The sequence below is a fragment of the Polypterus senegalus genome, chromosome 2 (assembly GCF_016835505.1).
Source record: "Polypterus senegalus isolate Bchr_013 chromosome 2, ASM1683550v1, whole genome shotgun sequence".
Taxonomy (NCBI): domain Eukaryota; kingdom Metazoa; phylum Chordata; class Cladistia; order Polypteriformes; family Polypteridae; genus Polypterus; species Polypterus senegalus.
This window is the reverse complement of record NC_053155.1, coordinates 10,211,019-10,283,107: the sequence shown is the minus strand read 5'-3', so window position 1 is coordinate 10,283,107 and position 72,089 is coordinate 10,211,019. Positions and strand designations below refer to the sequence as shown.

General features: G+C 42.7%; 1 protein-coding gene and 1 long non-coding RNA gene across 2 annotated transcripts; both read right to left on the bottom strand.

Moving 5' to 3' along the window:
- Nucleotides 1-15,815: 15,815 nt before the first annotated feature.
- On the bottom strand, nucleotides 15,816-21,451 carry LOC120524188. Its single transcript, XR_005632755.1, has 3 exons — nucleotides 21,199-21,451; nucleotides 20,419-20,537; nucleotides 15,816-18,281 (listed from the first exon to the last, which is right to left on the bottom strand). It is a non-coding gene; the product is annotated as an uncharacterized LOC120524188 (long non-coding RNA).
- A 4,877-nt stretch (nucleotides 21,452-26,328) lies between these two features.
- Nucleotides 26,329-58,329, bottom strand: LOC120522451. The gene is given in 7 exon segments (XM_039743387.1): nucleotides 26,329-30,167; nucleotides 30,169-30,410; nucleotides 30,535-30,641; nucleotides 47,616-47,662; nucleotides 55,489-55,844; nucleotides 56,351-56,432; nucleotides 58,262-58,329. Coding segments are annotated over 5 exon segments (3,567 nt in total). The 5' UTR covers nucleotides 55,501-55,844; nucleotides 56,351-56,432; nucleotides 58,262-58,329; the 3' UTR covers nucleotides 26,329-27,008.
- Between the last annotated feature and the right edge of the window lie 13,760 nt (nucleotides 58,330-72,089).

The following is a 72,089-nucleotide window of genomic DNA, read 5'->3' as shown; positions in this document are numbered from 1 at the left end:
GAGCCAGTCTGGAGGGCACATCTTTACAATCTGACTCATACTGTGGAAATTCATAGAACCCTTACTGTAAGAAACTGAATTCAGTTACCTGATGCAGAGTGGCATCATCACTGTGCCACCCTGCATCTGATTACTTCAGAAGAATAAGGAAATAGAGCCACCGCCAGGTGCATAGAGCACAAGTCATGAAAGCGGTGCCAGTCTGGAGGGCATATCTTTACATTCTCACCCATACTGTAGAAATTCAAAGAACATTCTACAGTCTGAATTCAGTCTGAATTCAGCGCCACCTTGCTTTTCATTATCTAAACAGCAGTAGCGGACACTTAAAGCACAAGTCATGAAGGGGTTGCCAGTCTGGAGGGCATATCTTTACATTATTACTCATGTTGTGGAAATTCATAAAACTTTAAAGAATCTGGATTCAGTTACCTGGTGCAGAGTGGTGGCGTCACTGTGCCATGAGGCATCTCATTGCTTTAGAAGCATTGGGGGACGAAGCCAATATCAAGTGCACAGAGCGCAAGTCATGAAGGGGTTGCCAGTCTGGACGGCACATCTTGACAGTCTCAACTTATGTTGTGGAAATTATAAAAACATTCTAGAATTTGAATTCAGTTACCTGGTGCAGGATGGCATCATCACAGTGCCACCTTGCTTTTCTTTACCTAAATAACGGTTGGGGGGTGTGCGTGGGGTGGATAGGTAGGAGGACTATTAAAGAGGTAGAGCTATTTCCATGAGTCACACGTGAAAAGGGGAGGGTGTGCCAGTCTAGAGCATGGCACACTAATGTCAAGGAAACTGAAGACAGAGAGAACAAACAAAAGTGACACAGATGGTGCCCAGCCTCGAATTTGAATTCGGTCGCCTACAGCAGGGCAGCAGCAGCACTAACCACTGTGCCACCCCGCCTCTCCTTGTCTAAACAGTGATTTAGAGAATTTAAAGCGAAACAAAGAAAGCAAGAAGGTCACCTGTGCAAAACATTAAACAACATGCCAAGTGACAGATGCCTGAAAAATACACAAATGACATGGAACGAGGTCACCATGAAAGGTGCTATATGGAGAACTTCTAGCTGATTCAAATCATTACAACGACTCATTCTGTAGTTTCAAGCTGTCCCCTCAGGGGACTTTGGCTTTTATGATTGAAACACAATGTGTGTGTGTGCGTGTGTGTTTATATGGTGAAGGGCGCTATATAAAATACTGAGTAAATAAGTAATTATAAAACCCTCCATCTGACTCATTCATTGTGTGTCCTTATTCAGAGTTCTGGGTGGCACTGTGGCACAGCAGTTAGCACTGAACTGGCACCCTGGGCTCAAATTCATTGTTCATGTGGAGTTCACATGTTCTCCCTGTGTGTTTGTCGATTGTCCTGCAAGTTCTCTTCTTGTCATACTGCATCCCCAAAGATGTGTGTATGTGTGTGTGTGTGTTAAACTGGCGACCAGTCAGTGCACAAGTGGGCTCTATTGAAGGACTTGATGTCCAGTACAGTAGAAGACTCATTCCTGTCTTGTGCCCATCAATGCAGGGACAGGCTGCAGCCTCCATGGCCTCCGTGTGTCACCTGACAAAGTTCCGTTATTTCAAAAGAGATTTTCTGTACATTTAAGTGCGAGATGACATGAAAGGCGCTATACAGGGTGGTCTAGATCTAATTATGCAGATCCAGATCGTCTGGATGACTTTGATTTATGCGGGGACAATTCCAGTTTCGCGAAGACGATTCTTCATGTCGTCAGTTCGCACACACTTCTCGAGGGTCCGGGATTTTTCGGGTGATTTCCTATGTAATAAACTTAATAAGTTATAGTGTAATGAAAATTACATAATTAGATGTGGACCACCCTATGTACTCTGCACTGTGTGCGGATTGCTTTCCCTGATTTGTGCTTTTGCCCCACCTCATTACCATGTGGTCTCTCTACAGCGGCCAAGTGGTTTGCATTGTTAGTATTATGGCTGAGCTCCATCTCTTTGGAGTTGACGTGCTCTCCTTATGCCTGTGTCTTTGTGCTGTGGCCTCCTTAACTCTTCAGATTCAGGATCAACCGCAGAGCTCTCCACTATCTATGTCTACGTGACATGTTCTCCTCACACCTATGTATTCACAGCTCCATGGACCCGGGTTCAAGTTTTGGGTTGGCAGCTATCTAAGTCGCATTGAAGTGCCCACCTTGTACTTGTTCCTCTTTCTCCTTCAGGTGACTGATGGCTCTGAGGGGACACGGTGGCACTGCACTTCATGTCAGTTCCATCCTTGTCACCGACTTCCTGTCTATCCAGAGTGGATTACTTAACCTGTCTGTAGTCCAGTTAAAGTACAATATGGACTTGAGAGTGTCTTGTCAGTATAAGAAAGGCGCTATATAAACCAAATGTTAGTACTGACTCTAAACTGGACAAGCACGGGTGAGAGTGTCTGTGTGTGCCAGATTTAACCTTGACAATACTCAAGTCAAGTGCCAATAAATTCTGATCTCCCAAAGCCTCCTGGGGGCCTTTCAAAGTTTGAGGAGCAAAATGGAGACCCCAGGGAGCCACAGGAGGGCTGAGCAGAAGCCCCACTAAGAACTGCACAACAAACACACCTCAGCAGGCTAACCACAGGGCGCCGAACGCAGGGTGGGGCTGGGCGAGGCTGGCGAGGGTGGGACGGCACACGTTGCTCTTTGCTTGATTTCTAGGCTGCACTGAGACATCTTGAAAGTGATGTTGGTGACATCCTGAGATGTTCTCGTCACACCCTGTGTGGCGCTATATGCTTCGTTATGGGGCTGAAAGTGTACAAAACGGTCACTGGGACTGAACACGAGTGTGTGTGGCACACCCTTTGTGTACTCAGGTCATCCTCCGCCAGTTAGCACAAGTGAATTGAACAGTACGTGCATGTGAAAGGCACTATAAAAGAATAAATGACGGCTGTGGACTGGAATTCCAATCAGGGTCGATCCTCTCCTTACACTCAGTGCTGCCTTTGGGACACAACACGAGATGGCCATCGGGTCAGTGAGAAGTCACTTACCACACGTGTAGTCTGGCAGAGGGTAACAGTCAATGTATGGCACCTGGCTGTTAGGGGATGCTAGAAGAGGCTGGGGAGGTGCCAACGTAGTACTGCCTGTCACCATGAAACACAAGGCCTGGCTGCAGAAAGTCACAACATCCCTCTGGGGTGGCTGGTAGCAAAGGGGTTAGTGCTTCTGGTATACTGGAAAGGCATGCTCTGGGTTCAAGTCAGATGTTATTGTCCTGAAGTGGCATGGTGGCTTTAAGGGGTTAATGCTGCTGGTATACCAGTGAAGGGCGCTGGGTTCAAATCAGATGTTATTATCCTGAAGTGGCATGATGGCACAGGGGCTAGTTCTGCTGGCTAAAAGCTGAAGGGCTCAGGGTTTTAATACTAAATTTTTGCTCTGGAGTGGCAAGGTGGCACAATGTTTAGTGTTGCTGGCTATCAGCTGAAGGGTTCAAATGAGGTATTATTATCTTGGAATATCATTGTGGCACTGTGATTAGTGCTGCTAGTATACCAGTGAAGGGCTCTGGACTCAAATCAGATAGATAGATAGATAGATAGATAGATAGATAGATAGATAGATAGATAGATAGATAGATAGATAGATAGATAGATAGATACTGTTATTATCCTGAAATGGCATGGTGGCACAGGGGGCTAGTGCTGCTGGCTAAAATCTGAAGGGCTCATGGTTTTAATGCTAAATTGTTGCTCTGGATTGGCAAGGTGGCACAATGTTTAGTGCCGCTGGCTATCAGCTTAAGGGCTCAAATGAAGCATCATTATCTTTAAATGTCATGATGGCACTGTGATTTGTGCTGCTGCCTTACATCTCAAGGGTTTAGGGCTCAAATCAGATATCACTATCCTTGGAATGGCATGGTGGCACTGGGGTTAGTGCTTCTTGTATACTGGTTAAAGGCTCTGAGTTCAAATCAGATGTTATTTTCCTGGAGTGTCATAGTGGCACCAAGGGTTAATGTTGCTGGTATACCAGTGAAAGGCCCTGGATTTAAATCAGATGTTATTGTCCTAGAGTGGCATGGTGGCACAGGGGGTTAGTGCTGCTGCTGTCAGACATCTCAAGGTCTCTGGGATCAAATCAGACATCACTGCTCTGAAGTGGCATGGTGGCATACTGTTTGGTCCTGCTGACTAAAAGCTGAAGGGCTTAGGTTTTAAGTACTAAATCACATGTCTGAAGTAGTATGGTGGCACGATGTTTAGTGCTGCTGGCTAACAGCTGAAAGGTTCAAATGAAGCATCATTATCTTGAAATGTCATGGTGGCACTAGGATTTGCTGCCTTACATCTCAAGGGCACTGGGCTCAAATCAGATATCACTGCCCTTGGAATGGCATGGTGGCACAGGGGTTAGTGCTGCTGGTATACTGGTGAAGGGTTGTGGTTCATTGCCCTGGAGTGGCACAGGTGTTAGTGCTGCTAGCTTATAGCTGAGGGTCTCTGAGTTCAAAGAAGCTATCATTACTTGGGAATACCATGTTGGCACTAAGATTAGTGGTGCTGCTGCCTTACACCTCAAGGTCTCTGGGTTCAAATCTTATATCACTGCCCATGGAATGGCATGGTGGTACAGTGTTCAGTGCTTCTGGCTTACAGTTGAAGTGCTCTGGGCTTAAAATATTAAATTGATGCTCTGGAGTGCCATGGTGGCACAGGGATCAGTGCCGCTCAAGAGCTCTGGGTTTAAATTCCTGATCTGGTCACTGGTTTTGTATGGGCTTTTCATGGTCTATCTGTGATCATTTGGGGGTCTTACATTCCATAGGCCAACACCATGCATGTCAGGTGAACTGGTGTCCATAAATCGAGCCTCTGTGGGTGACGGGCATGCCACACAATGGTGGCTTGAGCTTTGCCCTGATGCTGCCAGAGTAGACTCCAGTGGCCACATTGTGGGGGCCAAAGGCTTACTGTGCCCATAACAACCTGGAACTCAGAGCAGGACCCTCGTTTACAGAGGACATTATGGCATTCCAATGATGAAGACAGTTTTGGAGATGAGTGACGTACGATTGAATGTAAAGAACTGAGGATGAAGAAATGGGAAGGAGGTGAAGGAGAAGAAGAATGAGGAAGAACACAAGAAGGCCAAACACACATCTGTCCATGCAGCTGGGAGAAATTTGAGGCTTGCCATTCTGCCAAAGTGGGCCACCAAAAAAAAATCTGAGACAAAGAAGAGGGGGTGCCTGGCACTCCTGCCTGGCATGGCATGACGAGCCTGTGGTTTACAATGGGGGCCTATTAATCCATCCTTCCGTTGGCTGACCTGTACATCAATCCATCCATTAATCCAATTGCTCCTCAACTAATCCATCCACCCTGCCCTCCATTGATCAGTTCATCCATCTATGCTTTAATTAATTAACCCCGCCTCCATCAATGAACCAATCCCTCCTTGTGTTATGATTAACCCATTCATAACTGAATTGTTTGCTCCATCCCTTCATGAATTAAGCTATCCCTACATAAATTATGTAATTAGCCTTTGCATCCCTCCCTCCATTAATCTGTCCACAAAACCGTCTATCCATTCATCCACTTATTGTTTAATCCACGTCTTCTTCCCTTATCCATCCTTCCATCCATCCATCCATCCATCTGTTTATTAGATCATCCACTAACCCACTCATCCATTCGTCCCTCATTTATTTAATCCTCCCATTATTCTCATAGGCCACCTGGATGAGCTCCGGCCCTGTGAGCCCAAATTGCACCAAATGGGCACAGATAGTGGATGGATATAAATTTGTGAGCTCACCGAGCAGAGGAGACCCCTACTGGTCACAGATTTGAAGTGTTTCTCTGTTAATTCATCATCTCCTCTTCATTTGTCTTCTTTTCACTTATGGTTGGTTATTAATGTGAATTCGGCAGGGTGGTCCCATTGTGAGATGTGAATCAACCAGCCGATCTTTAGTTGGTTGTAGTGCCTTTTGTGGCACTCCAGAGTGCTCCACATGTCAGATGAGAACGCTGAGGTCATGAAAGGCTGATTTGGGCTGGATATTCATTCCTTGTTAGCCATCCTTCAAGAATAACAATTCATTCCACACTTGGAAGTGCAGTGGCTGCTGGGTAATATGTGGCTTTGGGATGTCCATGTGAAGGACATCAGTACCCTTTTGTCCAGCACACTATATCATGACCTGCCTGCCTCTGTCTTTAATTCAGACTCCTCCCACTTGCATTGGCCCCACCCCCCCACCTGTTCAATGACCAAGCTGAGCAGATCCTGGCTTTGCTGTTCCCTTTCATCTCCTCCAAGTCGTAGGCCCAGAATGGTTTGAGCCGCCAACCTGAGGGTCATCTGTGAGCCTCGCCAGCTAAGATGTGTGAAATGTCACAGGGCGACGGCACATCAGTGACGACAACGTGGGGCCGTCCCGACTGCCCCGCCCATCGTTGGTGCGTAGCCAGACTCTGTGATCCTCCGTCACACTTTCAGCAGTTTTGAATACAAATCTGCATATTCAACTCGAGGGAATTTCTCCTCGTGAATGCTGCAGGGAGTGAGAGGAGCAGATGGTAACCGAAGCCGCCGACTTCCTGTTGTTTGTGGCTTGTCACCCGGGCGACCAACGGTGTCTGCAAACTTCGGTTTAACCACGACTTACGATCAGGTCGACTGGAAGTGCGTGCAGCTAATGAGGATTCAGCGAAGGCTGGCACCTTTACAAATCGAGTGTGTGCCGGACATGGCAATGACCACAGGGCCAACTGGGCAGACTGGAGAGAAGGGACTGGTACTCAGTGCAGTGCTGGCAATGGGGAACTGGGATGGGACAGAAAGACACAGAATGGAGTCCATGACCCATAGTTGGGTTAGACTCCGTCAGCAGTTAAAGTGTGTCAAGCACTAGAAATCCCTGCAGAGGTCATCAGTTCTGGGTGTGGAGAAAGTAAAGCGGGCACTTTGAAGAAGTGAGATGTGAGCACAGGGCAGGAGGCTAACATCTCGTGCAGAGAAATGAACATCTGCATCCAGTGCCAGGCTCTCCCTCAAACACGTCCAAATGCATGGCCTCAAGATAAGGAAATGGCACCTCCAGCTGGATATGGCACTAATTGTGCTCACTACATTGTTAAAAAAAGGAAATGGTGCCCCCTGCTGGATAGAACAAGAATGATACCCATTGGCTTGTCTATTGGATATGGCAAGAGTGAAACACACACTGCATTCTCAAGGGAAAGATGGCACCTGTTGCATGGACAAGAATGACTTGTATTGCTTTGCCAAAAATAAGAAAATGAATGATGCCCCTTCTGAATATGGCAAGAATTGCACACACTGTATTGTTGAAAAAAAATAAAATGGTTCCACCTGCTGGAAATGGTGTCACCTGCTATAAATGGCATGAATGCCACTCATTACATTGTTGAAAATAAGACAATGGTGCCCCCTGCTGGATAGAACAAGAATGATACTCATTGTCTTGTCTATTGGATATGGCGAGAGTGGCACACACACTGCATTCTCAAGGGAAAGAGGGCACCTTTTGCATGGGCAAGAATGACTTGTATTGCTTTGCCAAAAATAAGATAATGATGCCCCCTTCTGGATATGGTAAGAATGGCAAACATTGTATTGTTGAAAATAAGGAAATGGTGCCACCTGCTATAAATGGCATGAATGGCACTCATTACATTGTTGAAAATGAGAAAATGGTGCCCCCTGCTGGATAGAATAAGAATGATACCCATTGTCTTGTCTATTGGATATGGCGAGAGTGGCACACACACTGCATTCTCAAGGGAAAGAGGGCACACACTGCATTCTCATAAATAAGGAATTATGCCCTCTTCTGGAAGAGAATGGCACCTGTATTGTTTGAAATGGGTACCACCTGACTGACATTGTTGAAAATATTGCATGATACCATAAATAAGCATTCTCAAGGGAAAGAAATGAATTATGCCCTCTTCTGGATATGGCAAGAATGGCACACACTGTATTGTTGAAAATAAGGAAATGGTGCCACCTGCTGGAAATGGTACCACCTGCTATAAATGGCACGAATGCCACTCATTACATTGTTGAAAATAAGAAAATGGTGCCCCCTGCTGGATAGAACAAGAATGATACCCATTGCCTTGTCCATTGGATATGCCGAGAGTGGCACACACACTGCATTCTCAAGGGAAAGATGGCACCTGTTGCATGGGTAAGACTGACTTATATTGCATTGCCAAAAATAAGAAAATGATGCCCCCTTCTGGATATGGCAAAAATGCACACACTGCATTATTGAAAATAAGGTAATGGAGCCACCTGCTGGATATGGCCATAAGCACACACATCGCTAGAAATGGTCAGTCCCGTTTCCAGCCCTGGTGGTGTCTAAGACAGCGTCCATTTCCGGAGTGAAGACAATCTCAGTCCACTCAAAAGGGGACCAGAAACTACAGCCAGGGCTGATCCACGTTTGCCTGGCCACTACGTGGAGTCACAGGACACTCCATTACAATTGTCCTTATGTTAACCTGCTCGCTGCCAATATGCCAGTCCTGGTCAGTATGAACACAATTCAGGAATGCACCCAGGTGGGAGCATTAGTCCATCTCAGGATATAAATGTAACATAATTTCTTTTTTTTTGAGTCCCACCACATGGACCCCACTCAGACAATCATGCGATTGGTTGATGGTCCATAGTTTATAACACCATTCATATCTCCATGCTTTGCAGCTGAAGTGGCTCATAGATGGTTTAGGCCAATCGGTGCAGCATGCCCATCCAGACACACCTGCAAGTCTTTTAGAAGGACCATACAGACCAGAGAAGCCACTTACCTTACCTGTGCCCGTTGGCCTTCTTGAGGCATAGACCACCAACAAGAGCTCCCCGGGTCTTTCTGTCCTGGGTCAGTGTCTCCAAGTGTGGTCCTCTTTCTCTCTCTCTCTGTTTCCAGGTCCCACCGCCAGGTATTTCCTGGTTGGCCTCTTTTCCTCTATCCCTGGGGGATTCCAAGTGAGGGTTTGCCTTGTGACTCCTGAGACTGGCGTATGGAGGATGCGGCCTACCCACCTTCATAAGGAATCTCTTCCTCTACTGGCTTTGGTCTTGTTTGCTGCCACAGAACTTGGTGAAAGGCCAGTGAATCTGGAAGACCCTTCTCAGACAAGTGTTAATAAGCATCTGGATTTTTTACATGGTGCTGGTTGGCAGTGGTCCTCCATGCTTGATCTCTATATAGGGTGGTCCAGATCTAATTATGCAATTTTCATTACGCTATAACTTATTAAGTTTATTACATAAAATCACCCAAAAAATCCCGGACCATCAAGAAGTGTGCGAACTGTATGGAATATGACTGGCCTTTTATCCCGGCCAATACCCCCAGGCCACCAGGTGGAGTCCTGCATGCAACATAGAGGTGCCCCGAGTTTCAGCAGGGCATCATGGACAGTGGAGTTTTTCATCACAGCCCTGCTGGATACCATGGGGACATCCAGGGGAGGCTGCAGGAACCCTAACCCTAACCCAGAAGTACATCTTAGCCAAGGTGACAGAGTGAATGACGTACTTCCGGGATGAAGAAGAGGACTTTTTATCTGACCCGGAAGTGATAGGAGGTCACATGGACTGAAGGATCGAAACACGTCCGGGTCAGGGGATATAAAGGACTTTGGGAAATCCCCAGACAGGGAGCTGAGCTGGGTGGAAGGGTGGCAACGCATCTGGGAGTGGTGGTTTGGTTTATTGTTATTGAGAATTATTGTGTATTGTATGAGTATTGTGGAGAGGAGGGTGCTTTGTGCACTGCTTTTTAATAAAAAGTGATATTATTGGACTTTTACCTGATGTCTGGCATATAGTCCGAGGGTTCAAGAGGACGATAGCGCCCTCCATCTGTCACAACTGACGACATGAAGAATCGTCTTTGCGCCGAACTGGAACCGCCCCTGCATAAATCAAAGTCATCCAGACGACGTGGATCTGCATAATTAGATCTGGACCACCCTGTAGAGTGCGACTGACATCATGTTGGAACTGAAGATCCTTATCCTGGTGGAGATGGACAGTCTCTGGTTCCTCGGACATTCTTCAGTTGGAGGAAAGCTGCCCTTGCCGTACCGATCCTCACTCTAACAATGGCATCCATCCCACTCAGCTGGTTACCACTCCTTCTGTAGATTCATCTCCCAGCATGATGGAGAATTTACTAGCATAGTTGGTCCCAGAGTTGTCTGCAATTTCACAGGTCTTCTCCTTAACCAGTTGCTGGGTGTGGGAGAGGAGGACCAGGTCATTTAGAGCAGGGGTTCTCAAACTTGGTCCTGGGGGACCCCTGTGGCTGCAGGTTTTTGTTCCAACCAGATTCCTAATCCGTGACAACACCTGATAGCACTGAGCTCATTTAATTAGCTGGGATTATTTATCTTTTATTCTACATTCAGAAAAGCACAGCAGCATGCTTTTTACATTTATAAGAAACATTTCTTATAAATATTTCTGTTTTCGCTATGGATTTAAATGCTTAACTCTCTTTTTATTATATTTCGCCCTTTCTCTGTGCAGTTTGCTCCATTCAATGAATCCTAATAATGGCAATTAAAAACAAGCAGAGCAGAAACCCAAGCAAACAACACTCAATCGTGAAAGGCTGCAACTACTTTAGTGTCAGCCCCACAAAGTAGTAAATAACGGATTAATTAAACAATTAGAACACCTAGAAAAGTAGAATGACAATCAAGATGATTTTTTTTTTTTTACCAAACTTAGTTTTCTAATTTGTATATTGTTCCCAAAACATGGAATCTGGGAAACAACAGTTCGCTTAATTAGACCAGGAGTCCAATTAAAAACAGAGGCTGGTTGGAACAAAAACCTGCAGCCACAGGGGTCCCCCAGGACCGAGTTTGAGAACCCCTGATCTAGAAGGTCAAGCAAACAACCCTGCCTCACTCCAATCCATACGGTGAGTTATCCCCTATGGACCGACTTGCGGGTCATCCCCTTGAAGGAGAGTGTGATCTTTTCCGGCCCCTCATGGTATCTCAGCGGCCTCTAGTGGGTCTACACATCAGTGACGTGCGATGAGGTTCATGGCTGGTGATTCCTTCAGAGTCAGATTTACAAATATATGAACCCAAAAGAGTCGCTTATTCACTATTCGATTGGCAGCCTGCACATTGACTTTATGTTTCATGTCTCATCGGCATTCTTTACACACACAGAGGTAAGGCGCATATACTGTATGAAAGAACGTTACGTTTATAGTGGCGAGAGAAAAAGAGAGCAGAGAGCGCATACTTATTTTCATGTAGAAAAATAGTACTGTTCCTGAAGAAACCATATCCACAAGGCTTCATCCACGATTTCGCACACAGGTTTTTTTTTCTCGTATAACGACTGGACAGTGTGGTGTCGCGGGTCCACAGCTCAAGTCAAAAAGGCCACTTTTTAAATAAATAATCGCCGCACTCGCGGCTTAGTGAGGGGGCGTGGTATGTGTGGCCGATCATTCCCGGGAAATTCGTGATGTGGGCGATCCTAGTGTAAGAGCGGGTGTTAAGAATCCGCTACTCTCCTTACCAGAATTCGGCGTCGGTTCTTCTTGTCTTGCGGGCGACCTCGGTAGCGTAGCCGACTGAGTCTTCGATGTGTGGAAAGGCACAAAGAGATGGTCACCCCAGTTTTGTGGACTATTTGCCAGTTATATTTATTTCTTTAAGAACACAACTGTGGACATACCACACTGAGCTACACAAAAACCACTTCTGTGTTTTTTTTTCTATCTTTATCTCTCTCTACTCCACCCACCAAATTTCTCCTCCCTTAAACAATCTATCATTTAACTTTATTGAAATTTCCTGATATGAACTCCTGCTTACACTAGCTAAAGTGCACAGGTGAGGAGTCATCCGGGAACTGCTAATTGCCACATCTGATCCATGTCTCCGTGATAAATAGAAGCGCGAGGCGGCTAGGGGGAGAACAGGAAAGAATGGGAGGTTAATGGAGAAGAAAGCAGGTAGAGGAAAGCCGGGGATGAAGACAGCGGTCGCTCCAGCTGAGCCATCAAGGAGCTGGAGTGACCGGTATTGAAGACGACTGGCCGTCAAAAGGAAACGACAGTCGTGGAGGCTTTGGGCTGGTTTAGCCCCGCAGTGTGACCGCCCTGGTCGCTGGGGAAAGAACCCAAGTCTCGGTCTGGATGGAGCCTGATGTAGCCAGGGATCGGAGGGCTACAAGACCAGTGTGGAAGGCAGATGCACCTGCAGGTAGAGAGACTCCCCTGTTGCGAAGCCCGATGGGAGAAGCAGGGGAGCCGCCAAGTAGAAAGAAGGCGCCGCGCTTTGGATTTTAAGAGATCGCTTCCAGCAATTGTTTTAACCTCGTCTGCGTTGTTTTTAAAGGACTTGTTTTTTTTACTAATGGATTTTTACCTCCACTAATTCACTCGTTTTAATGGATTATTTATTTAAAGTAAACTTTGGATACACTGCACTTTATTTAATTTGAACACTGTTTTATTGTTTGCTGGTTTTAAAATACCTCTCACCTTCCAGGAAAGAAGGAAGTGCATACATATAATATAGAGAAACTCAGGATTAAATATATATATATATATATATATATATATAACAGGCCGGTTAATGCGAGGCCTGCAGTTAAGAGGGATTGTACTGTATTTGTAAATGAAGTCCATGCTCCATTCCTTCTCCACGAAACTCTCCGTCACTTTCTTGTAAAAGTCGTTCTTATTTTCCTTTAGTTTTGAAAAGCTTAATCTTCCATTTTGGCTGTTAGAGAGATATTAATTATAAAGAGACACGGATCACATTAAAAGGTGCACCTCCCAGCAGGCACGAGAGTGTCTATTATGGGATGTTAAAAAAGCGAAGAAGGTGCACAAGTGCCGCAATAGTCAATTCCGCATTTGTTTGATATAAGTAAGAATCGGCAGTGTACCGAGTTAAGATAAGTGTGCGTTGATGACCAGAGGTGGGTTCGTTTGCATTTAACTTGTATTTTATGTTTTTATATGTTAAGACGTAAAGTCGTTTTACATGTACTGATTACGTTATTGATTTGGATTCTATACTGCCGGTAAGCTAATGCTTAATTACAGTAATACTGCCATCTAGTGGACTTTTGGTACTTTATCAATACGTTTTATGCATTCTTTTTTTATTGTAGACCACACATACAAATCCACCTATACCTATTCGAGTACAGGTGTATATCTCCAAATAAATGAGTTCAATTTCAATCTAAGCTGCTGTGTGGAATTCTCTGCATCATTTGCCAGTGTCCTGATCGACACTCCGGAGTGAACACAATAAGTCCTGAACCTACTAAAGATAAAGTGGTCCTTTGTTACATTGGCAGTCAGTCGGAACAAAAAATAAAACTAAACGGCCCGCTGCAGTGCACTTGACTTTGTGATATCGCTAACTTATTGGCGCCTCTGCGTAGAACAGCAGCGACAACGAGCACCTGTTGGGCTGACGTGCGCCCCCTTCCGGACGGCACGGTACTGTCTGCCTTAACTTGTGCCTTTTCACTGCGGGTTTGTGTCCGATCAGCATGACTAAATATGTCACACACATTCATTAAAGATATTAGCCAGAATGTGGAGAGTCTGGGTGTATGATAAACGTGTCTACAAACATTATATTGTTGACATACAGAGAGACGGCGACAGGCACGCGTCAACTGCAGGCATCAACCCGGCGTGTGTTGAGAGCACAGTCCGAGGTGAGGTGAGACTTCTCGCTGCCGAACCTCGCGTTTCTCCCCTGAATTTGAACAGGACATGCGGCAATCGGGAGCGGACTGGGTCTCAAAACCATCCCGGGCATCCTTCAACGAGTGAGGTGATGAGGCCGACCCACTAGGCCCATTATTTATTGTAATTTTCTTAAAATGTGTGATGAGTACGCGGCTCGGTACTTGCTATGAGCCTATGATATGAACTCTATCTAAACTGTTGCCAAACTTAATCTGCACACTGTTGTTTAGACACAACTTAAAATTTGACGACATCCTGAGAAATAAAATATAATGAAAAATAAATGTAATAACACGGTTTACACGTTAATACAGTACATATCAAATGTCAATGTCATGTCCAAGTGCCAGTACCCTAGTAGGCTTAGTCACTTACGCAGTTCGCTCCTTTTAGGAGCCACGTCATCAACAATACAGTTCGTGTCAAGTTCGGCTATAGGACACTTCTCTCCTCCGACATCAACGCGAACGCCCGAAGATGTTCTTGCATCATTGTGATTCTCAGGCGGCTTTTGATTCTCTTCAGCGCAGACAATGATCTTTCACACTGTAGGCCAGCGGTTCTCAAACTGTGGGGCGCGCTGAAGCTGTACAAGGGGGGGAGGGCGTCGAATAAATGAACAAGACCTCAAAATTTATTTTTTTACATTTTTATTTCAAATTTAAATTTGCAAGCATATAATCACAACGAATGCATTATAACTAAAATTAAAATAAAACATTTCTAAGGCATAGATCTAATGACTAACTGACGAGCGGCGCCGCCGCTGCTGCTGCTTTTATAGTCGCATATTTTCAATCCAGAAAGTTCGAGACGTATCGGTATCTGTCGCGAACATCTGGGTAACAGTAGATCAGGTGATAATGCGGCGCGATTGCACCACATTGGCAATATTGGCTGCGCTGCCAATTTGAGCTAAATAATTTATTGCGTATTGGGTTATTTTCATGATACAACTAACAGCGGTATAATATTTGTCGGACGAAAATGCGTTCGTCTCGCGCAGATTGACTTCATCGGTGTCCTCGTTTACGAGATTTTTAAAAATTAAAACATATTTAATCGTTTCTTTGCATAAAAAAATAATTAAACAAGAATAAATAATTTATTCTTTGTTTTTGGGATTAGAACTACTACCAAAAACCACACAAGGCATTTTAACAGTTATTAAAGCACTTTAAAAAAAAAAAATCGCAAATATTTCATCGAAGTTAGCCGAACACATGCAATTCTTATGGAAGTAAAAAATGATAGGATACCGCGACACCGCACGAGTATCATACCTTTGTTAGTTGTATCAGGGGTTATTCTCATATATTTTATATTATGCAGGGGGTGCAGAATTATTCCAGGTAGAAAAGGGGGGCGCGAAATACGAAAGTTTGAGAACCGCTGCTGTAGGCCGTAGCAGTAGCTTGTAGGCAGCCCAATCCTCTTGTGAGAAGGTTCAACCGGAGTAGCACCTTGTAATGTATACAACTAACCAAAATGCAGCGGTATCGAAACAGGCAGTCAGTCATTATCTAACCTGCTATATCCTAACACAGGGTCACGGGGGTCTGCTGGAGCCAATCCCAGCCAACACAGGGCTCAAGGCAGGAAACAAACCCCAGGCAGGGCACCAGCCCACCGCAGGGCACACACACACACCAAGTACACACTAGGGACAATTTAGGATCACCAATGCAACTAACCTGCATGTCTTAGGACTGTGGGAGGAAACCCACACAGACACAGAGAGAACATGCAAACCCAGGTCTCCTTACTGCGAGGCAGCATCGCTACCCACTGTGCCACCATGCTGCCCGCTATCGAAACAGAAATCGTCAAAAGGCAGTTTTGACCAATTTTTTTGATGTATACTGACGACTAAACAATTTAATGATGTAATACGGTGTATTATATAGGACTATATAAATCACAGTACCGGACAGATGATGTTCAGTAGTTTAGAAAAGTAATTTTAATATCAAACAGTAACCACTACATAAAATTTATTTCATGAAAACGGCCGGCCCATGACCAGAGCAGAATCCACGGCCCATAGGGCATTGCCCAAATTGCCCAGTCCGCCCCTGGTGCCAATTCAACGATTTTGACTATAAAAATGATCATTGGAATCACACAGAAAACAACTTTATAGCGCAGACCATTGGACACATTTATTTTATGTTATCATTATTATTATTTTTTTTTTACTTTTCATAATGAGGCCGCCCCTGACCGCACGTCCCTGCCACACATCCGTTCTTCTCATCGTCAAGGCAGTGATGCCTTCTGCTCTATCCTTGTGAAAGCCAGCCCTGCTGATCTTGGTGCTGGGAGTCGACGCCTTCCCTCATCCTGTACAGCAGGTCTTGCAGACTTTGCCTTGGACAGACAATGTTATCATCCCTCCATCGTTTGAGCAGGAGCTGAGGAAGTGCTTTGAAATGTATGGAGTACCGGCAACTCTTCTGATTTCAATGTAGAGTACTGACAACCTTTCATCTGAGAATCTTCAAGGGGGACCCCACCCCTTCGGTCATCGTTCACTGTCTCGTGGTGATCGATTTTCATAATTCCTCATACCTGCACCTATATTTGTAGAGTACCATGGGTACCAGAACCTCTTCAGGAATCATCAGGTCCACACCCTAATTCCCTGTGACCCATTCGAATGAGAGTTGATGTATCCCAGTGCTCGAATGTCACTGTATCACAATTGAAAGACTGCTCCCATTTCAAGCTCTGAACTGAAGTTCTCATTTCTTTGGGTTCTCGATGAAGTAACCCTCCTTCCACTTTAACAAGATCTTCCCAGATCTTCTTGAAGAGGGGGTACGGCATCTCCACTACAGTCTCTACATCAGGCTTGAACACCTCTGATGGGATGCCATCAGGTCCTGGCTAACAAATACAGAGGGCACGGTGATGGTACTTGCTGGCTGTGGTCTTCTTGACACACTTTGAGTTTGATAGGACAATATATTGCCCTACAAAATGCTAAAAACTTCTCTATTCCCAAAACACACCATCCATCATCCCAAACTCCACCCGTCCATTTTCTTCTTCCCCAGTTCACACTTACAGGCAGGTGAAGCCTATCCCGGTAGCCTCGGGGGCAAGGTAAGAACCAACCCTGATTTGGATGCCAGTTTATGACATGCCAGGGCCTCTTCACGTTCACAACGACTCCAACTACCAATCCCCACCTTTAAGAGGCGGGAGGAGAGCAGAGAAAACCCAATCGGGAACTGGGAGAACTTATACAAGCTACATTTAAATACTGAGTGGCACTGGTACCCTGGAGGTTTGGGGCAGCAGCATTAACCAGCCTCAGGGTGCTTCAACTTCTAATCATGTAAAATAAAAAAGGGGCAGCGGACAGGAAAAGGTTTGGGGAAGGCCACCCCATATACTGAAAAAATCAGCAAAATAAATAAAACTCGGATTTACAGCTGTGGAGTTCAAAACCGAAATGACTAACAGGTTGTAGGCTGGTCGATCAATATGGCTGAACAGAGGAAGACGGGGAGTCAGGAAGGCCAGAACTGGAACTGAGGTGGCAGGAAGATGGATTCAGGGCAGGGCCATCTTAACGGCCCCCCCCCCCCATGAGCCCCCATGCTAATCTATGTATGTTGTGACTTAATGAGGGGTTGTGTAGGTAGGGGTCCCAGTGCACTGCTTTGCAACGGGGGGTCTGTAATGCTGTTTGAGATGGTCCTGGTTCAGGGTGCCTGAAATGAAGTCATCAGAGTATACTGGAAGTGATGTCAATGGTGAGTGACCAGTGATGATGTTATTGAGAGGAAGGGGGTCTTCAGCTGGTCTGCAGAACATCAGGCAAGAGGTGACCTTATGGGTGTGCAGAGCCTGGGGCTGACAAACCCGATTTACGTCAGACGCTGTTACCGGTATGTGTGGATCGTATAAACAGGTGAATTTAATCAAAATAATGTTAACATACACCGGATTTTCTCATTACGGTATTCGGCTAAATGTTTGCAAGATAACATGCGGACTTTATCAAAATATAACTGAAGAATATAACTTTGACCTCAAAAGCAGGTCCCCCTTAGGTGCAGGGCCTGAGGAGGTTGCTGCACTTGCCACCCCCAAATGCCACCCTTTAGGGATCAGGCGACAGTGCCAACCCCTGGTCTGACTGCGAACTAACACCATTTGAGCCTATAAACCGTCTCCCACGCGCCCGTGTGTGACACATGTCCTTGAAGTAAAGGGGGAGAAGTGCCAAACCTCAGGCAGGAGCCCCCAAATCAGCAGGCAGAGTTATCAGGTCAGGTCAGGTTGGGGAGCCTGCACTGGTACAGCACGTTGTCACGTCACACAGCCCGGGATCCCAGCTGGCAACCCCTCAGGTAGGTGGCCCAGTCCCACCCTGTATCTGCCACAGCCAGGTGTTACAGGAGCCTGGTCCAGCCACTTGGGTCGTCAAAAATGAGGGTCCTGCGAGCCGGACCACCCTCGAGGACGTCACTAGGAAAGGGATTAGGAAACAAGGAAAACAACATAAGAAGGTGGGCCGATGGGGAGAGGTCAGTCAGGCCATTAAACTCATTTGGTTCCCCCAATAGCCCATCCAGACAGCTTTTTAAAGCAATCCAGGTATTTACAAATAATAGAAATGAAAACAATAAATACGTTCTTAAAAATTGGGGATTTTTTTTTTTCTGTAGGCAAGTGGAACTGCTCCAAAGTGTCCCATGTAGTGATCTGTCTACTCTGTGTGACAGGACTGTGGCCCGTGCTGTCCTAGGATTCCCTTTAGAGTCCTCAAGTCGTCTTCTCTTTCATAAGTGGCTCTCGTTTAATTATAAAAGTGTCTCATAGCTCCATCTGGTGGACAAAGGTGTCCTCTCAGGCAAGTGTCAAAAACAGTTTACAGCGTGTGAGTTCCATTTTCCACACAAAGGTGGCAGCATTTCTACCTTATGGTCTCTCTCTCTGGTTTTTTTTTTCTTTACGTGAAATTGAAATTTTAATAACAGGTCAGGAATGAGGGAGCAAAATCTCAGCACAGCTTGTAAATGTTAACAGGTGGATCCATGCACTGGTATAGCATGTTGCTGCACCGCACCCACCACATGACAGAACAGGATTGGAGTCCTGGTTGGCAATCCACCAGGCAGATACGCAGTCCAGCCCCACCATCTGGAAATGACCCTCTATCTGTTGTAGCCAGGTGTTACGTGGGCATCCCCTTGGTGTTGTCCAGCCACTTGGGTCCTAAACCATGAGCCGACTCACCCTCGGGTAATCATGCCACATGGCTGTACTGCCATAATTGATGCTTCCTCACAATGCAGGTCATGTGCCTCATTCAGGACTCCATGAGCAGCACAAAGTCAAACCACCCAAGGATTCGACGAAGAGACACACATGAAGGAGTCCAATCATCATCTCAGGTCACTGGATGGCGTCCATGTCTCACAAACAGGGAGCTTCAGGACTCTGAAGACTTGGACCCTCGTCCTTTTGCATAGATATCAGGGGCACAAGAACCCCCTTTCCAGAGACCTCATGACCCCCCATGCTCTCCCAATTCGTCTACTGACCTCATAGGAAGAGTCACCAGAGACATGAATGTCACCACTGAGGTAAGTAAACCTCTCGACGAGGTTGACGCAGGTGCATTGCATTCATTAAAAGAAAATGTCCATCAAATGAAAAAATAATCAAGAAACGCTCTCTTGATGTCCAAAAGTGAGACATGAAGTCAAATAAAAAATGTAGAGTGCAATAACTTTGGGGGGAAAATAATAAGGTTAACAGACTCTCAGGAAAACACATTTATACAGGAATGAACCCAACTATAAGAACTGGCCAACTTTATCAAGAAAGTCCTCAGATGGCAGCCTGCTTCTTCCAAAAGATAATCTTCTCATAAATCTCTGCAGACCTTCATACATCTGCCTGCTGACGGTAAAGGGGTCCATCACGAGAAGAAAAGGGAAAAGTCTAAGAGGTGTTTAAGCATAAGTGCCACAAAGGATGGATGTGCTTCCTAAACAGAATGGAGGATGACTTCTTGTCCAAGCAGAAGACGATAATGGAAGGACTGCACCATTGGGGACACAACCTGGTCAGGACACCTTGCAGCCCTCATCCCGGTTGGGATAACAGAGCGATGGACGGACTGGAGGAAGCCGGAAATTGGGAGAAGTTCATTCCCCCGTATGACAAATAGCAGTTGTCCTCCCAATTCATCCAAGTGTGGACGTCCACAGGACTACCTGAGAGTTGGAATATTGAAATTCAGCCCTGTCGGGGTCCTTCGGTACTGCCAGAGGGTGTTGTCGGGGAATCTCACAAGTCGCCATACGACCTGGAAATGCTCCTCAACAGACATGTTACTAGAGGAATTCTACTACCTCATCTTGGGGTGTGAGAGTCAGGAGGAAACAAGAGGAGTGGAAGGAGAGGACCACCGTTTATTGGTGTATAATTGTGGTGTCTGTGTGCACTTGGAAATGGGTGGGTGAAAATAAAACCCCAAAGTTGTGTTGGGTGATGTGTCTGAGGTTCGGGGGCTCAGTGGTGTGGTTACAACAGACTATAACAAAGATAACATCAAAGGTAACAGCAGTGACACAGGGAGCTGGAATTATCTTACTGGTGTCATCCACAGAGCAGATCACTTCGGGTGAATTCGACACATGAGGCTTCTTCTTCTTCTTGTCCTCCTTGCCTACTTCTTCACAGTGTCTGGGAATTAAAGATGTGATGATCAAACTGGTGGAAAAAATGATATGCAAAATTTAACCAGAAGCAAGTAAACTTTGAATGACTTTGAAACCTTTTTTCAGGAAATGGTGGCAGTCGATTCTCATCACTCCCTATGGCCAGCCTGCCCCCTCCTCAAAACACCACAACCTCCTCCTCTTTCTCCACCACTGACATTTCTATCCTCCTTTTTAGCTGCCACAATGCCTGTCCACTTGACCCCGGCCCCTCACACCACCCTTCCCTCACTCACTTACATGAGCTGTCAACACCTCACACCGCACAGGTCCCCTTCCCCACATTGCTCAAACGGGCCCCAATAAATCTTCTTCTCAAGAAGCCCACGCTTGACCCAACTCAGGCATGGGTCTCTCCTCTGCTTTCTCTCTAAAGCACTGGAATGTGCCGTCTCTAACCAAGTCTCTAACTTTCTTCAACAGGACAGACTGCTTGATCCTAATCAGTCGGGCTTCAAGAGAGGCCATTCCACCGAGATGTGATGTTTACCAACATCAACACATTACAGATGGCTAAAGCTACCAACATGCCTTCTATCCTCATCCTGCTAGATCTCTCTTCTGCCTTCAACTCAGTCAACCTGCACATCCTCTTTGTTGCCCTCTATGACCCTGGCATCACTGGGACTGCCCTCAGGTGGTCTGTGTCCTACCTCTTGGGCAGGTCCTTCTGTGTGCCCCAGCATGAAGAGATGTCAAAGGTGCACCAGCATGGGTGTGTTCCAAGGATTGGTGCTGGACCCTCTCCTCTTCTCTGTATATACCTCTTCACTGGACCCTATCATCCAGTCCCATGGTTTCTTCTATGCAGATAATAAGCAGCTGGACCCCATTTGTTCCATCCGGAGAACCTCATAATATCCATTAGAATGTCAACATGTCTACCTGATATTGCAAGCTGAGTGAAGGGACACCATCTCCAACTCAGACTGGTCAAAATGAACCTTCTTTTTATCCCACCTCGTCTCTGTGCAGCTCGGCTCACAGTCACTAATTGGACCATTGAAGCTCTCTGTTGGCAGGAGCACTGGCATGTGTCACCGAGTGGCTTCAGATGATTCAAAATGCAGAGGCACATGTGGTGTTCAACCTGCTGAGGTGGGCAGATGTCACTCCTCTTTTCAGTTCACTACACTGTTAAGAGTCATGATCCCGTTTGAAGTGTCCTCATCTGGTCTGTTTAATTGGTGGACATTTTCTTGTCCTTTTTGTTAGCCTTAGAAGACTCCGTGATGACACAATTAAAGATTTAAACCTACAATAATGAGCAAACTGTTAATGTGAACACATGCTACACCACGCTTCTATCCTGCAGGGGTCACATAGTGAGAACATTAAGGAGGCTGTTGACTGCACTACTGATTACATCAACTTCTGTATGGACATTGTAGTTCCAGTAAGAACAGTACACTGCTATGCTAACAACAAGCCATGGATTACAAGTGACATCAGGGGCCTTTTGAACCAGAAGAAAAGGGATTTAAAGGCGGCGATCAGCATGAGCTCAAGCGCGTGCAGAAGGAACTCCGAGTCCATCTCAGGGCGACGAAGGAGCAATACTGGAAAAAGCTGGAGCAGACGTTGCAGAATAACAGCATGAAGGAAGTGTGGGATGGGATGAAGATCATCACTGGCTGCAGCTCGAAGCGGGGTGCCACCATCAAGAGAGACGTGGAGAGAGCAAACCAAATGAACAATTTCTTTAACAGGTTTGACCACCCTAACTCACTCTCACTCTCACCTCAGAGTACTGCACCCTCCCCCCATCCTTCTGCTGATACCAGCATAGTAGAGACATCCCCACCCACAATTACAGCAGCGCAGGGGAGCAGAGAGCTGAGGAGACTTCGTGCCAGCAAAGCAGTGGGTCCAGATGGTGTATCGCCACAACTGCTGAAGGCCTGTGCGCTTGAACTGGGGTCCTCTACAGCGCATCTTCAACCTGAGCCTGGAACAGGGGAGAGTCCCGAGGCTTTGGAAAACATCTTGCATCACCCCAGTCCCAAAGGTATCACGTCCTGGTGAGCTGAATGACTTCCGGTCTGTTGTGATGAAGACCATGGAGCGGCTGCTGCTTCACCACCTGAGACCACAGGTCCGCCACGCCCTCAACCCTCTGCAGTGCACATACCAGGAGAAGGTGGGAGCGGAGGATGCCATCATCTACATGCTACACCGATCCCTCTCCCACTTGGACAGAGGCAGTGGTGCTGTAAGAATTATGTTTCTGGACTTCTCTAGTGCCTTCAACACCATCCAACCTCTGCTCCTTAGTGACAAGCTGACAGAGATGGGAGTAGACTCACACCTGGTGCCATGGATCGTGGACTATCTTACAGACAGACCTCAGTATGTGCGTCTCGGGAACTGCAGGTCTGACATTGTGGTCAGCAACACAGGAGTGCCGCAGGGGACTGGACTTTCTCTGGTCCTGTTCAGCCACCATACATCAGACTTCCAATAGAACTTGGAGTCCTGCCACGTGCAAAAGTTCACTGATGACACTGCTATCATGGGCTGCATCAGGTGTGGGCAGGAGGAGGAGTACAGGAAGCTAATCAAAGACTTTGTTAAATGGTGCGACTCAAACCACTTACACCTGAACACCAGCAAGACCAAGGAACTGGTGGTGGATTTTAGGAGGCCCAGGCCCCTCATGGACCCCGTGATCATCAGAGGTGACTGTGCAGAGGGTGCAGACGTATAAATACCTGGGAGTGCAGCTGGATGATAAATTGGACTGGACTGCCAATACTGATTCTCTGTGCAAGAGAGGGCAGAGCCGACTATACTTCTTAGAAGACTGGCGTCTTTCAACATCTGCAATAAGATTCTGCAGATGTTCTTTCAGACAGTTGTGGCGAGTGCCCTCTTCTACGCGGTGGTGTGCTGGGGAGGCAGCATAAAGAAGAGGGACGCCTCACACCTGGAAAGACTGGTGAGGAAGGCAGGCTCTATTGTGGGCACGGAGCTGGACAGTTTGACATCTGTGGCAGAGCGACGGGCGCTGAGCCGAATCCTGTCAATCATGGAGAATCCACTGCATCCACTTAACAGGATCATCTCCAGACAGAGGAGCAGCTTCAGCGACAGACTGCTGTCACCGTCCTGCTCCACTGACAGACTGAGGAGACCCCACACTATGCGACTCTTCAATTCCACCTGGGGGTAAACGTTAACATTATACAAAGTTATTGTCTGTTATACCTGCATTGTTATCACTCTATTGTTATTATCAGTATGCTGCTGCTGGAGTATGGGAATTAATAAAGTATCTATCTAGCTATCTATCTATCTATCTATCTATAATCGTTAGTCTTTACGCTGGCGCTGCTGTGTTAGTCATTGTTAAACTGCTGGTGCCAGACGTTAGAGTGCAATACGTACAACCTAAAGTTTACACTCCAGGTCAGTCCGTGCTTGTTTTGTTAAATTCATATGTGAAACCGATCGGACGTTTTAAGAGAACTGTCATTACAAGCTGACGAAATCACAGATATCCTGAACTGAAACAGCAATAAAGGAGTGCAGCGACCGCCATCTGTCAATGAGGTGTCTGTTTGAATACCCTGAAGCAGAGAACATTCAGGACAGAAACGTATACTCATATCAGATTGGGATAGACAGAAAGACAGACAGAATAGGCAGTATATTATAGATAGATAAATAGATAGAATAGGCACTATATTACAGATAGATAGATAGATAGATAGATAGATAGATAGATAGATAGATAGATAGATAGATAGAATAGGCACTATATTATAGATAGATAGATAGAATAGGCACTATATTATAGATAGATAGATAGATAGATAGATAGATAGATAGATAGATAGATAGAATAGGCACTACATTATAGATAGATAGATAGATAGATAGATAGATAGATAGATAGATAGATAGATAGATAGAATAGGCACTATATTATAGATAGATAGATAGATAGAATAGGAACTATATTATAGATAGATAGATAGATAGATAGATAGATAGATAGAATAGGAACTATATTATAGATAGATAGATAGAATAGGAACTACATTACAGATAGATAGATAGAATAGGAACTATATTATAGATAGATAGATAGATAGATAGATAGATAGATAGATAGATAGATAGATAGATAGATAGATAGAGGGCGGCACGGTGGCACAGTGGGTAGCACTGCTGCCTCGCAGTTAGGAGACCTGAGTTCACTTCCCGGGTCCTCCCTGCGTGGAGTTTGCATGTTCTCCCCGTGTCTGTGTGGGTTTCCTCCCACAGTGCAAGGACATGCAGGTTAGGTGGATTGGCGATTCTAAATTGGCCCTAGTGTGTGCTTGGTGTGTGTGTGTGTTTGTGTGTGTCCTGCGGTGGGTTGGCACCCTGCTCAGGATTGGTTCCTGCCTTGTGCCCTGTGTTGGCTGGGATTGGCTCCAGCAGACCCCCGTGACCCTGTGTTCAGATTCAGCGGGTTGGAAAATGGATAGATAGATAGAATAGGCACTATATTATAGATAGATAGAATAGGCACTATATTATAGATAGATAGATAGATAGATAGATAGATAGATAGATAGATAGATAGATAGATAGATAGATATGAAAGGCACTATATGATAGATAGATAGATAGATTTGAAAGTCACTATATTGAAGCAAAAATTAATGAACAAGCTAAACAGATAGAAAAGATCGCCGTCGACCAATAAAGACGTCAACCACAGCTCAGCTTGTGTCAGTAAATCACTCCTTTTATTAACAATTGTACTTTGACATGTGTACTTTTTCTAATTCAATCAATACAAATATAGAATTGCAGATATATAATTTTGTATAAGTAGAGTAGAGTTTTCCACATTTTTCTTTCATTTGTTTCGCTCAAAGTGCACTTCAGTGTTGCACCAACTTGCTTAAAAACAAACTCGTTAAACAACAAACCGAAATGGTGGAGCTCAGGCCTTAGGAGAGTTCTGTTATTTTTACATATTTCTCTATAATAAAAGAAAATCTTGAGACGAGACTATTGCCAAGAGATTTTTTCAAGTGGGTCCCACCCTCCTCTCAACCATTTCAGTATTTTTGGACACAAAAGAAAAAAAGTGTTTAAAGAAATATCTTAAAGCTTTTTTTAGTTCAACAAATATAACTAAGGCTGGCTTTCCTGATTATTGTCGCAGAGATAATCGTCACAAACAACACACTTATCACAGAAACAAATATGATAAAATTGTGATGATTGATAAATCAGTGATTGTACTGTATAACCCATATTTGTTCAAACGATTTGATTGTCATATTAATGTCGAGTATAGTGCATTGGTTATGAGTATTAAGTACATCTACAAGTACATTCATAAAGGTCACGATAGAGTACGTGTAACTTTATCCAAAGCACAGTCTCAGGATGAAGTTCAAGCACATTTAGATACTCGGCATGTCAGTGCAATAGAAAGCGGGTGACATTTAATGGAATTGCCAATGCACGATCAAAGTCATTCTGTTGAATTATTACTATTTAATTTACCAGGTCAGAATATGATTCAATTTAAAGAAGGCAAAGAAGCTGAAGCTTTACAGGTAGAGAAAACTAAAAATACAAAATTATTAGCTTATTTTGAACTTAATAAAACTGACATCAATGCAAAAGGATATATACACATGCACAAAATTTCTCAACATTACACGTGGCAGAAACAAAAAGGAGTTTGGCATCCAAGAAAAATTAATTGCAAAAATGTTGCTCAATTAAATATTATATCAGCAAAAGATATCTAACAGTTTCATTTAAAATTGCTGTTATGTGAATTGGAAGGAGCAACTTGGTATAAAGATGTTCTAACTATAGATGGCACTACGTATGGTACTTTTCAAGAAGCGGCACGAGCAGCTGGATTATGTAAATCGGACGACTATATCTTCAAAATGATGTCTGATGTCGCTTCTGTAATGATGTCTAACACATCAAGACACTTCTTCATGTACTTATTTATGATGGGTGAAGTTGATGCTTTAAAATTATGGTTAGCATTCAAAGGACCATTATCTGAAAAGTCGAATGAACAAACGGCTCTTTCGATCATCAAAGAATTGTTAGAAGCAGAACATTTAATAATGCAGCAATTTGATCTTCTAGAAGAAATAGATGAATCTGAGGTAAAGAAAGAGATAACAGCAGATGAAGATTTAACTGTGGAAGGCCATGGAAAATGATATCGGGGAAAAGTACGCACAATTAAACGATGATCAAAAAGCAGTTTTCAACACAATTTAAAAATGAATTCTCGTGAAATTTGTCAGCGGTTATTCTTCATAGATGGACCTGGCAGCACATCAGCTTACCAAATCACGAATGGCAGAGCCACGAGGTGAGAGCGAATTGAGCAGGGGCAGAGCCTCCTAGTTTTTATCAGGTAAATGAGTTTATTCTAAATTGTGGTGATTGTAAAACTTCATCAATATAGTAAGACAACATTCAATCATTTTTCACCTTTACCAAAAAAACTACAAACTTTTCTTTTACCTCCCTCATATTTTGTATTAATCCAACCTAAAACCCTTCCCCTGTTTTTCTTCCTTTCTTCTTGATCGTCATGCTTCTTCTGCTCACTTGGTAGGAGTTCTTCATTTCTTCTGAGTTTTTCTATGATCACTGCCTGTTCCCTCACTTCCTGCAGTGACTTCACTCGCTCCATCCATCCCGGCTTTGCTTCTTGTTTTTCAGCCTGAATGAGGAGCTCAATGTACTCAGGAGTGGACAGCGGGTTTGGTCTGAGGGCAATTTCTTCAAGTTGTTTTATACAATAATGAGACACTTCAATGAGTTTATGAAGCTCCTCTTCCACAACATCCAGCTCATGCTGAAGCCGCTCAAACACTTGTTTAGTTGTCATTTTTTCTCCTTTTGCTTTTTCGAATTTCTTCTTAAGCTCATTGTACGTCTTTTTGACCTTTTTAGTTTCATAGATGAATCTGTGCTGTTCGTTGTAGTGAACACTCCACACACACTTACCAGGACAAACAGTGCAGACCCCGTCCTCCATAGCAGCACATTTGATCTTTTCATCATCATTTGAATAATCACACGGATAATGACAGGTGAAGTTGCACTTCTGACAGTTAGTGATGAACTTGCCGGTGCCTGCAATGTCCTCTCTTATTGTCTCAGTTACTTCCACTTCATACTCAAAGTCCTTGTTGCTCTCTATGCCAGTAATGTGCTTATTTAAAATGTTGTTGGTTTGTCTAATTTCTTCAAGTTTAATCAATCCTGCTTTAATCTGAGGTTGCAATCCTTCCACTGCCGTCTCCAAGCGCTTGCGCTCCTTAAGCACCTCGTTTGTCAGTGCTAAACTTTTGTCATCCATCTTCTCTAAGGAATCAAAAAACTTCTCCATGCTCTTTGCACCCATGTCCCAAAACATTTTGTCAAACATCAGACCATCACTGCTATTAGTCTCATCATTATTAGCAAAAAGGGCCGAATTATTAAATTTGAAAAATAAAGGGCTGCCTTTGTCATCTTTTGGGAATGGTATGTTAGACTCCGTGATGGCATCCAGAACTGGTGGACGCTGTCCATCTGCAAATGTGATCAGGACTAGGATGTTATTGGCTATGTCTTTCCCAAAAATGGACAAAATGGAGTCAAAGATGTACTTCTGTGTGTGCGTCAATCGAGCTTGGGAGGCCTGAACCACAAAGCACACTGTGGTAATGTGCTGGACACCCTGTGGAGATGAAAAACATTCTCGTATCTGCTCAGTGATTTGTTTGTCCCGATCAATTCCTCTGGTGTCTCCAAAGCCTGGTGTGTCGACTATAGTGAAGGAGTATGGGACCTTGAAATAATTCTGATAGTTCATTTCATAAGCAGTGACAGCAGATGTTTGACTTGAAGCTTGACTTTTAGATGTTTCTTCATGGATTAACTTGAACCTTAAGTCATCCTCCCACTGGACACCTAAGATGTAGTTGACCATTCCATTGATCAGGGTGGATTTTCCAGAACCTGTGGCTCCGAGGACCATAATAGTTTTTCCAGGTTTATTGGATGTCCTGTTTCCAAAGGTCCATTTTGCAATATTGTTCTCATTATTTATGAACTCTGATTTCAAAGGCAAAAGGTAAAGTCCAGGGTTTCCATCTTTAATCTTCTCACTTTGATGTTTTATTGCGAATTTACCTTTAAGTTTTTTAACAGGTAGTGTCTTCACTTCAATCGTATCGCTGGCCTGACTCACACCAACTTGACAAACGGCTCTGTGTCTGAATTGATATGTTGTATCAGGAAGTAACTTTGTAATTGTAACCTGTTCAAGGGTGTCTCTTGTGTCCACAGTCTTCCACTCTTCATCTTCACATAGTTTATACTCCACTCTGTGTCCTTCTGAATCAGACTTCTGGACTTGTAACTTTAGGGTTACGCTGTTGTCTGTTTGACAATCAGCCACAAGAGGCTCAGGTTTAGATGGAAGCTGAAATTTATGGCTGATGAGACTTCCAGATTTATAAAGATAGATTGTCACTCCAGGAGATTTGTCATCAGGGATGGAGTGAACAAGAAATCTCGTTGTCTTGCTATTTTGGTTAATTTCAGCAAACTCAATGAATTGCTGGGAATACTTTCTGAAATTCTGGATGATTAACTCTTCACTTGGCTCTGACAGATGATCTGAGGACTGACAAGAAGGGGCCTGAAGGTAGCGTTCCATTACTGACATGTATGACTGACACACATGGAGTGAGGTGAAAGTCAAGCAGACAATATTTTTAATACTATTGTTGTAAATTAATGTATCCAGGCCATTTATAATAATATCAAGTTCCATTTCATTAATTTGATTAAAGACATTTGTTATCATACTGATTTCCTTTTCTCTTTTATTCAGCCATGATGTTATAGCACACTTGCTAAATGGCGACTCTTCCTTTTTCTTCAGGATGTCTACCAGCTGTTCCTCGTTTGCACCCTCACCCCTTATATTTCGTAAGACCCTTGCAAGGTCTTTTTGGAAAATACATTTATATTGATTAAGCAATGATTTGAATTGCTCTGCATTTTCCTTAATTATCGGGAAGTTATTGACAATACCATCTTTCACGATGTCATTATATCTCGTGATGTGCTCGTCTATCTCCTCCAGGACCTCCTGAGATTTGGACACGAGTGCCACACTGATCTCCTGTACCAGCTGAGCAGCCTGCGAGTTGAGATGTTTCAGCGGGTACAACCAGACCTGGATAGGCACAGCTAGCTCGTCATCTTTCCCAAGTTTATTTGGTAAGTTTGTATAAATCTCCATGGCATCCTGATAGCTTGAAGGATTGTGATCAAGGGCAAAATCACCATAGAACGTGCAGTTAAAATGGTCAGCAATTTTCTTGTCAGCATCTGTCATTTTTAAATCTCCTTTTCCATCTACAGAAATTATTTTTTTAATTAACATTTCTAATTGTCCTGTAATATCTTGGTTCTGTTCCTCTTTAGAACTGTTTTGATCAAAAACAAAAAAAGCCTGAGCGCCATACAACACGGCCGTAACAACATGGGTGGCCGATTTCTGCTCAAACACTTCTGGATAGTCGACGTTCTGCCTCCCCAAGTGGCTCATGCTGAGCTGCTCCATTCTGGTGGTCATGTGTGTAGTGCAGGGTGACCCTGGACTGATGTTTGGATGATTTGGTGTCATTGAGGTACTTGGCAGCTCCATCAACCTCAATCAAGCCACACAAGAAGCTCGCTTTAAGGGAGGCTGTCACATTTAAGATGGAGGTTTTCTCATCCAAGGAATCTGATGTGATGATCTTGAATTTTGTGTTCTTCTGGGGTCTAATGTTGAGGTCTTTCTTGAGGTTTTCAAAGTCCCATAGAGTGACACCTGGTGAAAAAAACAAAATTAAAGAAAAAAAAATATAATATGGATCAAACTTGGACCCCACATACCACTGCAGGTTTTGTTTTTTTGAGAGAGAGCAAACCTAAAAAGTTGAATTTTAACTCACCTGGAATGAACGAGTCAGAGCGACAGTCGTAGAGCATCCCCACCTGGAAAGGTCGGCCCAGGGCAGCCATCTCCAAAGGGGAGCCATCTTGAGATGACCATCCCAGCCTGAGGAATTAAGCATGTAAATGATATTAACATCAGTATTTTGTTAGCATTCATATCAAATCTATCCATTTTCTTAGCATTTTTAATATTATGCAAGGTTGCTGGGGGGAAGAAGAGAGTATCTTGGCAGGACTGGGCACAATGCAAGAACCACTGCTAGAGGAGCTGCCAGTCCATTAGACTACACCCAAATTCACTCACTCTTGGGCCGATTGAAGTGGCAAATGAAGTGGCATTATGGCTCATTGGGTTAGACTCAGAGCTCTGGCTTCAAACCTGTTTTGGTCACCAGTTGTGTAGAATTTGTACGTTGTGCTTTCTTTTGGTGCTCTGCTCTTCATCCTCATCCTCCCTTTTGGCCTACTGTTGCCAGAATAAGCCCTGGCTTTCATGATCCTAATACCTGTATTGCATTATGCAAATTCAATAAATGAATGTAATAAAGTATTGTTAATTGTTAGTTGTTAATTCAGAAATATAACTAGGGCTTTTGACAAACTGATCAGGAGTTTCCCACAAATGCATATATGGTGAAGCCCAGGATTCTGAATATAAAAATTGTATGAATCAAATTAGAACATTTACCCAAATATTACATTTTTTAATGCAGCATTGGTGCCATGCATTGTGAACAAATCAATAAAGAAATTATTTTTGTAAAGCTTTTTTTTCAAATTGTCTTATTTAATCCTTTGTGGTCTATGGATGTATAGCGTAATTGACTGATGGGAGTTCTTGTCAAAGTTCACAGTCAGATGAGGTTAAGTAGACAACACCATCCGCATAAAGCAACGATTTTACCCCAAGGCCCCTCCCAACTGCACACCTGCCTTAATTTCCTGTCTATGAAAGCCACAAATAGGAACGACGAGAAGACACGGCCTTGATGGAGTTCAACACCCTCAATGAATAAGTTGTTGTTTTACATTTCTGTATTCTTCTTACATACTGAACAACAACAACAACATTTATTTATATAGCACATTTTCATACAAACAGTAGCTCAAAGTGCTTTACATATTAAAGAATAGAAAAATGAAAGACACAAATTATAAAACAAAATAAATCAACATTAATTAACATCGAATAAGAGTAAGGTCCAATGGCCAGGGGGGACAGAAAAAAAAAAAAAAAAAACTCCAGACGGCTGGAGAAAAAATAAAATCTGAAGGGATTCCAGACCATGAGACCGCCCAGTCCCCTCTGGGCATTCTAAAATAAATTCTAAAATTCTGAAGAGTAAACTGTCCTGCGATCCCAATTGCAGTGTTCTCCCTAGCGTCTTTTAGCCAGGCGCTCTGCCCGGCTAATTTAGTTGAGCGCCCGGCTGTCATCTCGTGTGACATTGTGAGATGATAGCCACAGATCTACAGGCACAGGCAGCTCTAATGATCTGCAGAGATGGAAAGGGACGAGCGGGCGGGTGGGCAAATAGTTTAGGAGCAGGATCGCAAGTTGCGAGGGGAGAGGTGCGGGACAGGATGTTGCCGATCACTTGATGCGCTAATAGAGGGGACGAGGCGGAGCGGAGTTCACAAGCAAAGAGTATGGGGAAGTGGGCTTTTGAGGGGGGGGTGTACATGGTAATAGCAGGGGTGGAGCAGCTTAATACTGTAGTAAGGAGTATGGAGAGGTGGGTGGGCGAGTGGGGGGCTGTACATTCTAACAGCGGGAGCGGAGAGGCAGTTCACAAGCAAAGAGGATGTGGAGGTGGGCGGGCGAGAGGAGGACTGATAAAATAAAAAAAAGTGTAGTGGAACCAGCCTATCAGATACCAGAAAAAGAGCGTCAGGAAATGACATCTCTGTTCTCAGTGTCAGTGCAGTCTGTATAGTGCTGCTAAGTGTACAGCAGCTCTCTTCTTGTTCAGTACATAGCAAACCTATATATATATATATATATACAAGCAAAAATCCTTGTAGCACTCACTGCGGTTCCTGTTAAAGTGACTCCCTCTGCCATTTTTATATTTGCTCATATTTGGACCTGTGTTCATATTGCAAAAAGTGTGCAGAAACCTTTGCAGCACACACTGTGTCCTGAGCAAAAGTTTTGTCACTGAATTGCTGAGGGTTTTGTACGGAAGCATATTAGGGCCACGGTGAAAAAAAATAAAAATACGGACAAATTGAAGAAAAAAAAAAAAAACTAAATGACAAAATAAACTATGAGAATAAAGAGGAAATGTCAACTTTATTCTCGACATTTCCTCTTTAATCTTGACGCTTATGACGAGATTAAAGTCGACATTTCCTCTTTATTCTCATAGTTTATTTTGTCATTAAAGCAGAACGTTGTAAACTTCCTCCTAAAATCAATGTTTCATTTACTAGATTTTCTCAAACCCCGTCATAAGTTGTCGTAGCACATTAAATGCTTTGTGTTAAGTGGTCCCCAACCCAGTTGTTAATCACTAAGCGCTTCTTAAACTGACTTCCTCTTGCACTGAGGAGGCACAGGCAGCGATTGCAGAATCACAGAATCCATTCACTTCATGATATTCCTGCTCTCAATGCTAAGATAAATACTTGATATCATTTTCAGGTTGAAATGCATTAAAGCAGGTATTAAACATGAACAGTGGTGTGGCGGTAGTGCTGCTCCCTCGCAGTAAAGGGTCCTCAGGTGTATGTTCAGTGTAGAGAACCTTTACGGCAGGTGTGACGAGGCTCCAAAAAACTGGATGTATGAATGGGTATCGCACAGGTTTAACTGAAATATTGTGAAAATGTTGGGTTCGTGATCTGGTGGTCGGAGACATGAACACAGAATTCAATGGATGTTCATCTCAGCGGGCTTTCTTTATTGCACGCGTGCTGTCTGTCTGACGTATCAAACCCCCAATTCCTGTCCTTCCTTTTTCTTTCTCCACATAACCAATCACCGCATGATAAACGTCTTTGTGAAATTAAAACTAGTTATAAACTTAGACTACAGAGTGTTCGGAACTTTAAAAAAATCTTCGTTATACACGTTTAATTATGCCATTCATTCAGGGTTGCGCCCATCCCAGCAAGCATTGTGTGTGAGGCAGGAACAAATCCTGAACGGGGCGCCAGCACATCACAGGGTGAATGCGAGCAACACAAACACTAGCGGGGTCGATATAGCATAACAAAACCCCACATCCTACATGACTTTGAAAGGAAACTGAAGCACGCCGAGTAAACCCACCAGAAAAACAGGCAAACTCAAGGCAGGGAACACCCGAGAGCCCCTTTGCTGCGAGGCAGCAGTGCAACCTCCACAGTGCCGTTCACCCATATGTTTAATACCTGTTTTAAGTATTGATCTTAGCATTCTAAATGTCCATGGAGCAGGAATATCATGTAGTGAATGTATTCCGTTTGGTGATCGCTGCCTGCGCCTCCTCTTAGTGCAAGAGAAAGTCAGTTTAAGAAGCATGTAGAGATTAGCATGGCGACAGGAACACTTAACACAAAGCATTTAATGTGCTACATAACTTGTTATGGGGTTTGAGAGAATCTAGTAAATGAAACAATCATTTTAAGATGAAGTTTACTTTACGATGTTCTATTTTAATGACAAACTACAACAGGGGTCTTCAACTAAAATCTATCGAGGTCCAGTCAGAGAAAATTTCTTGAAGCAAAGGTCCGGTCCGTCTGAAGATCATGTTGTCTAACTATTTAGTATCATGTCTATTTAAGTAGCCTAGTAGTTGTATCAACATCTGCATGTAATTAATACTAGACTTTCAAATCAAATTAGTTTAGTACAATTCATAATCCTTTTGACAATATTTATTGTCAAACACAGAACTGAACATTTATGTATGACTGCAAATATGTACTTTTTTGTTCTGTCAGTGTATAATTTCTTCTTTAATTTAATAAACAAAAGTAGGGCTGCACTTCAAAATAAGACAAAAATAAATTATGAAAACTGTGCATGCTTAAATAAAGTGCTAAACTTCAGAAGAATACAAAAGGAATGGAGAAAAAGCTTAACATTTCCCCTTTTCTGTTTCACATTTTGACTCAAGTCTCAACCAATTTCACAGATAACAAATCTCAACACATCTTAACAATGTAACAGGTTTAAATGCCCATTTTCTTCCCCTCTTATATTCATTGCCACACTTTTTTGCTCAGTGAGAGAATTGAGCTCTAGCTTGTCCTGCCAGGGTTTTAAACCTGGGCTTGAATGGAGTCAGAGCCATTCTCATAGACATGTGGAGGTGTTCATTGTTGAGCCTGGAACGATATTTAGTTTTTATTATGTTCCTTCTTTTAGAGAGCGCCATTTGCTCCGTATATTTCTGTCCCTTTCGCCGTGTCACTCGTCTCTTCTTTATCCTGCACAGTCTCACAGTATCTCTCAGTAGTCTTTATTTTTATCGCTACATTTCTTTCGAACGTTTCGGTTCCTGACCTTGCCTCTAACACACGTTTCACTATCTTTCTTCTTTTCGACCGTATCTCTGAAAAATCCCTCCTCTGTTTGCGTACATGGATTCGTAAAACAACGTTCACCGACTAGAATCCGCAGACTTGATTGGATGAGAGGTATCACGTGAAATGGCTTAGCGCGTATACTGTGTATTTCCTCAACATTACCGTAAAGATTACAAAAGCTGCGCCGGATAAAAATAGAAGCGCCCCATCATGTTTAAATGATAACCTTTTGTTTTGGCTGTAAGTCAAGGTCCGTATGAGACAGCTTTGCGGTCCGGATGCGGACCGAGGTCCGCCTGTTAGTGACCTCTGAACTACAAGAATAAAGTCAACATGTCGACTTTAATCTCGAGATAAACAGCGAGAATAAAGTGCAAATGTCACGACATAAGCGTCGAGATTAAAATGGAAATGTTGAGAATGCGTACCTGCCGTAGTGTGCATTGAATATCCAACAGGCTCTCACTTTCCCACTCAAAAGTCATATTCATAGGTACTTTTCATTTTTTCCAAACATTTTACCAACATGAGTAATAAAAGTGTTTAGAAAGCAACACTGCTCAGTTATTTCAGAAAAGAGACCCCACAAACTAATGAAGGTGTGGCGTCAACTCCTGATGTGGCAACTTCAGACAAAGACATTGCAGAGGCTGATCCATCATCAGGGGAAATCTCTTCAGCAGACACTCTGCCAATTGATAAATCTAAGTACCGCTTATCTGGCATAAACAAACAATGGCTTAAAGATTTTAATTGAAAGATCTGTATCTGCGTTAAATAACTAACAGAGAGATGCCTTTGTGGGAGCTTTGAGATCCATGCATTGGTTGGCAAAAAATGAGTTGCCACATACAACATTGTTTGAAAAGCTGTAAAGAAATGGGTTGCTCTAATGTTGGTAAAAATGCACATTACACCTCTAAAAAGAATAATGCAAGAGCTGCTGGATGTCTTAGCATCAGAAATAAAGTCTAACATACTGAAAAATATACACGCTGAAAATTTTTTCAGTATTCTGTGTGATGAAACCACAAACATCTCAGTTGTAAAACAATTAATTATTTAGATTAAATATGTTTGCCAGGTCACTAAAGAGGTCAGAATTAGCTTTATATCAACCCGCAATATGATTGATGGCAAAGCGGAGACTATAAGCAACACACTGAGTGAGACTATGAACACTCTAGGCTTGAAAACTGCTAATCTGGTTGGACTAGGGTCAGATGGAGGAGCTGTTATGACCGGGAAACAGAAAGGTGTGGCAAAACTGCTTAAAGATAAAACATCTGGACTCTTGGTCAACTGCCACTGTGTAAACCGCCGATTGGTCCTTGCATGTGCCCAAAGAAGCAGCTGCTGTACCATATTTAACAAAACTGAATGACATCTGGTGTGATGTGAGATTTTACATATAACTTGATAAATGTTTTGTATGTCTTTATTTATAATTTAGGCAAACCAATGTAATTTAGCGGTACCTTGGTGAGAGGCATTCTTGTTTATCCCCCCATGTTTACGACTTTTCTTTGTAATTTTACGACAGGATTTGGGGGATGTGTCTTAAACCAGTTTGATGAGCATTTCTTTGTTAAAGTCTTTTCCCCCATCCCCCACACAAAGCCAGGTTAGTGTAATATATGGTCTTTTGGGGGCAGGAGATAAGATGTTCTATTTCACCCATTGGTCTGAGGTATGGCTGTTTGGAATTGGCTTGTCTCAGAGGCCTTCAAGTACCATGATATCCTATTCGCTGTAGGGAGTTGGACAGAAAACCTATAAATCTGCTTGCTCAACAACATTCTCTCTCTCTAACCAACATATGATGAAGAAGCATCTCTCTTGCTAACCTGTGATGATGAAGACAACACAATAAAGAGCACAGCTCAGCAGCCATATTGAACAGACATGTGGCTGAAAGCTGAGCACCAACGATGCCTTAACTAGAGACATTTTAAGTAACTGCAAGTCTGTGTGCCACCTGAATTACACATCACCATTTTATCAGGTTGTATGGTTGCCAATATTCAAATGTACTTTGCATTTTGTTATTTGATAGATAGATAGATAGATAGATAGATAGATAGATAGATAGATAGATAAGATAGATAGATAGATAGATAGATAGATAGATAGATAGATAGATAGATAGATAGATAGATAGATAGATACTTTATTAATCCCAAGGGGAAATTCACATAAAATAATTATAAGAAAAGAACGGAGCTGCTGGAAAGGCTGCCACTCGGATGCGGCATGAATATTATCAGTAATACATTATTTTATGTGTAACTTAACTCCTGCTTGTCTTTATACTACATCTAATTGCCTGAGGTTATAGATATAGAAGGGAAGGTGGCGAGAAGTTATATACAGTGGTAAGTCTGTGAGATTAGGTATTCTAAGGCTACATATTAATAATACAATAGGGGACAGTAGAGCAATACATATATTACTCTACCAAGATAAAACAATCTTAAGGCAGCTGTTCTATTTCTTCCAAAATTCTTCAGTTAGGATGGCTGGTTTAATGGAAATCCAAAATATTCTGAACATTCCCCAGATTAATCTGAAAATGGCATATGGAAGTTTGAAGAATATTTTGAAATTTTTCTTCATTAGGTTTCCCATATCTTTTTTCATTGTTTTTCACTTTTTTTCCCGACAGCTACAATACTTGTGCCTCTTGGTTTATGTCATAACAATTGTTATTTAAAATTTTTGTTAGGGTTCCTGAATTGGGTACTCCTTAAAATTTAATAAAAATATTCTGGCACAAGTGTCAAACCTTAAAAAAGGAAGTCATATTGAGCATTGGAAAATAATTAATAATAATTAACTAATAAAACTGAAGTGGGCTGGCGCCCTGCCCGAGATTTGTTTCCTGCCTTGCGCCCTGTGCTGGCTGGGATTGGCTCCAGCAGACCCCCGTGACCCTGTGTTAGGATATAACGGGTTGGACGATGACTGACTAACTAATAAAAATAGTGCACATTTAATTTTCCCCACCACCAAATTTCCCCGTCCCGCTCCACCAGGCTACTTTTTTTATGCCATCTGGCTGGAAAACATTTCTGGGAAGAATACTGCCAATAGAGTCCAGCTGCGGACCTCCAGAGCTCCACTCCATACTGGAGGTTGTTGCTTTACATTATATGTCAGTGATACGTCTGGTTACACTATGGCTAAGATTAGGGTTGGGGTGAATTATGTGACTCAAGTCAAGTAAACCAGGTGACAAAATCCTGCAGTCCACCTGGAGGTCCTACGGAACTGTGGAGGTCTGCAGCAGGACTCGTCCCCTGCAATCACTTCTTTGTCCTGCTGTGTCTTCTATCTGATCCTGCTATGGGGAGGTCACTACAACATTATGAGGTTCATTAAGAATACGTCCATCATCAGAAAGCCACTCAGTTACCAGAGCTTGCAATGCCCTGATAAGCCAACACACCATACTGTTGAATGATATTTTACAGAAAAACTGAAAAGTCATGTGCTGGCCTACAATATTCTCAGGAAATATATGAGGGCACTGCGGTAGTTGGTCCATTGTCCCTGATACCAACTAATCAGTCTGCCATTAATTTAGGACCATAACTTTCTTATGCACTCTATTTGTATATAACAAGGCATCTTTTCTAACAAAAAAAGGATGTAGGCAGATTTCTATTTCAAAAGAGCTTTATTTATTCTCTGCAGCTACTCGCACGTGGCAGGGCCAAATCAAATCAATCCCAGTCTTGCTTCCTCTCACATATTGTCACAGATCTTAAATACTTAACTTTATAAACAACACTTTACAAATTGCTGGGACAATTAATATTGCAAGTCTAATCACTTAGTCTAAGTGTAAAATAATTTACATTTACTCCTTTAACACTTAAGTGACAACATAACTTTACATGTATACAGTTTCCTTAAATTCATATTTTGAATGCTCTCGTCATTTTATACTTTAGTTCTAATTGTTTCTCCTAGAATCTCTGCTTTAATCTGCTGTTTTCAGCAAAACCTTAGACGACCATGCCACACAACAGGGAGACGTTCACCAACAGGCACAGCCAACCTTTTAAGGAACCCTGCTGCGGTCACAGGTTCCCAGCAGAGCAGCTCGCTGAGCCTCACACCTTTAGGAGAGGCCAAACAGGCCATAAATCATACTGTCCTCCTAAACAATGGATCACTAAAGCTACCTCAAGATGCTGTGCTGGAGCCCCCCTTTTTCAGCTCCTTTCGAGCGTCGGCCATTCGCACTTCCCCGGTGCTCTCTACCCAGCTGCCTGTCTCCCTTCTACCGCACGCTCAGAGGTGTAATGATGCACTTGAATGACCCGCTGGTATTTGCATGTGAGCGCTCAATCAGCCAACCAACCCAACAACCCCGGAGCAGTGCAGGAAACGTGAGTATTTGTTAAAATTACACAACACCACTGAGAGTTAATAATAAATAATTTAAAACATCTGAGCTCACTTTAAAAATTATATAGAGCTTTGTGCAAAATAAAACAAATAAATAACATTGTGCTTAGAAAAAAAAGAAATTCACAAAAATGCACAATAAATGTACAAGTTCATAAAACGGATACACATATTACTTTAAAACACACGTTCCTGTACTGGCATACACCTTTCCTAATCTCTTTATAATACAAACTATAGTAATAATACAATCAGACAAAAACAGTCTGTTCGTAACATAAATAATGCTCAATCCAGAAACCTTTAAGTCAATATCAACTCCATCCTACATCCACATACTTAAAAGGGAGTGTAGAGTGTACCTCAAACAGGACATTTATAGCCTTTCCTTGGCTACCTGAGGAAGATGTACATATCTTTATTTTCACTGTACAACATGTACAACACAATTAAATACAGTTTGGAGCAAACCTATAGATGCCTTAGATAAATGTATATGAGTAGTATTAAGGCAGGGTGCTTCTGTCAAAATGTCAATCAAAAATGATTGATGACTTGATCGCCCTTGCCCTGTTTCCTCTGATTGGTGGATTTAAATGATGCACCCCACCACCTGCCCTGTGATTGGTGGATTTAAATGATAGTCCTGCCCCCTGTCCTGTGATTGGTGAATTCAAATCTGTCTCCTCCCCAACCCCATCCAGACTCCACCTTAATCCAACCCCACCCATCTGATTGGTTCAGGGTTTATGTCAAGAGCAGTTTGATGGATGCTGCGTCTGCATTAACCCCCCACACCCCGTTTGTCAACACCTGTTTGTAGGCTGACACCCCCCTCCCTGCCCCTTCTCCTGATGCCCTTTATATCAAAAGAATGACCTTGCCATGAACCCAAGGCCTGACCGACATGTCCAGAGATGTTCCTGCTCATACCCAGCCAGCCAGGTCTCCCTTACAGCCGCTCCTGCATATCCTCTCAACGGTACTGGAGCATGCCCCTGCATCTACCTATTATTTTAATATTATCACAAGATTAAAATATCTAACCTTTCCTTTATAATTTGTAAAAAAAGGAAAGCCTGTTTTATCTAAACCACTTTTAATTGCTCTCTGTACACTGCAGTTCAAGTGAAACAGCCTTCCCCATCTCACAGAAAGGCACGCTGACAGCCTCTGAGTGTTCATGTCTCAGTGTGTAGAGAGAGAGAGACAGCAACCACGTTCCTGCTGCTTGAATCTGGCAGACACTCTATCTATCATTAAAATATAATTTTTATATTTATATGCTTCTATCTATCCATCTGAACTGGTCATGAAATGGGGTGACGAGGATTAAAAAGTGCATGAACAGAGAGTGGGGCTATTTGTGTAAATGGATGGTTGTATAATGGAAAATTTGTTGTGATACATTAATAAAAGTTGTTTTAAAAACAAAAATCTATCTATCTATCTATCTATCTATCTATCTATCTATCTATCTATCTATCTATCTATCTATCTATCTATCTATCTATCTATCTATCATATAAATAGAAGTTGCAAGCCATTTTACAATCTGAAACAGCTTCTCAAAGGGCTTCCCCTGATCTGTCCAATTGCAGTAAGTGTCATTTTAGGTTTCAGTTTATCGAAGAAACAGGTTGTATACATAATGCCAGATTTTGTGAAAAGGTGTCTTTAACTGAGAAGGCCAAACTTAAAAACGGGGGTTTTAACACAAGTGCTGGACAGTTCAGAAAATCACTGCCAAGATAAAAATTCCTCTTTTCTTGCTCTCATGTGTTGAATGCCGTAATTTTTAGGCTCGGGGTATGGTCCAATGTAATTTTGATTTTCAGCGGTTTTACAGAAATGGGGAAAGTACCCTTTTTGAGCCTGGAGCCCCATGGCTTTGGGTATACTGCTCAATTTCATAGGTAAGAAATTCAATGAGTCGATGAATCTCAAGTCATAATCTTCTTCTATAAAACACATTAGTTTACATCCCTGAGTTGTAACAAATGGAGTTTGCCCGCTCTCTACGAGATATTTCATTAAGAAACAACCGTCATACTGTGACGATGTGGGTTCTGGCTCCACGCTCCCATGGCTGTTTGGGAACCCTTGAACCCAACACCGTCGATAATGAAACCGAGTGAGCTAGTCAATGGAGGCAAATAAACAATTGAGCAAGGGGTGGTGCAAAAAGTGCAATAGTGCTTTTATTTAAAACTGTCCATCAAAACAAAAACAGTGTTCCAATAAATAGTGCAGTTCTTTCTTCATCAAATAATCCATAAAATGAAAATGTGGAGGTTAAAACAACAATAAGAAAAAACAATCCTTTAAAACCAGAGGTTAAAATCTTCTCATGGAAGCAGTCTTAAAAACAACAACAAATCCGGTGCATCGTTTATTAGCGTTTCTGTTAGCGTCTCACCTGCTTATCCCGTTTGGGCTTAGCAGCAGGCAAGACGCTCTCTGCAGCTGCCCTCCTACAACACATGCGAGACTGGAGACCTCCCTATCCCTGGCTTCGGTCTGGCACTCACCCCAGTCCCCGAGACTTGATGTCCACCAATGACCAGGACGCACACATTGGGGACTCCACCACCAAGCCTCCCGACTTCCGCTGCCTTTCCACGGCCTTCTGCGGCTCGTCGCTTTCCTCTAGGCACTCCTGCTACCTGGTCACTCAGCGGGAGCAACATCAACTCAAACGTCTGGGTGTTGGCCTAACACCCAGCTTCCTTACAGCTGCCCTCGAGCGCTCCATCGCGCGCTCACCACACTCACGCACCGCCTGCTTCCTTGCTTCCTTGCTCCCTGTAACCTCCGTCCTCTTTTCCTTTCTTTCCTTTTTCTTTTTTCTCCGATCAATTCTTTTTTTTTCCCCGTTCAACCACTTGCGCTTCTTTTTTATAACGTGAGGGGCCATCACAGCTGTAGCATTAGCCACAGGAGCAATCACGAATGTGGGCAGTTCCTCACCTGTGCACACGGTGAGAAACGCCCACATCGACAACTGCCCCGCGGCTCGCTACAACATCGCACCCCCCTCACGAAGCCGCCTCGGGTGCGATGATTATTTATTTAAAATGAATGGCCTTTTCTCAACGAGCTGTGGACCCATAACACCACACATACCCCTTAGAATTGTGAGCTATCGTTGTGATGTAAGATTTTGAATATAACTTGATAAATATTTTGTATGTCTTTATTTTTAATTTAGTGTTTCCCCCTCCCCCCTTTAGGAATGGGTCTCTTTGAATTTTATGACAGAGTTGGGGGAGGATGAGTATTTCTCTGCTAAAGTCTTTCAACACCCGCAAGGAAGCCAGGTTACGTTAACATATGGTTTGGGTGGCAGGTGTTAAGATGTTCTATTTCCCCCATTGGTCTGAGGTATGGCTGTTTGGAATTGGCTTGTCTTAGAGGCCTTTAAGTACCATGATGTCCTATTGGCTCTAGGGGTTGGACATAGAATCTATAAATCTGTTTGTTCAACCACATTCTCTCTTGCTAACCTGTGATGATGAAGAAGTCTCTTTCTCTTACTAACATATGATGAAGAAGACAACACAATGGAGGGCACAACTCAGCAGCCATATTGAGGCAGGCACTGCAGCCTGTTCTGAAGAAAGCTGAATGATGCTTTAACTAGAGACATTAAGTAACAAACAAGTCTGTGTGCTGCCTGAACTACACATCACAATTTAATCAGGTTGTATGGTTGCCAATATTCAAATGTATTTTGCATATTGTTATTATTTATATGTGTAACTTAACTCCTGCTTGTCTTTTTACTACACCTAATTGCCTGAGGTTATAGATATAGAAAGGGAAGGTGGGGAGTTATATACTATAATAGCTTATAAACAGTGGTAAGTCTGTGGGATTTGAGGCATTCTGGCAAAGGCTACATATTAATAATACAAAGGGGAAAGCAGAGCAATATATTACTCTATCAAGATAAAACAGCTATGAACGTGTAATCTTGGTATTTCGAGCGACGATATCTGTTGAAGAACTTTGCTACACAGTCCTCACCAGCCAGACTCTATGATTTACTGTTCCAATACATGCAGTGGATGTAATATGGGATGTGGGTCCCAACATCTTGACAACACTCATAATCTTAGAACACATACTTTTCGTGGACCGGTCTTTGCGGTAAACTTTGAATAAAACACTGATGATTTTTGTCCGACTCTTTCATTTCAACTCTACAAACGCGATAGCGTCTGGGACACTTGTAAGGTTCTGACTCGGCTTTCACACTGTATCTCTGGTAACAGAAAGCGCAGACTTTAAGGACGTCGCAGATGCTTTAAAACAGGAACGAACGCTTTTGGTTTTCTGGCACGGGATGCTTCAAATTTTAATAGAGTGCTAGTGTTCGGTGCCCGGTACCAGATGATACTTTTAATACCCATTGGCCTCTCAAATTTTTCAAAATCTAAAAACGTTACTTTCTGATCCGGTGATAATACAGCCCTGACGTGCAATTGACGGCCCTCTTGTTCACACCATTTCTGCTTGTTTCTGTACCTATTGTTTAATACAGACAGCAAAACCCTGACAAAACAGCACTGATCATCCGGGTTGAATGAGATCAATAGGTACTTCCATTTCTTTTGCACGATTATATCATTGAAAATGGTACATGCTTTATGCCTATGAGCCCCGCCACCAGATGGGGCCTTCACAACCTGAACGATTAGCATCAGACAGGAATCGGCAAAAATAGTAGCATGACTCTGGAGAAGTAATTCAATTTGGTTAAAAAAGCCATCAACAGAAAGCGTACCCGCGGGGGTTAAGGGAAAAAACACTGGGATTGACTAGCTGGACTAAATCCTTAGGATTCAAATTGCTCGCAAAACTGTCTAATTTTTGCTGAAGGGTCTTGTGTCTATGATTAAAAACTTTGGCAAATGAATCAAGTTTGTAGGCCTCTGAAAAATTAAAAATGCTGTCTAATCTCGATATTGTTCAATTTTGGACGCTCAGTTATAGACAAATGATTTAATGTAGAGGTAGAGGGCTGCAGGAAGCTTACTGACGCCTCTGAAGACAAAGAATTCGCCGTATGCGAGGTAAATGGCTGTGGAGTCAGCTCTAACATTGAAGTTTGTCCCGGACGGATTAGTCACTCCTGCTCCTGTCTGAAGATGTACGGTTGAATTATCTGACTCTGTTAAGTCATCAACAGGCAAGTGTTGAAGACGGGCCTTACTTGTACCTGAAGTAGAAGGTTGTATTACTGGGCCGTTCAACGTAGTCAAGTCGTCAGTAAGTAAGTGTTGAAGTGGGGATCTACTTGTACCTGAGATAGAAGGTTGTAGGGATTTTACAATCATGTCTAGGGTGCTAGGCTGTTGTGAAGGACCTGGATCTGAAGATTTTCTGGCTTCAGAATAGGCTTTCCTCAATAGCTCCAGCAGAGCGATCAAGACGTCTATTTAATCAGAATTTAGAACCAGGAACAAATTATTAATGATGTCAAAATTGTCGACCGGTTGTGTAACTGGGGATGGTGCTTGAAAAATTTGAGAAGATTATGATGGTGGGGATTTGAGGGGGCTTTATAGAATATTCAAGGTTATCAGACATCTCTTTTAATAGTCTCAAGTTTTCACTGGATGGTCTTTTCCTACCTTTAGCCTCTCCAGGCTGTTCATGGTCACTGTCGCTGCTGCCGCTTTACCTGTTTTCAGGCATGACCACAATTTAATCAAAGGTTGCAGTTATGAACGGAGAATATAACAATTTGCCGTCAATGTTATTTTATTGAAAAAGGAATATAAAACCTATCCTTTAATCTTGGGTCAGAACCATGTAAAAAGCATACATATGTTTGATATATGACCTCAATTCGGGTCTGGAAATGTACATAGGAGACTCTGATTCTACAATTCGAACCAGTAACCGGTGAAGGTCCACAGCCACATGCGCCCGCTCCAGTCTTTCTTGGCGGCTGTGCTCGTTGTACTGACAAAGGGAATATAGGGCTGATCGACATGTAAGTCCACCGCCGGATGATGAACTGTACTTGCTGACGGCTCTGTGCGAGCTGGAGGAGTGCCTTCAGCCCGCAGAGTCACTTTTTCAGGTGATAAGTGCTCTCCATAGTGGATCAAAAGAGCTGGAGAGGAAGGCAGCCGCATCTGAGAAGATGCTGAGACAGTGGGTGGAACGACCGGAGTGGCGCAGAGGTGCAGGTGAGTAATACCAGCACCGTAAAGAAAACGCGAGACCCCAGCAAAAAGAACCATGATGATTCTGATCGGATTCAAGTAGCGGGGTTTCTTTACAGGGACGCAGACGACATGGGGTCTCTTCCTTTCCCATAGGGAGACCAAAACCATCATGGCGTACCAGAAAAAGAGGAGGACTCAGAGGAAGAGAGCCGGCTTCTCTGATAGAGAGGGACTTGAGGCTGGGAGCTCACGTTCGGAGAAGGGCCGCCCTCTGTGGAGGCAGAGGGAAACTCCGAAGTCGGCTGACGTGACAGGGGGCAGGAGGGGGTGCGCTAAGTGGCAAAGGCCGGGGGGTGCCGGTAAAAGGGGGGAGTGTTGCCTGTGTGTGACACAGATGGACGCCAGGTGGTGGTGTCCAGGCAGGTTTGTGGGAGACCTGTCCTTGTGGGACAGGCCACTGGCATCTATGGGTCTCAGCTTGCGGTGGGGCAGTGTGGTGAGTGGCTGGGGCGGTACCCAGCCGGGAATCCTGGAAGGACCGGAAGAGGGATTACGTCTCGAGGGGTTAGCCGCCCTAGTTGGTATGGAGACCACGGGAACACAGCATGGAAGCTCAACCCTGTAGGGGCCCGTGGTCACCACCAGGGGTCGCCCAGATGCCTGTGAAGCCCTGGATGTCAGCACTTTGGCTACACCAGGAATTGCTGGTGGAAGTTCATCAGGAGGCACCTGGAGCACATCCGGATGAAGATAAAAGGGGCCGCCTCCCTCCATTCAATAGCTGGAGTTGGGTGGAAGAGGACGAAGCCTGGAGGAGAGGAGTGGAGGCAAAAAGGCAGTAAAGGAGTAAGGAGTAAAGGCATTTTGAGAGGCCTGGACTGAAGGGTGATTGGTGCAGGGGCACTGGGTTGTGTGTGTGGTATTTTGTATAGAGAATGAATAAACGTGTGTTTGGGGGAAAACCAGCGGTGTCCATCTGTCTGTGTCCGGGCCCACTCTCCACACTGTGTATACTATGTCGGTTTCGCGTATGAAACATATAAGTTATGCGTGCGCACCCTATCGCAACTCTGTGTATGAACTATATTGGTTCTGCATGCGAACTATATTGGTTGTTCACGTCATCTTCAGCAGAAATGGGCGGGGCAAGAAACAGGAACTCAAGGGGCGGCAGTGTCATGGAGTGTAAAGAAAAGTGTCTAGGAGACGCATCTGCGTTTAAATGGCACCATATATTCTTTCCACACAATACGTTTGCGAAACGACTTGGTGGTAATTATTACTATTGAACAGAATCTACCCTTGAGTCTGTAATGAACGCAAGGCTGAAGTTAGGTGCGTATTCTGCTGTCTTCTAATTCGCTTCCAGGGTCATGTTTACTTCCACCCAGACACAGTACTTTTTCACACAACTTTTGAAACCAGTTATTGATTCTGAAGGCAAGATATTCTACATTTACTAACTCCTTTATCCAACATTCAACATTTAGATACTACTGGTTACATTCACCCAGTGCCCCCCGCGCCGCACAGACAGGTCAAGTGACTTGCTTCTGGTCACATAGTGTCATTATCAGGACTTGAACCCACAAACTAAGAGTTTAAAAGTGTAGTCTTAACCACTACGCCACAATGCTTGCACATCTACAACGTGTATATTAATTGGCATGATATAAACCTGTCCAGGACAGATTCCATTGTTAAAGTTGAGTTTAACATTTTCAACCCGTTCAAGTTCAAAATCTGGCATATTTATTTTTTCAAATAATGGATCAGTTTATACTGTAGAATATTTTGCCTTGCTGTTAATATTGAAGAAGAAGCTGGTTAGTAGCTGACTGCAAGCTTATACTGGATGTAGCTAGAAGTGAATAAAAAGCCAGCTGAATGCGAACTTCAACCCCGTGATCATTTCAGATGTTAAAAATAATTACCACCAAACCCTTTCACAAACATACAGTGACTTGCAAAAGTATTCAATCCCCTTGAAAGTTGTCATAATTTTCTGCAAGACAAAAGATTTGTACACATACTTATTCATTCAGTATTTTTTCTTATGCTGTAACAAAACATTTCCAAAGTCAAAATAAACCATTTTATGTAGACATTTAATTGGAGAAGAAAATCTCCAAAGTTGGTGTTTAAACCTCTGCAGTTTGGAAGCTCCAGGTTTACACCAATGACAAAATCATTACAAAGGTGGCAGTCATTTGACAGTCATATTAAACATAATGAGGTGCTACTTGTGAGTTCTTTCTTTCTCCCTGGATATAAAAAGCTCCCTTCGTAGGGGCCGTAGTCTTTGGTGGACAGTCACTGAAAAAATGAAGAGAAGGGAGCTTTCTGCTGATGTGAGAAATAAAGTTATTGAAATGCACAAGGTAGCAGGAAAGGAATATGAAAATATCAGAGTTTGATGTCCCATTGCGCTCTGCCTGATCCATCATCAGAAAGTGTAAGGTTCATCACAGCACCCTGACTCTTACTAGAACAGGCCGTCGCTCACGACTGAACATCAGAGTTAGACATCAACTAGAGAGAGAGGAGACTAGAAATCCAACCGTCACTTTCAGATGTTGTGGTGTTATGGGTCCACAGCTCGCTGAGCAAAGGCCATTTTTTTTAAATAAATAATCACCGCTCTCGCGGCGGCTTAGTGAGGGGGCGTTGGGCCATAGCAAGCCATGTGGCGATCTGCGGTGTGGGCGTTTCTCACCGAGTGCACAGGTGAGGAACTGCCCACATCCGCGATTGTTCCCGTGGCTAATGTGCTGCAGCTGCTATGGCCCCTCGCTGTTTAAAAGAAGCGCAAGTCGGTTGGGAGAGAAGACAGATCGGAAAAAGAGAGAAAGAAAAAGACGGAGGTTACAGGGAGCGAGAGAATGAGCAAGGCGGTGCAAGAGAGAGACAGACACACGGAGTGTGTGGTGAGCGAGCGAACGAGCGCTCGTGGGCAGCTGCGAGGAAGCTGGGTTTTAGGCCAACACCCAGGCGTTGAAGTTGGAAGGGTTAGGGCAGGTAGCGGGAGTGACCAGGGAAAGGCGACTGGCCGCAGAAGGCCGGAAAGGCAGCGGGAGTCACGAGGCTTGGTGTTGCAGTCCTTGGTGTGGGTGTCCTGGAGACCAAGGAGTCCAAGTCTCAGGCCTGGGATGAGTGCCATACCGAAGCCAGGATCAGGAGGTCTCCAGACATGTGTTTGTGAGAGTTGAAAAGGGCAGCTGCAGAGAGCGTCTCGCCTGCTGCATAGCTCAACTGGGAGAAGAAGGTGAGACGCTAGCGTAGAAGAGCACTGGGCTTGTTGTCGTTTTTAAAGATTGCTTCCTGTGGAACATTTTAACCTCGATTTTAAGGGATTGTTTTTTCTATTGTTTCTAACCTCCACAATTTCTTTTAATGGATTATTTATTCATAAGACTTTGAAGCACAGCACTATTTATTTGAACACTGTTTTGATTGTCTTTTAATAACAGCACTTTTTGAACCATCCCCTTGCTCAGTTGTTATTGCCTTCACTGTCTAGCTCAGCTCGGTGACATTATCGACGGTGGTGGGTTCAAGGGCTCCCGAACAGTGATGGGAGTGTGGAGCCGAACCCGCATCGTCCACAATTTCAAGAGCATTCCATTAAACAGGCCTCTACAGGAGGGTGGCATGAAGAAGCCATTCCTTAAGATGATTCACATAAAAGCACATTTTCCCAGTTGAGATGTGGGGAGAAGGTTTCATCGTCAGATGAAACCAAAATAGAACTTTTTTTCTCAGACTTCAAAGAGGTACAGAATGTGTGGCGTAAAACAAACCTATGCCACAAGAAACACCGGACCAACAGTGGAATATGGTGGTGGCAGCATCTTGCTATGGAGATGTTTTTCGTGTGCTGGGACAGAGAATCTTGTCAGAGGTGAAGGGACAATAGATGGGCACAAATACCACACAATATTGCAGGAGAACTTGTTCCAGTCTGCTATGAATTTAAAGCTCAGGAGAAGATTCATCTTTCAAGATGACAATGACCCTAAGCATTAGACCAAAGTGACACTGGGATGGCTCAGAAACAGACAGGTGAATGTTCTGGAATGGCCAAGTCAAAACCCTGTTGAGAATACGGGGCACTGTTTGAAAACTGCTGTTCAGAGGTGCCATCTCACCAACATAGAGGGTACCTAGGAATAATGCCAAGAAGAATAGGGAAGAGTCACACCTGAGCAATGTGCAGAACTGGGGCGTATTTACATACCTCGAAAGAATGAAGGCTGCTACTGCAGCACAAAGGCTCTTGACAAAGTGTTGGGCTCGAATACTTAGGCAAACAATCACTTTGGAGTTTTTCTTTATTTAAGTTATTTGGAGTTTGATAACGTTTTGTTACAGCGCAGGAGTTCACATTAAAAATACCAAATGGATAAATATGTGGACAAATCTTTTGTCAGGCAGAAAATTAGGATGACTTTTAAAGGGATTGAATGCTTTTGCACGTCACTGTATGTTTGTGAAAGGGCTTGGAGGTAATTCTTTTTACCAGTATTTTCCCTTCATTCTGAAATGATCACAGGCGGCGGCGACCTAGACGTACGATGCTGCTGGTCATGCGGCGTCTAGTAACTCTATGTGTATGGAGTAGTATCTACTTGCAGAGCCACAGCACCATACGTCACCACAGCTGTAGACCCGCAGTTACAGACCTGGAAGTGTTGTCACCTTAGTTTCAGATGTGACTTTGTAAAATTACTTTTGGAAGGTTTTCAGCTGGTCTCGTCAAAGCCCAGAAAGTAACGTCGGGTGAAGGACCCGTTCAGAAATTAAGCGATAGAAATGAGAAGGATTAAAAACAGAACATCAAACCAAATAATACGCATCATTGTGAAGTTCATAGGGTTTCTGCAATCACGTCGTGTCATACATCAAACTAAACAATGCGGATCGTTTCTGTGAAATATCAGTATTAACATTTACGTTCTGTTTGGGTCTGTGGGAACAATTTAACATGTCGACAAAATTAAAATCATCAAGATCTGTGTTAATTGAAAATAGTTTTTCGTTTGCACTCTTGAAACAAAGTATGCAATATAATTACAATGTTTGCACCACGTTAGAGTTTAGTAAAACATTAATAATAAAAGTGATTACATTTTTTAAAATGTACTATGCATGTTTGCAATATTGTTCTAAATCAATTTAGAATAAATATTTAAGCCAATCTAATATTTTTAAACATGTATGTGAAGAAAACAGCAATACATATTCTACACTGAATTATGCTATACACTCACCTAAAGGTTTATTAGGACCACCATACTAATACGGTGTTTGACCCCCTTTCGCCTTCACAACTGCCTTAATTCTGCGTGGCATTGATTCAACAAGGTGCTGAAAGCATTCTTTAGAAATGTTGGCCCATATTGATAGGATAGCATCTTGCAGTTGATGGAGATTTGTGGGATGCACATCCAGGGCACGAAGCTCCCGTTCCACCACATCCCAAAGATGCTCTATTGGGTTGAGATCTGGTGACTGTGGGGGCCATTTTAGTACAGTGAACTCATTGTCATGTTCAAGAAACCAATTTGAAATGATTCGAGCTTTGTGACATGGTGCATTATCCTGCTGGAAGTAGCCATCAGAGGATGGGTACATGGTGGTCATGAAGGAATGGACATGGTTAGAGACAATGCTCAGGTAGCCCGTGGCATTTAAACAATGCCCAATTGGCGCTAAGGGGCCTAAAGTGTGCCAAGAAAACATCCCCCACACCATTACACCACCACCACCAGCCTGCACAGTGGTAACAAGGCATGATGGATCCATGTTCTCATTCTGTTTACGCCAAATTCTGACTCTACCATTTGAATGTCTCAACAGAAATCGAGACTCATCAGACCAGGCAACATTTTTCTAGTCTTCAACTGTCCAATTTTGGTGAGCTCGTGCAAATTGTAGCCTCTTTTTCCTATTCGTAGTGGAGATGAGTGGTACCCAGTGGGGTCTTCTGCTGTTGTAGCCCATCCGCCTCAAGGTTGTGTGTGTTGTGGCTTCACAAATACTTTGCTGCATACCTCGGTTGTAACGAGTGGTAATTTCAGTCAAAGTTGCTCTTCTATCAGCTTGAATCAGTCGGCCCATTCATTCTCCTCTGACCTCTAGCATCAACAAGGCATTTTCGCTCACAGGACTGCCACATACTGGATGTTTTTCCCTTTTCACACCATTCTTTGTAAACCCTAGAAATGGTTGTGTGTGAAAATCCCAGTAACTGAGCAGATTGTGAAATACTCAGACCGGCCCGTCTGGCACCAACAACCATGCCACGCTCAAAATTGCTTAAATCACCTTTCTTTGCCATTCTGACATTCAGTTTGGAGTTCAGGAGATTGTCTTGACCAGGACCACACCCCTAAATGCATTGAAGCAACTGCCATGTGATTGGTTGATTAGATAATTACATTAATGAGAAATTGAACAGGTGTTCCTAAGAATCCTTTAGGTGAGTGTATATTAATTGCCTTATATAGAACTGCTCTAGTTTTTGTCACTTATTATTGTAAACGATGGGCCATCAAAAGAGAAAAAATAAAAATACTAATAAAAACACAATTTATTTATATAGCACCCTTCCTATGCCCAAAATTGAGAAAGAACAACAGGACCGATATAACATTGGCTACAAATAATATCTTCAATAAATAAAGATAAATACAGGATATACAGAACATTTAAATAGAATAAAAGACAATAATGCAGACTAAAATACAACATATAATACTACAAAAAAATCTTGAACAAATAGCATAAATTGTGATAAAAATGCAAACCCCGAGTACCTGGACAGATAAAGGGGGTAAACTGAAAGAAGGGGCAGAATGTCAGGTCTGTTTAATGTCCTCCTAAACAAATGAATGGAGTCCGCTGATGTCATTAATTTCAGGAGGTCAGTCCACAGTCAGGGCGCTATATACAGCTGACGGCCCTGCTGTCACCCACAGAGTGCAGGTAAGTGGGGGTCACAGAATGAGAGGACATTAGAGGGCAGGTCAGTAACAGAATTTGATATTTAATCCTGTAAGACACAGGGAGCAGTGAAGGTGCAGCAGGATGGCTGTGATGTGCTCACTGTTGTTAGTCCGTGTCAGGACTCTTGCAGTTGAGTTTTGAATCAGCTGGAGCTGTGATATAAGATTATATTATTATATAATTAAGATAACTTAATTATTATATTATAAATTAAGGCATGAGGGTTTCCCTGGAAATGACATAAGCTACATAGGGTCTGACAATGGGTCCAAGGATTTCATCCCGATACCTAATGGCAGTCAAGGTGCTGTTGTCTAGCCTGTAGAGTTCTGTGTGTCCCTCCATGGATGTGCCTCCCTCCTCAGACCATCACTGACCCACCACCAAACCGGTCATGCTGAACGATGTTACAGGCAGCATAACGTTCTCCACGGCTTTTCCAGACCCTTTCACGTCTGTCACATGTGCTCAGGGTGAACCTGCTCTCATCTGTGAAAAGCACAGGGCACCAGTGGTGGACCTGCCAATTCTGGTATTCTATGGCCAATCAAGCTCCACGGTGCCCACTAGAGGACGTCGGGCCCTCAGGTCACCCTCATGAAGTCTGTTTCTGATTGTTTGGTCAGAAATTTACACCAGTGGACAGCCTGCTGGAGGTCATTCTGTAGGCTCTGCCAGTGCTCATCCTGTTCCTCTTTGGCCAAAGGAGCAGATACCGGTAGGTCCTGTTGATAGGTTATGGACCTTCTACGAGGGGCCCTGTCCAGCTCTCCTAGAGCAACTGCCTGTCTGTCTCCTGGAATCTCCTCCATGCCCTTGAGACTGTGCTCTGAGACACAGCAAACCAGACAATGGCACGTGGTATTGATGTGCCTTCCTGGAGAAGTTGGACTACCTGTGCGACCAACCTCTGTAGGGTCCAGGTATGGCCTCATGCTACCAGTAGTGATACTGACTGTAGCCAAATGCAAAATGAGTGACAAAACAGACGAGGAGGGATAAATGTCAGTGGCCTCCCTCCACCTGTTAATCCATTAATTCCAGTTTGGGGGTCGTCTCTCTCATTGTTGCCCCTCTAGTGCAGCAAAGCAGCTGAAACTGAAGAACAAGCCCATCTGCTACTGAACTGACCAGATCAATAGCCCACCAGTGTCATTGACTTGATACTATACTCTCATTTAATTTTTTTGAGCAGTATATAAAAACTGCTCAAAATAATTAAAGGAACACTTTGAAAACACATCAGATCTCAATGGGAAAAAGAAATCCTCCTGGATATCTCTACTGATATAGACTGGGTAATGTGTTAGGAACGAAAGGATGCCACATCGTTTGATGGAAATGAAAATGATCAACCTACAGAGCCCTGAATTCAAAGACACCCCAAAAATCAGAGTGAAAAAATTATGTGGCAGGCTAGTCCATTTTGCCCAAATTGAATTGCAGCAACTCAGAATTGTACGCAGCACTTTGTATGGCCCCTGTGTTCTTGTATACATGCCTGACAACATCGGTGCATGCTTCTAATGAGATGACAGATGGTGTTGTGGGGGATCTCCTCCCAGATCTGGACCAGGGCATCACTGAGCTCCTGGAGAGTCTGAGGTGCAACCTGGTGGCATTGGATGGACCAAAACATAATGTCCCAGAGGTGTTCTATTGGATTTAGGTCAGGAAAGTGTGGTGGCCAGTCAATGGTATCAATTCCTTCATCCTCCAGGAACTGCCTGCATACTCTCACCACATGAGGCCAGGAATTGTCGTGCACCAGGAGCCACTGTACCAGCATAGGGTCTGACAATGGGTCCAAGGATTTCATCCTGATACCTAATGGCAGCCAAGGTGCCTTTGTCAAGCCTGTAGCGGTCTGTGTGACCCTCCATGGATATGCCTCCCCAGACAATCATTAACCCACCACCAAACTGCTCATGCTGAATGATGTTACAGGCAGCATAATGTTCTCCATGGCTTCTCCAGACCCTTTCACTTCTGTCACGTGCTCAGGGTGAACCTGCTCTCATCTGTAAAAAGCACAGGGCACCAGTGGTGCATCTGCCAATCGAGCTGCATGCTGCTGGGCAGTGAGCTCAGGGCCCATTAGAGGACATGGGGCCCTTGGGTCACCCTCATGAAGTCTTTCTGGTTGTTTGGTCAGAGACATTCACACCAGTGGCCTGCTGGAGGTCATTTTGTAGGGCTCTGGCAGTGCTCATCCTGTTCCTCCTTGCCCAAAGGAGCAGATACTGGTCCTGCTGATGGGTTATGGACCTTCTATGGCCCTCTCCAGCTCTCCTAGAGTAACTGCTTGTCTCCTAGAATCTCCTCCATGCCCTTGAGACTGTGCAGGGAGACACAGCAAACCTTCTGGCAATGACACGTATTGATGTGCCATCCTGGAGAAGTTGGACTACCTGTGCAACCTCTGTAGGGTCCAGGTATCGCCTCATGCTACCAGTAGTGACACTGACTGTAGCCAAATGCAAAACTAGTGAAGAAACAGTCAGAAAAGATGAGGAGGGAAAAATGTCAGTGGCCTCCACCTGTTAAACCATTCCTGTTTTGGGGGTCATCTCATTGTTGCCCTCTAGGTCACCTGTTGTTAATTTCATTAACACCACAGCAGTTGAAACTGATTAACAACCCCCTCTGCTACTTAACTGACCAGATTAATATCCCAGAAGTTTCATTGACTTTATGCTATACTCTGATTAAAAAGTGTTCCTTTCATTCTTTTGAGCAGTATATATCCTATAGAAAACTACATTGATGTAACCCAGTTTTTCAGTATAAACCTATGACAAACAAGAAAAAAAAATGCCTTACCAGAAATATCATTGCCAAAATAAATTCCCAGCAGTGCAGATTGAGTTATTGGTTCAGACTTGACTGCCTCAGTGCAGTGTGTGCTAAATGACCAGTAAAGTGGAGTCGTTTACAGCTGTACAGGCTGTTATGTCAGGGCCATACTGGAGTATACAGACTCTGTGTGCTCTTAATATGCTGTTTGCTTGTGTAGTCATATAGGATGATGCCCAGCTGAACTACCTGCCATCTCTATCTTGTTACCAGTCGTGATGCTGATGCCCATCAGTGCCAGCTGTACAGTTGGACTCCTGGCCTCCTCCTCCAGTCTCAGAGACCCTAAAGACAGGCTGGTGTGTTCAGCACACCACTAGGACCTGATGGAGTCAAATGGAGGCTCAATGAGATATGAACTACAAACAAACATCTGTCATGTTTTAATCTCTAAATGTAACTTTTGCATAATATGTATTATAATAAACATGTATTTGATGATCTTAAAGAAGTATTTAAAATCCCAAAAGTAATAAAGATCCACTTAAGTCAAATGATTAACAGATGCACAGTCACAAAAACTGCAACATTATTACTCTTTTAAAGGCATACTATTTGCTCTTCTCAGCTCGTTTAACATAGTAAACTTCATTATAAAAATAATAATTGAAATGTGACTATTAGCACTATGATAACTGTGTTTCTTACATTTAACATTAATAACATGTAGAGACAGCCAATGGATTCTTTAAAGTCACAATTTTATTGCCAGCTTTCTTAACGTTGTCTATTCCCTGATACCTGAACGTGAGAGTGTCAAGTATGTGATTTGTAATATTCAGAAATCATAATACAGCTAAAAAAACAAATCCACAGGCAAGAAACTCACTAGAGCTGCTGGTGTGTTGAGAACAGACATGAAGACCGCAGAATATTTGACACACATCAGCAAACAAAGAACAGACGCTGACCTGCGGGACGAAGGGGGGACAATGGAATATTAGGAATACATAAATAAATAAACGTTGATAAATAGTAATGAAAGTGATAAAACACGTTAGGATTGTGTATTATAGAAGTAAAAATTTAACTCTGTCAGTTTATTCAACGTTTAAAATTGTAATTTATAGCCCGTCTTTAAGGTGACCTGTTAAATTCAAACATTTGTTTTAATCTGACTGACTCATTCAAGTAGAGCCCACACTTAAGTGCACGTCAATCCATTAAAATTAGGTGGACACAAATTTGTATTGTTATGTTAATTTACATTTTCTTCAGACGTTGTTTAGTAACGATAAATATATCCAAACTTTTATTATCATTAATTTTTCAGAACCGCTAAGCATAAATGACGGTGGTTAAAATGCACTACAGTCTTAATAATGCACTCGGCAGAGTACTATAGTGTGAGATATTGACATTAGTAGACTATCGTAGCAGATGTATTTTATTAATATACACTCTGTCTCTTACAGTCTCTTTATCTTGACCGTCCACCTTTAGAAATCATCTTACACGTTCACCTTTAGAAATTACTCCCACCTTTCTATTTACGCATTCATAAGGCAATTTGGCTAAAGTGGAACATGAATGACAAATAATCACCGATTGGCGATTTGTTAAATAAAAAGGTGATTGACCGCGACGTTAAAGTTTTCGATTGGCTGATCAGTGCCTGATATACGCAAATTTAATATATGATTGACTGAAGTCGAAAATGATATTGTCGCCCATTTTACTCCGATCTGCAGCAACATAGACATTGAATTACTAGACGCTGCATGACCAGCAGCAACGTACGTCACGTCCCCGCCATATTGTGAGTGGCACTGCAGTGGAGTGAAGTAATGGATAATGTGCTGCTTGGGATTTTACAAACCGCTGTACGCTCCAAACCAGGTCCCGGGTAAAGCTTAACAATTGTTTTAGTTATATTTGGCCATTAGAAAATCCCGTTTTATAATCTTAACTTTAGCTATGCCAGGCTAAGCTAGCAAAGCTATGCATTTATGTGTTCAAATGAAACTCCAAACAACGTTTTGGCTAAACGTATTTAGTCACTAACTATGGAGATTTTTTTTTTTAGCTGTTAACACTTCTCAAACTTTGAAGTTCATATGAATTAAACCGGTATTGAACGCACGCAAACTGATAGTAAATATTCCTAAACCAACAGATTGCACACAGAAATATACGATTTATAGCCTGTTTGGCCCCTCATAAAAAGCCGTTAGGTCTCCCAAGCTGAATGTCTGCTTGATCGCCGACCCACTTCACGAATGACACCTGCCGCGTTACTAGTGGACAGAAGGCGCTCGCTTGTCTCGACTTCTTCCCACACTTAACGCTCACTTGTTGCTTCAATAAATAAACGAAACCCCGCTATCTGCAAGTAAACAGAATGGCAGTGTGAAAGTGATAAGGCGCTGCTTAAGGACTACGTGCCGTTCATATACGCCCCCCTGCTCCATGCGCTTTCTCAGAGGACACCCCTAACTATGAGACCCTCGGAGTTAATCAACGACAGATTGTTTTAAATGAAAGAGTCACATTTTTAAGCACACAAAAATGCATTACAAATTGTAATTTTTATGTCGCCGTCATGTTTAACAGCTCCTACACTACTTGCACTAGTTTTCAATTCCAATACGAACTTTCATTTAGCCTAGAAAATATTTGCATCAGAAAATATCTTCAAAAATAACACACAGATCATAAGTGACAAGTAAATTCAATCCGTCATCTTTGTGATGGTGAAACAGACTGCAGAAGATAAAAAACTCAAAACTGTTCCACTTACGTGTCCGTTACGTTTCCCATTCTTATTTTCAGATGCTGAGTTTTTGTTTTGCGATGTGCTTCATATTTATAGCCTGGGAAAATGAGGCGATCTGTCAGGTCCTCTCAGATTATATTTAAGAACACGTGGTTACTGGTAAACGGGATACTTTGGTCAAAGAAAACCTAAAATGATAATCAGCGACAAAGGAACGACTTTTTTTGACATTTTTTTTTCAATTCACTCAATTTCTAAGTCCTAATAACAGAGCACACCCTCAAAATGTTATGTTACATAACTCATTTAAATTTACTTCATCCAAATCCACATGTTTTAAGGCTTTACATAACCTTACACTATAAAACATGTTAGATTGACATAAAATATGTACATTTGTTACACATAATAAAATTGTTTAATCAAAAAATATTTCATTATGCTCAGTATACTTGAATCCTGAATGAAACGAGCCTGGTTTCTAAAAAGTTGCTAACAATATAGGAGGCTTATTTATTGATATTGGGTGGATGCACTTTCTTTGTAATGTTAATATTAATAATTATTATATACATCAGTCAAATAAAAAGGTTCTTTTCTGATTTAGGGTGGAAAAAAATCAGAATATCAACAGACAACTATCATAAATAATCTTCTATAACCCGTACAAAACCCACAACATTCAGAAAAAACGAATAACATAAAAGTCTTTCAGTACACAAAGGTGTGGAGATCTCTTGGACTACAATGGAACAAAAAGGGCAGATGTTTATGGATCATCATGTAATAAACTTGTTTATTTTAAGTTAAATCAACTTAACTCAACAGTTTATTTCACTTGATACAACTCTGTTAATGTGACATCTAAGGGAATTATGTTAAGGTAACTAGAAAGAGCAAAGTAATATTAACAGACATGATTATTTTAAGTTATATTAACAAAGTGATCAGAGCCTTTTGTTCGTTTATCAGTGAACTGAATGACATTTCTTGGCTCTCACATGTGTGACACAGGAATGCATTGAAATAAATGGTTTTGATTATTGCTTGTGATTTTTAGATTATGTTTGAGTGCTGAATTTAAAAAGGAAAACTTATTTTCTCCATCACATAAATTTTGTTCAGAAAATACTTTTTTTAAGTTGTCAATTGTTTAATTGTTTTTCGCACTACACATTTACAAATAAAGGTCCTAAAGTGGCACTTCAGTGAGTTGTGTGGGTCTAGACTCAGTGCTTAATAAAGAACCATTTCATTCTATCCATCCATCCATCTATTATCCAACCCGCTAAGATAATTCACCCCAACCCTAATCTTAGCCATAGTGTAACCAGGTGTATCACTGACATATAATGTAAATCAACAACATCCAGTGTGGATTGGAGCTCTGGAGCTCTGGAGATCCGCAGCTGGACTCTATTGGCAGTGTTCTCCCCAGAATTTTTTTCCAGCCAGATGGCATGAAAAAGTAGCCGGGTGGAGCGGGACAGGGAAATTTGATGGTGTGTAAAATTAAATATGCACTCTTTTTATCAGTTAGTCAGTCAGTCATCGTCTAACCCACTACATCCTAACTACAGGGTCATGGGGGTCTGCTGGAGCCAATCCTAGTCAACACAAGGTGCAAGGCAGGAAACAAACCCCGGGCAGCCCACCGCAGCCATTTCATTCTATGAAGGTTTTTGTATTTGAAATTTGTTCTTTGGGTTTTGTAAAGGTTCCTAATTTGTGGAAAGATAAGACATTTTTAATGTCTAGTAGGCTGCCTAGCAGAATACTGGCAGACTAAGAAAACCCAAACTTAAATGTGTCTGACTTTATGCAACAAGAAAACTTTTAAAATCATGAAGCCCCTGGCATTTTATAAATCTTCTCTAATCTGTTTGTGTCTCTTTATGGAGACTGTTATGGATCTAAATGAATAAAGAGTCTTTCTGGAACCTTCAAGTGGATGATCCTGTAAAGAACCAAAAATGGTTCACTTATGGCATCGCACTGAAGAACCACACTGGCACCTTCAGTCTCAGTGACGAGTCGCAGTGGCAGTCAGGGCACAACAAGTGACAGATTATCTCTGAGTGGCACAGCAGAGCCAAGAATTGACTTTAAGTTCAGAAGGAATGGACAGCTAGAATAAGAGCTGCTCTGAAAAAGAAAGACTTGGGTCCAGTTTTGAAGATTTAAACATTTCAACTGTATGACTAATTTTCTAAAAAGTAATTTAATTAATTTAAAAAATATTTTTGCTGTCTGATTTATACAATCGAAATACTTTAGATAGTAAAGTTTAAGAAAAAAAGTCACATAAAGCAGGTGTACTTAATGTGATTGATTTTCATTAAAATTAAATGGTTCGAATATGTTTATTTTTATTGTCATTTCTGTATTTAATGAAATAATTCAGACTATTTTGTAAAATGTACACATTTCAATTTTTCAATTGAAATTTACAGAATATTGTAAACTTAAAAAAAAAGTTTTTTATTCTCTGATTTATAATATTAGATACATGCATTTAAGAAACAAAGATGATTTTAATTAATATAATTTGTTATCATTAAATTAAATGCCCTTCTATTTTCTTAGCCTGCTTATCCAGAGGAAGGATATGGGGAAGCTGTAGCCTATCTGAGCAGTCACAGGGCACAAGGCAGGAATAACACCTGGGCAGGGTGCCAGTTTATCACAGGGTGAGCGCACACACACTAGAATAATCTGGACGAGAATAGGCCAATGAGCTCAAATAAGCTTGCCAATCCCATGCACTTATTTCTTCTAAAATAACATCGAGTTGAGTTCTGAGGGTCCCTAAAGTCCTCCTAGATAGATAGATAGATAGATAGATAGATAGATAGATAGATAGATAGATAGATAGATAGATAGATGAAAGGCACTATATGATAGATAGATAGATAGATAGATAGATAGATAGATAGATAGATAGATAGATAGATAGATAGATAGAGTGAAAGGCACTATATGATAGATAGATAGATAGATAGATAGATAGATAGATAGATAGATAGATAGATAGATAGATAGAGTGAAAGGCACTATATGATAGATAGATAGATAGATAGATAGATAGATAGATAGATAGATAGATAGATAGATAGATATGAAAGGCACTATATAATAGATAGATCAATAGATAGATCGATAGATAGATAGATAGATCGATAGATAGATAGATAGATAGATAGATAGATAGATAGATAGATAGATAGATAGATAGATAGATAGATAGATAGATAGATAGATACTTTATTAAATTCCAAGGGGAAATTCTCATACTCCAGCAGCAGCATACTGATAATAACAATATTAAATTAAAGAGTGATAACAATGCAGGTATAACAGACTATAACTTTGTATAATGTTAACGTTTACCCCCCGGGTGGAATTGAAGAGTCGTATAGTGTGGGGTCTCCTCAGTCTTTCAGTGGAGCAGGATGGTGACAGCAGTCTGTCGCTGAAGCTGCTCCTCTGTCTGGAGATGATCCTGTTCAGTAGATGCAGTGGACTCTTCATGATTGACAGGAGTCTGCTCAGCGCCCGTCGCTCTGCCACGGATGTCAAACTGTCCAGCTCCGTGCCTACAATAGAGCCCGCCTTCCTCACCAGTTTGTCCAGGCGTGAGGCGTCCTTCTTCTTTATGCTGCCTCCCAAGCACACCACCGCGTAGAAAAGGGTGAGACAAAGGGCACTCAACACAACAACATTTATTTATATAGCACATTTTCATACAAAAAAATGTAGCTCAAAGTGCTTTACAAAATGAAGAATAAAAAAATAAAAGAAAAAGTAAGAAAACAAAATAAGTCAACATTAATTAACATAGAATAAGAGTAATGTCCGATGGCCAGAGTGGACAGAAAAAACAAAAACAAACTCCAGACGGCTGGAGAAAAAAATAAAATCTGCAGGGATTCCAGACCATTAGACTGCCCAGTCCTCTCTGGGCAATCTACCTAACATAAATGAAACAGTCCTCTTTGTATTAGCATCTTATTGCAGATGTTGAAGGACGCCAGCCTTCTAAGGAAGTATAGTCGGCTCTGTCCTGTCTTGCACAGATCATCAGTATTGGCAGTCCAGTCCAATTTATCATCCAGCTGCACTCCCAGGTATTTATAGGTCTGTACCCTCTGCACAGTCACCTCTGATGATCACGGAGTCCATGAGGGGCCTGGGCCTCCTAAAATCCACCACCAGCTCCTTGGTATTGCTGGTGTTCAGATGTAGGTGGTTTGAGTCGCACCATTTAACAAAGTCCTTGATTAGGTTCCTATACTCCTCCTCCTGCCCACTCCTGATGCAGCCCACGATAGCAGTGTCATCAGTGAACTTTTGCACATGGCAGGACTCCAAGTTGTATTGGAAGTCTGATGTATGTTAGCTGAACAGGACCAGAGAAAGTCCAGTCCCCTGCGGCGCTCTTGTGTTGCTGACCACAATGTCAGACCTGCAGTTCCCGAGACACACATACTGAGGTCTGTCTGTAAGATAGTCCATGATCCATGCCACCAGGTATGAATCTACTCCCATCTCAGTCAGCTTGTCCCTAAGGAGCAGAGGTTGGATGGTGGTGAAGGCGCTAGAGAAGTCCAGAAACATAATTCTTACAGCACTACTGCCTCTGTCCAGGTGGGAGAGGGATCGGTGTAGCATGTAGATGATGGCATCCTCCGCTCCCACCTTCTCCTGCTATGCAAACTGCAGAGGGTCGAGGGCGTGGTGGACCTGTGGCTTCAGGTGGTGAAGCAGCAGCCTTTCCATGGTCTTCATCACATGTGATGTCAGGGCAACAGACCGGAAGTCATTCAGCTCACCAGGACGTGATACCTTTGGGACTGGGGTGATGCAAGATGTTTCCAAAGCCTCAGGACTCTCCCCTGTTCCAGGCTCAGGTTGAAGATGCACTGTAGAGGACTCCCCAGTTCCAACGCACAGGTCTTTAGCAGTCGTGGCGATACTCCATCTGGACCCGCTGCTTTGCTGGCCCAAAGTCTCCTCAGCTCTCTGCTTACCTGGGCTGATGTAATTGTGGGTGGGGGGGAAACTCTCTCCTATTCTGGTATCATATCCGCCACATTACTTGGTCACTTATTCAAAGTGCCTTTGGTGCTCTGTGTAAAGGACAATTTCGTAATGTTTATGTGAAGTTTCCAACTGTGTCCCTGTGTTCTTGATGAACTCATTTTAAATTAACAGTCTCGATCCACTGGACTCATTCTCTTCATCATTTTAAACACCACTCAGGTCTCCTCTTAATCTCCTTTTGCTTAAACTGTGAAGGCTCATCTCTTTTAATCTTTCTTCATAACTCATCCTCTGGAATCAGCCTAGTTGCTCTTCTCTGGACTTTTTCTAGAGCCACAGTGTCTTTTTTGTAGCCCAGGGATCAAAGCAACAACAACAACAACAACAACCTTTACTTCTATAGAACATTTCCATACAAAAACTGTAGCTCAAAGTGCTTTATATGATGATTAAGCAGAAAGTTATAAGAAAATATAATAAAAAAATAATTAAGATTAGGCAATACTGTTAAAGAATAAGTGACAAAAAAGTTAAGGTCAGATGGTCTGATGAACAGGAAAAAAAAAACTCCAGTTAGGTTGGAGAAAAAAGACACAAAATCAGCAGGTGTTCAAGGTGGGTCAAAAGATCAGCCATCCCCTACTGGGCATTCTACCTAATATAAATGTTCCTTAATCAGGCATCACATGATAAGATTTGATGAAATTGGTTGTGCAAACAGCTGGAGCGCCCACATTCATTCCATCATCTCAGGGGGCTGCATGATGCCTGGAGTAGATGGTGGTGGTGCAGATCGAAGAACCATAAAAGAGAGCAGAGAATAGTTGGGATTAGTACAGACTGCGGAACCCTGAAGAATATGATAATTCAATGTCCATGTAGTCTATTAGGAATACAATTAAAATGTAGCTACGAAATAGCCCTTTAAAAATAATTTGTTTGTGGCAGTTTCTTAAAATGTTCCACAGTATTATTCTGGTGAATTTCTGTTGGTAAAGTATTCCAGATTTTAGGTGCATAACAGCAGAAGGCAACCTCATCATTTCTTTTAAGCTTGGATCTTAGAATTAAAAGCAGACCACCATTAGAAGAACTAAAGTTACAACTTGGAGTGTTAGGGACAGACATTCCAAAATACAGGAAGAGATAGATTATTTAAACCTTTATAGACCATTACACGTAGTAGTAGAAAAGTCAATTCTGAATGACACTGGTAACCAATGTAACGGTGCTAAGACTGGTGTGATGTGCTCAGACATTTTCTTTTTCTAGTTAAGATTCTGGCTGCTGCATTCTGCACTAACCGTAACTGATTGATGTCTGTCTTAGATAGTTCAGAGAGGAGTGCGTTACAGTAATCTAGTCGACTAAACTAATTTTTCAGTATCTTGTAAAGTTATAAGAAGTCTAACATTTGCTGTATTCCTTAAGTGAAAAAATGCAATCTTAGTAAACTGATTAATATGTGATTTAAAGCTTAGGTCAGAGTCAATGATTGCACCAAAATTATTTACCTCCGTCTTAACGTTTATGCCTAAAGGATCAAGTGTAATTCTAATACCCTCACTATATTCATTTTTGCCAATAACTAAGATTACTGTTTTCGCCTTAGTTTGAGAAAGTTACTACTCATCCATTCGGAAATACAAGTACAGTGGTACCTCGGTTCACGAACGTCTCGGTTCACGGCCAAAAACTCGCCAAACTTTTGCCTCGGTTCACAACCACACACTCGGTATGCGAACAAGCCAGTTTCCCTTGCCTGCCTGAGCTGAGAGAGAGAGAGAGCGAGCGAGCGAGCGAGCCACGTGCCTGCTGGGGAGGGGGAGGTGGAGGGGGAGATTGCTGCACGTACTGCCTGCCTTCTGCATAGGGGGAGGGGGTACAGCTGAGACTCTCTCTGTCTGAGAAGCTGGCAGTACGTGCGAGCGAACCATCCCCCGGCACAGGCAGGCTGAGAGAGAGAGAATGCGAGCGAGCCGCGTGCCTGCAAGAGCCCTGTTCACTGTTCTCAGTCAGACGTGCATGCGTTACCTGCACTCCCTTTGTGCTCTACAGTATTTCGTGTGCTTTTGCAGTTAACTATGGCTTCTAAGCAAGTGAAGAGTGGTGAGAAGAAAGTTGTGAAGAAAATTGAAATCGAAGTAAAGAAAGAAATTACAAGAGGTGGAAAAACTGTTTACCAGTTTACTCATTTACCAATTTGAGAACCCTCGTGCTTTCAAGCAGCACAATGTAAACAAAGCCAGACTGCCAGTAATGTGGAGGGCAAACACGAAGGGTTGGGTCACAAGAACTTTCTTTTTGGAATGGCTGCATGAGGCTTTCGCTCCCCCACAGCTAAAAACACAAGAACTCCAAGAAATCACAAGAGAGAAAACACCTGAAGGAAAACACTTCATGCCAGAACTCGACTCATGCAAGGTTTGTTTTCTTGGTGGTTTTTGTATTACAGATTTTTCAAAAGTTAATTTTTCAGTTCGTAGCGTGAATTGTTGCAATGTTACTTTTCTCTTTTTTCAAATGTTCCTTCTTTTCTGCTGTGCTTAAAACTCATGAACTCCTGCAATGTTTTTTGGTTGCTTGTGGTTGGTTTTTAAAGTTCAGATTTGTTCTAATGTTCCTTTTTTTCCGCTGTGCTTAAAACTCATTTTATAAAAAGTGTTTACAGCGATCGGAATGTAAGGCTAAGATAGCGTGATCTTGTTACTTTTTTGGTTGCTTGTAGTTGGTTGGTTTTTAAATAAATTTCAGATTTGTTCTAATGTTCCTTTTTATTCCGCTGTGCTTAAATCTCATTTTAAAAAAACTGCTGCACATGCTGCTGACAGAGGGGGTGTGTGGTTTGTGGTGTGTGTGTATGCTACAGAGAGATTAAAGAGCGCGAGCGAGCAAGAAGGGAGGGGGAGGAGGGAGGGTGGTGTGTGTGTGCAACAGAGAGAGAGAGAGCGCCGAGCGAGCAAGCGCAGAGAGAGAGAGAGAGCAAGCACGTGCTGCTGACATGGGAGGGGGGTGGCTTGTGTGTGTGAGCAAGCGCAGAGAGAGAGAGAGAGCAAGCACGTGCTGCTGCATGGGAGGGGGTGGCTTGTGTGTGAGCAGCAGGCTGAGCAGGGAGCCTGGGTGTTTTGTGTCAGTGTTATTCAATGTTTTTACATTAGTTTACTATTACACTGTGCATTCTTTGGTGTAATTAACTATATTTGTGCTTAATCTTTACATATATTTACATATTTACATACGGTTCGTACAGTCTGGAACGGATTAATTGTATTTACATACAGTCCTATGGGGGGAAACTGCTTCGGTTCACGACCAACTCAGTTTACGACCAAAGTTCTAGAATGAATTATGGTCGTGAACCGAGGTTCCACTGTCATACAGTCACCACAACAAACAAAGAATTTCCTACCTTTTAAGTAAGACTGAAACCAATTTAAGACACTGCCAGAGAGGCCCACCCATTGACTAACACAATTTATAAAATATTGTGATCAATGGTATCAAATGCTGCAATCAAGTCTAAGAGAAGAAGAACAGATACACAGCCTCTGTCCACATTTACCTGCAGATCATCTACTACTTTAACCAGAGCAGTTTCTGTACTGTGATTTGATCTAAAACCTGACTAAACTGAAACTGGTCAAGAGTAGAAGGTTGAATCAAGTAATCTTTTAGCTGTTTAATTACTGCCTTTTCTAGAATTTTACTTAAGAAATGCAGGCTAGACATTGGTCTGAAGTTATCACAGACTTAGAAATCAAGATTATTTTTTTTGAGCAGGAGATTGACAACTGCAGTCTTTAGACAGTTGAGGAAGACCCCCATATCTAAAGATGAGTTCACTACGTTGAGTACACTATCACTGAACACGTCAGAGACTTTGTAAAGGCCTGTTGGTACTGGTCAAGGATACAGATGGAGGGTTTGAGCTGAGAAATTATTTTACATAGTTCTAGTAGATCTATTCCAATGAAATAGTCTAACTCACTTAAAGGAGCATGATACTGGGATCCAATTGGGTTAACTTTGGGGGGATATACAATATTAATTCTAATATTTACTTTTTGTTTAAAAAATATAGCAAATGGTTCACAAGTTTCACTAGTAGTTTCTAGGAGGCATTCCATCATGCAAAATGGGTTTGGAAGACAATCAATAGTTGAGAATTTGGATTACCAGCATTATCATTTATAATTTTAGAGAAACAGGACTGCCTCTCAAGGTGGACTGTGCTATTTTATTCAGTTATTTTAGCCTTCAATATTTCATAGTGAACTATTAATTTAGTTTTTCTCCATTTACACTCTGCTCTCCAACATATTCTTTTTAAATCAGACACTCTTAGGGTCTTCCAAGACATAATAGTGCTGGAGGATTTTTAGCTCTCACCTTAGCATAAAAATTCTCCACCTTACTATTTATACTGTTAGCTCTATTGAAGTTAGCACTACAAATAGATTGTGTACAATATTAACTAACACTGAAGCTGCAGATGTATCAAAATAACATTTATTAACAATACTCTTCTCATTAGTTATAGTTATCTGTACTTCTATATTAAATAATATACAAAAATGGTCTGATATAACAATATCCATGACCTGCCTCACGTCAACTTTTAATCCTTTTGAAATGGCTAAGTCCAACGTGTGTCCTCCCTCATGTGTGGGCTTGATGACGTGCTGGCTCAGATTAAAAGACTGCAGTAAGTTCATGAATTCTCTTGCCTTTGGGCCACATTGGTTATCCACATGAAAACTGAAATCACTTACAATTAGGAACCTGTCATAGTTGGTTTTTATTATAGACACTAAATCTGAGATTTCACGATAAATGACACATTGAATTTAGGAGGTCTATACACGGTCAATACAAGAAAGTGCAAAACTCCTTGAAAAACCACGTGTAGATTCTTGAAAGATGTCAAAGTACCAAAACTGACATCTTTACATTTTAATTGGTTCAAGTAAGCACTCAGTAAACGTCTGCCTTTTTTGGCCTTGGCGAATGAGCAAAGCTGTAATTCAAACGTGCTGCTTCAATTAACTCTGTGGCAATATCAGAGCTTAGCCATGTTTTTGATAGTGTAAAATTGTTGATTTTCATATCACTGATAAACTTATTAATGTAAAAAGTCTAGCTGTTTCTTCTTCTTCTTATTTTGGCTGCTCTTGTTAGGGGTTGCAACAGTGGATCATCTTTTTCCATGTCTTTCTGCATCTTCCTCTGTTACACCCATCACCTGTATGTCCTCTCTCACCACATCCATAAGCCTCCTCTTAGGCCTTCCTCTTTTCCTTTTTCCTGGCAGCTCTATACTTAACATCCTTCTCCCAATAAACCCAGCATCTCTCCTCTGCACATGTCCAAACCAACTCGATCTCGCCTCTTTGACTTTCTCTCCCAACCGTCCAACTTGAGCTGACCCTCTAATGTCCTCATTTCTAATCCTGTCCATCCTCATCACACCCAATGCAAATCTTAGCATCTTTAACTCTGCCACCTCCAGCTCTGTTTCGTGCTTTCTGGTCAGTGCCACCATCTCCAACCCATATAATATAGCTGGTCTTACTACCATCCTGTAGGAATTCCCTTTCACTCTTCCTGATACCCTTCTGTCACAAATCACTCCTGTCACTCTTCTCTAACCATTCCATCCTGCCTGCACTCTTTTTTCACCTCTCTACCACAATCCCCATTACTCTGTACGGTTCATCCCAAGTATTTAAACTCATCCACCATCACCAACTTTATTCCTTGAATCATCACCATTCCACTGACCTCCCTCTCATTTACACACATGTATTCTGTCTTTTTCCTACTGACCTTCATTCCTCTCCTCTCTACCTTGAATGCATCCATCACTCCTACTGCAGACCTCACAACTGTCACACTTCCCTCGTACATATCCTGTACCATTCCTACATACTTCGCTGCCACTCCCAACTTCCTCATACAATACCACAGGTCCTCTCGAGGCATCCTGTCATATGCTTTCTCCAGGTCCACAAAGACGCAATGCAACTCCTTCTTGCCTTCACTTAACTTCTCCATCAACACCATCAGAGCAAACATTACATCTGTGGTGCTTTTTTTCTTGGCATGAAACCATACTTCTTCTCACTAATCATCACCTCACTTCTTAACTAAGCTTCCACTACTCTTTCCAATAACTTCATGCTGTGGCTCATCAACTTCATTCCCCTGTAGTTACTACAGTCCTGCACATCCCCCTTATTCTTAAATATCAGCACCAGTACACTTCATCTCCACCCCTCAGACATCCCCTCACTTTCCAAGATTCCATTAAACAATCCCGTTAAAAACTCCACTGTCATCTCTCCTAAGCACCTCCATGCTTCCATAGATATGTCATCAGGACCAACAGCCTTTCCATTTTTTATCTCCTTCGTCACTGTCCTTACTTCCTCCTTGCTAATCCGTTGCACTTCCTGATTCATTATCTGCACATCATCCAACCTTCTCTTTCTCTCATTCTCTTCATTCATCAACCTCTCAAAGTATTCTTTCCATCTGCTCAACACACTCTCCTTGCTTGTGAGTACGTTTCCATCTTTATCCATTATCATCCTGACCTGCTGCACATCTTTCCCAGCTCGGCCCCTCTCTGTAGCCCACCGGTCCTTTTCTCCCTCCTTAGTGTTCAACCTTTCATACAACTCATCATACGCCTTTTCTTTAGCCTTTGCCACCTCTCTCTTCACATTGTTCCTTATCTCCTTGTACTCTTGTCTACTTTCTGCATCTCTCTGACTATCCCACTTCTTCTTTGCCATCCTCTTCCTCGGTATGCTCTCCTGTACTTTCTCATTCTACCACCAGGTTTCCTTTTCCTCCTTCCTCTTTCCAGATGTAACGCCAACCACCCTTCTTGCTGTTACCCTTACTACATCTGCTGTAGTTTACCAGCTGTCTGGTAATTCTTCACTACCACCCAGTGCCTGTCTCACCCTCTCCCTAAACTTAACCTTGCAGTCTTCCTTTTTCAACTTCCACCATTTGATCCTTGGCTCCCCCTCACTCTCTTCCTTTTCTTGATCTCCAACATCATGCTACAGACCACCATCCTATGCTGCTTAACTACACTTTCCCCTGCCACCACTTTGCAGTCTTCAATCTCCTTCAGATCGACTCTTCTGCATAGGATATAATCTACCTGTGTGCATCTTTCTCCACTCTTGTACGTCACTCTATTTTCCTTCCTCTTCTTAAAATATTTATTCACCACAGCCATGTCCATCCTTTTGGCAAAATCCACTATCGTCTGACCTTCTTCCTTCCTCTCCTTGACACCTTACCTACCCATCACCTCCCCGTCTCATCTGTGCCATTCACCAACATGTCCATTGAAATACGCTCCAATCACTACTTTCTGTCCCTTGGGTACACTGTTCATCACTTCATCCAACTCACTCCAGAAATCTTCTTTCTCACCCATCACACACCCAACTTGCGGTGCATATGCACTAACAACATTCATCATCACACCTCCAATTTCGAGCTTCATAATCATTACTCTGCCTGACACTTTTTTCACCTACATAACACTCTTGACATACTGTTCCTTCAGAATAACTCTTACTCCATTTCTCCTCCCATCCACACCATGATAGAACAATTTGAATCCACCTCCGATCCACCTGGCCTTACTCCCCTTCCATTTAGTCTCTAGTCACAATATATCAACCTTTCCTTCTCTCCATCATATCTGCTAACTCTCTCCCCTTACCAGTCATACTGCCAACATCAAAGTTCCTACCCTCAGTTCCGCTCTCTTTACTTTCCTACTCTCCTCCTGCCCCTGGACACATCTCCCCCTCTTCTTCTCTTTCTTCGGCCAACAGTAGCCCAATTTCTGCCAGAACCTTGTTGGTTAACATTACTGGTGGCGGTTGTTGTTAACCCGGGGCTCGACCGATCTGGTATGGAAATTTGTATTGTTGTCCGCATATTGATTTGGCAAAATTTTATACCGGATGCCCTTCCTGACGTAACCCTTCCCATTTATCCAGGCTTGGGACCGACATGAAGAAACACACTGGTTTGTTCATCCCCTGTGGCTGGGTTTGCATTTTGTAAACCCCTTTAGAAATAATTCAGTAGTTTTATTTTAATAGGACGTGAACACCCCCCTATTTACCAGGCACCTTCTACCAGTTTCACCATCTCAGACAACTGCATTCCAAAGTAGTGCTCATCTTCTCTGTAGATTTAAATGTACTCCTGAGGTGGTTTGTCATGTGGTGGGTGCAGCAACATGCTGTATCCGCTCATGTTCCTCACCTCTTCCTCCTCCTTCTGTAACGCCCTACTAGACACTTCCTTAGTGGGAAGTTCCTCTTCCCTTTTCCAGTCAGAGATAAGTAATGGGTGGAGTGGAAGAGGCTGCCAGCCAATAACAGTTCAACCCTCAGCATGACAGTTAGTAGCAGTCCTCTGGTATGGCTGTAGTTTGGACACCCAGAGGGCTGCATGAGACTTGTTGGAGAACACTGATGGAGTTACAAAATGGTAGTTAATAAAACAAAACAATATTAAAAATGCATCAAAAATAACCATAGTAAAACCAAGAACAATCAGAATCTTTCCTGTTACTTATTTTGCTCAGGATAAAATGGAATTTTAAAAAGTCCTGTCCAGTTTCCTGTTTTGTAGCTTTTCTTCTTGTAATTTTTTTTTTTTTTTTTCTAAATTGTTCTTTTCCAACTCATTCTCTGGCTAAATGTTTTTAAATATGTGAATTATGTTTTCTTGTTTGTTTGTTTTGGTTTATTTAATTCTTGCTAAA